Genomic DNA, 72,089 nt, shown 5'->3' with positions numbered 1-72,089 from the left:
CACTTAAAATGACACAGGAGGATCAGAGGGGGCAATCAAAATGACACAGGAGGATCAAAAGGGGTTACTAAAATGGTCATCCCCCCTCTGATTCTCCTGTGCCATTTTGATTCCCCCCTCTGATCCCCCCTGTGTCATTTTGAGTGATCCCCCTCCCACCACCTTGATACCCCAATTCCTTTTTTTTTTACCCCTAGAAATGAGCGCAAAAAGAAAAAGCTACTCCGTGGAGTACAAGAAAGGAATCGTGGAAGACTCTTGGGGCCAAAATCTTACTGCTTTCTGCAAAGAGAAGATGTTGAGTATCCGATTGGTCCAAAAATGGCGAGCAGAGTATGGTAACCTCATTGAACAAGTGGACAAGGGAAATGCTAAAAAGCGCAAGTGTGGATCAGGTCGGCAACCATTATTTTCCAAGCTGGAAGACCTGATCTGTGAATGGGTTGTTGACAGGAGAGCAAAGGCTTTGGTTGTGAATAGGGCTCAGATTCAAGAATATGCCCTTGCAATGGCACCACAGTTTGACATAGCCCCCGAAGACTTCAAAGCATCACAACACTGGCTGGATAATTTCCTTCAGCAAAGTGAACTGTCTTTAAGAAGATCTACAACATTGTTTAGGTTGGAAGATACTCAAGTTATGAAACGAGCACTTGCATTCAAGTCCTTTATTGATGATACTGACTTCTCTAAATACAATCTTTCCAACATGATTGCTATGGATGAAACTGCAGTGTTTATGGGCCAATCATCTCAAACAACGATTGAACAGCGTACATTCCCTCCACTGCTTACAAAAGTGCACATGTTTCCTGTATTTTGGCAATTCGTCTGGATGGCACTAAAATCCCACCTTTAATCATTTCTAAGGGCAAGAAGGAAAAGATTGAACCTGTTTTGGGTGTTTTTATTCCTGAAACTGAAAAAGCCTGGGCCACACAAGCAGTTATAAGGAAGTGGGTCGATTTAATGCTGCCGCTTGTTATGCGAGGGAGCCAAAGAGGTCGGCTAGTCTGGGATGCAGCCAGCACTCACCACGCTAAAGACATGAAGACATTTCTTCACGAAAGAAAAATAGATCAGATAATGATTCCCGCAGGAGTGACGGCCTATCTCCAGACTCTTGATATTGCACTAAACAAGCCATTCAAAGACAATTTGCGCATGGAAATTAATGACTACATTGAAAATAGAATGGAGAGAAATCAGCGTGGAAACTTTGTGAAACCTAAACTGCAAGAAGTTGTGACTTCGGTGAAGAATTCATGGGAGAAAATCACTGACAGTTGCATTGCAAATGCACTGTGAGCAGGCTACCTTGACAAGAAGTACTCATTTAAAGACAGTGCTATTGCTAACCATGAGAGATTTGGTCCACTGATTCTGAAAGAAATGGAGTCACAAGAAATTCACCAGGAAATTCAGGAATTGGATTGTTATGATGATGTTCCAGAAGATGATGACATGATTGTCATTGAATAAATGAGTAAATTCTTGATACTGTAGGATTCACAGTTTGTCTGGTTTGTGTTGACAACTACCGTACTACCGTACCGTATAGAGGTAATAAATTTCCTTTATTTTCATTTAACAATAAATGTGTACCGTATTCTTCTTCATGGAAAAATAAGACATCCCCTGAAAATAAGACCTAGTGTGTCTTTGGGGGCAAAAATTAATATAAGACACTGTCTTATTTTCGGGAAAACAAGGTACATCTGTCTCCTTTTTTTTTTTTCCCCATTGACCTTCCCCCGGCCTCCCCTTCCCCCCCAGTACATGCCTTTACCTGCCCCCCCTCCAGTGTTTTTTATCCATTTGTTATGCTTATATGCATGCGTACAAGTCCTTCGGTTGATCTCTTACAGCCCCCTCCCCCCGCAACCTCCTCTGCCTTCCCGCTGTAGTTTGACAGTCTGTTCAATACTTCTTTGCCTCTGTATCTATTTTTTTCCCCATTTCATTCCTTTAAAAAATCTTGCCTCTGCAGACTAGAACTAAACATATAATAACAAAAAATGTTTGAGTCCCAATTTCCATGTCCAACAGTTCTGAGTCCCCGTTTCAATGTCAAACAGTTCCTTAAGTGTACATGTCAGCAATGATATCTGGATGGTGGGCAAAACAGCCTGGTACTGGCACAAGAACAGACATATAGATCGATGGAATAGAATAGAGAACCCAGAAATTGATCCAAATCACTAAGGTTCATCTTTTTATTAAAAATTTCAGTGGGTTTTGACAAATATATATTATCATATATCTACCACTATAATATCATAAAATATGTCCATTCTTTTGTTTCAGATTTTAAGTGTTATAAACAAATGGCATTTTTTCCCTAAAATAGTAATGAGAGTTATGGAATCTAATACTTAGTATCTTAAGTGTTTTTTGAAGTTTGCTCTTATGTAGCTGATAAGAATATGAAATTTATAATTTACAGTTTCAAAAAGTCCTTTGCATATATTGTTTTAAATGAGCCTTTAAAGAGTATTAAGACTGAGGTAGGCCCTAACTGGTTTGGCTCAGTGGATACAGCATCAGCCTGCGGACTGAAGGGTCCCAGGTTCTATTCCGGTCAAGGGCATGTACTTTGGTTGTGGGCACATCCCCAGTAGGGGTGTGCAAGAGGCAGCTAATCGATGTTTCTCTCTCATCTATATTTCTAACTCACTATCCTTCTCCCTTCCTCTCTGTAAAAAACTCAATAAAATATATATTTTTAAAAAGAGTGAGGTAGAATAAGTCTTCATATCCTCCTCAGAGAAAACTGAAGATTCAAAACGTTTCAAAATTATACAGCTGAAGCTGGTCAGTGTTGCTCAATGGTTGAGTGTCAACCCATGAATCAGAAGGTCATGGTTCGATTCCAGGTCAGGGCACATGCCCAGGTTGCAGGCTTGATCCCTGGTAGGGGCCATTGTAGGAGGCAGTCGATCAATGATTCTCTCTCATCATTGATATTTCTATCTCTTTCTCCCTCTCCCTTCCTCTCTCTGAAATCAATAAAAACATACTAAAAATATTATACATCTGATAATTGGAGGGACTGTAACTAAAATCACTGACTTGCTATTATCATATTTATAAAATTGTTTTTAAATCGTCTCTTCCTCTCATTTCTACATGATTGGATATGGTACCATTAGTTGGGGGGAATATGTAGAAATGGTGCTCTGTGGGATTTGGTCTCTGTGATTTTATCTACTAACTATTCTCTACCCTGTTTAATAGTTCTATATACGAATCCTATTTAACTAGGTCAGACTCCAACATAGCTTTGTGAAAATCAAGCCCTACACAATTAATTCAGTGCAATTAAAATCAGTGTCTGATGAAAAGGGGAATAGGTTAACTACTTGTTAGAGCAATGTCAAATTACAATATTAGTGTTTTATCCTTGCTTTGTGATACTCCCACAACAATGTTTTTGGAATTTTTAGACTATAGTTGAAAATTCTAGCAAAGTTAGTGACCTAAAAAATAGACAATTACTGGAATAAAAAGCATAAGGTTTTTTAAAAGGATAATAATAATTAAAATTAGAGAGTATTGCCCTAACTGGTTGGCTTAGTGAATAGAATGTTGGCCTGTGGACTGATAGGTCCCAGGTTCGATTCCGGTCAAGGGCATGTACCTTGGTTGCGGGCACATCCCCAGTCAGGGGTGTGCAGGAGGCAGCTGATCGCTGTTTCTCTCTCATCAATGTTTCTAACTCTCTCTCCCTCTCCCTTCCTCTCTGTAAAAAAAATCAATAAAATATATTTAAAAATAAAATTAGAGAGTATTAAAATATTACTTAAAAATATAAAAAAATCCCTGTGCAGTGTGCTCAGGAATTAGAATGTTGGTCTGAGCACCAAAGGATCTCGGGTTTGATTCAGTCAAGGGCACATACCTGGGTCATAGGTTCACTCCCAGCCCCTGCTCTGGGTGCATGCGAGAAGTAACAAGAGGATGTGTCTCTCTCACATCTATGTTTCTCTCTCTCTTCTTCCCTCCCTCCTTCCACTCTCTCTGAAAAGCAATGGAAAATTAATCCTTAGGTGAGGATTAACAACAAAATTTAAAAATATATATATTACTTTACAGTGTTATGGGGGGATAAGGACACATATGTAATACCTTAATCAATAAAGAAAGAGAAAAAAAGACATTTTTAAATTCATTTTAGATAGTGTCCCATGATTGAGTCCCTTCCTATAATATTTCTTATAACTATTAAACTATATGCTTTCTAGTGATGCAGAAAATGGCTTTCAGAATTCAAGAAACATATTGATTATTGGTTGTCAAATGTGGCATTCATTAGTGCTGCTTACTGGCTCTTTACTCTAGGCAAATGGTAGAATTGCAATTTATTGGTTCCTTTGTAATTTGGTGTGGTCTGAAGACCAGCTGTGCCAATGGATTGTGAGTGTATGTAAAAAGAGCCCCCCTGCCACCCAACAGCATGTAATGCTTAATTTTATGTGTCAACGTGGGCTGGACTGCTTAAACATTACTCTGGATGTTTCTATGAAGGCCTTTTAAGGATGAGATTAACATTTATTCTTAGACTGAGTAAAGCAAATTACTCCTCATAATGTGGGTGTTCCTCATTCAATCTGTTGAAGCTAGAATTGAACAAAGACTGAATTCTCCTGGGCAAGAAGAATTTGGACAGTGGAACTACCTTTGGATTGGAAATGCAGCTCTTCCCTGCGTTTCCATCCTGCATGGCTTATCTTGAAGATTTACAAAACCTTTACAGTCACATGAGTCGATTCCTTAAAATAAATGTCTCTGTATACTTACCCTATTGGTTTTGTTTTTCTGGAAAACCCTGACTAGTACACAGCACATCCATAGAATTGAAATAGGCTAACCACAGTGAAAACCATTTCCTGTCAGACCATCCTGAACATGACATCTGCTCACTCTCACTTGTTTGACTAATTTCCCCTCAAAAGTTCTTGTTTGCCTTGATTATCCTTCCCTTTGAGAGAAAAGTCTTTTTCTGTTTGACTCTGAGACACTTGCAGATCCTGAAATTTGAAATAGAAATGTGTTTAGGAGACATTAGGGATAAATGCAAATGAGCTATACCAACAACAAAAGGTCAGACAAAAAAACCCCCATAACAGGTGGAGAATACAAATGAATTTAAGATATACCTGAAAAAAGAAGAGAATAGATAAAATGATCAAAACAACTAAGATAAAGAAGTTTAAATAGTTATTTATTGTTGATAAATTGCAGTTTTTGTCTGTTAAATAAGTATGATATGTGGTTAGTGAGGGTTGGCTTAAAGGGAATATGTGTTTAGATTATCCTATATAATAAAGAGGGAATATGCTAATTGACCATCACTTCATCACAAAGATGGCTGCACCCACAGCTGAGGCCAAGTTCCCATAAGGAGCCTTAACAAGCAATTAGCAGGTACCTGAGGCTACGCCCTCCCCCGCCCACATGGGGCTTGACAGGGGACTTCAGGCTTCAGACCTCAGACCACACACCCCTGCCCCAGCACTGGGCCAGGGGACCTGAGGCTGCGCCCCCCTGTCTGGCTGGGCTTGACAGGGGACCTCAGGCCATGCCCCCCACCCAGCGGGGCTTAACAGGGGATCTCAGGCTGTGTCCCCCACCTGGTGCTGGGCTGGGGGACCTCAGGCCATGCCCCCCATCCTAGCGCCAGGCCAGGGGACCTGAGGCTACGCCCCGTGCCCGGCAGGGCTTGACAAGGGTGGGACTGGCCGTGTCTGGATCTAGCCCAATGGGGGGGGGGGTCTGGGTCTCACGTGATTTTGAGGTGCATGTGGGTTGGCAGGGACTTGACTCTGGGTCCCATGGTGTGCCCCAGACTCTGACAGGAGGAAGGTTTTCATATACATTTTACTAATTTTCTTTCATCTCTGACACTTCTATTATAGAGAAAGGGCAAATAGCAATATGAAATTATTTCCTCTAATTAATCCCCTTTTAATGTGCACGAATTTTGTGCACTGGGTCACTTGTATTTAGATAATTATTTTTGAGATTATTAACTGAATATATCCATAGCTCTCCTTAAAATATAAACATATGGTAATAGAATTATTAACTTACTAGAGGCCCAGTACATGAAATTCGTGCACTTGGGGGGGGGGGTGTTGTCCCTCAGCCCAGCCTGTACTCTCTCCAACCTGGGACCCCTTGGGGGATGTTTGACTGTCTGTTTAGGCCTGATCCTTGTGGGATCGGGCCTAAACAGGCAGTCAGACATCCCTTTCACAATCCAGGACTGCTGGCTCCCAACTGCTGGCCTGCCAGCCTGATTACCCTCTAACCACTCCCCTGCCAGCCTGATCGACACCTAACTGCTCCCCTGCCAGCCCGATCGTCCCCAACTGCCCTCCCCTGAGAACCCGGTCACCCCCAAATGCCCTCCCCTGCATATTCCCTCTTTATTAGATAGGGCTTTTTCTTTAACATATTAGACAGCCCTAACTGGTTTGGCTAGGTGGATGGAGCATCGGCCTGCAGACTCAAGGGTCCCAGGTTCGATTCCAGTCAAGGGCATGTACCTTGGTTGGAGGCACATACCCAGTGGGGAGTGTGCAGAAGGCAGCTGATCAATGTTTCTCTCTCATAGATGTTTCTAGCTCTCTATCCCTTTCCCTTCCTCTCTGTAAAAAAATCAATAAAATATATTCAAAAAAAAAAAAAAAGAAACATTTAAGATTCCTCCATATCTGCCTGGCTGGTGTGACTCAGTGGTTGAGACCCCAGGCTGCCGAAGCTGGGAGGGGATCATGCCATGGGGAAGTGGAGAGACCCCAGCCCAGGCTGCTGGCGCTGGCAGGGGATTGCACTGTGGGGAGTGAATTTGCTTTTGTTTTTTATAAAGGGTCAGGAGCCCCTCTGTGCAGCATTCCGCCAGGCCGCTTACTCTACAAGCTGTCAGCGGCAGCCCTGCCTGAGACTGGGGGACTCCAGCGGGGCTGAGAGGACTGGGTGCCACCATCTTGTGGCTATGAGGGCCGCCATTTTTGTCGTGGAGTGATGGTTAATTTGCATATTACTCTTTTATTAGATAGGATTGGTGATTACCTTAATCTTAGTATCCTCAGGGGAATTAAAGTGGAATTCTCTTAATAACCATGGCAGAGTCCATATTTTATAGTTAAAGTGGAAAAAAAACCTAGAGAAAATAATTTCACTTTTCTGCTTCACTCAGCAATCTTTTGGGTTTCTTTAGACAAAGAATTTTTTAAAAATCCATTTTTGTATATTATGTGCCCTTGCAGATTTTTAAATAGAATGGAGGAAAGGATGAGAATGATTGTGCAAAAGATAGGAAGGGACTTCCCTCTAGTATATAGATAGAGTGACTTTCTAGGCCAAAGCTATTCTACCATACATGTGTTTCCACTACTCAATGGGTATTACTCATTGAGAATGGGATATCCATGGTAGGAATTCCATGCTGGAAACTGCCCTCAAGAGAATGTTTGATTTTAAAGTTTTGACAATCTTTGCTAAATCTATCTCAAGAATGTAGTAATAGAAAAGTGCAGCATTAAACTCATTAATTAGTTTTCTTGTATATTTCATTGAGGGCAAAATGTCAGTCACACATAATAATGAGAAAAGTGTTTTAATTTTTCCTTAACTCTAATTAATGTTGACTCTTCGTGTTTTATTAACATTACTTCTGCTGACTAGGGAATTTATTGAAAGTACACGGAGAATCATCAGTTTACACTAGATAATGTATTATGGGCATAGGAAGGGAGATGGCACTTTTAAATATATTTTACTTTAGAATCAAGCAAAGTTCACTTACCTCATCCACAGGAAAATTGACAAGGTCAGGGGGAAACTTGGGGAACATTTTTCTCATAGTCTACATGTTAGAGAGACAGCTTTATCATCTTCTTTATCAGGTTAATGCCCTGTACTTATTGAAGAATCCACCATTCTTTGTCTTGAAAGCAACAGCTGCAGGACAACATGTTGGCTTAATGGTCTTCCTTATGAAGCATGAGTGAATATTCCCTGTGCACTTCCTTCAACACAGGGGAAAAATGATCCTCCATTCTCCTTCTGTTGCTGCTGCATTTACACTGGGCTGCATGATTCCTGGGAAGGTTGAAGGACAGAAGCCCAAAGGGATGGGAAGATCCAGCATATAGGGGGACAAAGAACCTCTTTTGAATAAGTTAATAATAGCTAAAATTAAATGAGCTTTTACAATCTGCTAGTCACTGTGTTGCATGCTTTACATTAATAACTCATTTGGTCACAACACCCAATTTCTAATGTTATACTCATTTTATAGGTGAGAGAATCAACAGATAGTTTTAAGTAACACACCAAAAGGTTATAAAGGTATTATGAGAATCAAGATTCAAATCCAGGTGGTTGAGATCCAGAGCCCATCTCTCTGGCTGCTATACTATTTAATAATTGCATAATCTGGGTAAATACTATGGTTTAGCATAGTGCTGGCAAAATGGGATGATCTATTTAACAAAATCTTTTTGGAAAGGTTTTTTAAGGTACAAAGTGGAAAAAGGAAAGGATGTGGTTTGTTGGGCCAGGAAAGGAGAGATTCTCCATGCATGTGAAAAAATTAGCCAAAATTAGTAAAATGTTACTCTATTATTAATTTTTTGACGAGTCTCCATACTGTTCTCCATAGTGGTTGTACCAGTTTACATTCCCACCAGCAATGAATGAAGGTTTCTTTTTCTCCACAACCTCTCCAAGACTTGTTATTACCTGTCTTGTTGATAATAGTCATTCTAATAGGTGTTATCTCATTGTAGTTTTGATTTGCATTTCCCTAATTGCAAGTGAAGTTGAACATCTGTTGGCAATTTATATGTCCTCTTGGGAGAGGTGTCTATTCAGGTCCCCTGCCCATTTTGTAGTTGGATAGTTTGTTTGGTGTTGAGTTGTATGTATTTTGAATAGTAACTCCTTGTTTGATCTGTTCGTAAATATCTTCTTCCATTTGGTTCCTTGCCTTTTTGTTTTGTTGGTGATTCCTTTTGCTGTCCAGAAGCTTTTTAGTTTGAAATAGTCCAGTTCATTTATTTTTGCCTTTCTTCCCTTTCTTTTGGGGTCAAATTCATAAAATTCTTTCTAAGATCAAAGTCCTAAGTTTAGTACCTATGTTTTCTTCTATGTAATTTATTGTTTCAGTTATTATATTTTGATATTTGATCCATTTTGAGTTAATATTTTATATGGAACAAACAGTAATCTAGTTTCATTCTTTTGCATGTGGCTTCCCAATTTTCCCAGTACCATTTATTGAAGATGCTTCGTTTTTCTCCACTGTATGTTTTTTTCTCCTTTGTTGAAAATTATTTGCCCATATGTTCATTGCAGCATTGTTCATGGTGGCCCAGACATCAAAACAACTGAAGTCTCCTTTGATAAATGATTGGATAAAGGAAATGTGGAGCATATATACAATGGGATACTACTCAGCCATAAGTAAAGATGAAATACTGCCATTTGTGACATGGATGGACCTTGAACATACCATGCTAAGCAAAATAAGTTAGAGAAAAGTTAAGAACCATATGATTTCACTTATATGTGGGATATAAAACTGAAAGTAACAAATGAACATACAAGAAAAACAAACAAAAAAACCTCATAGATACAGTCAACATTATGGTGATTACCAGAGGGAAAAGGGGCAGGGAGGTAGTAAAGGGTAAAGGAGACCAAATATATGGTGATGGGAGGAGATTTGACTTTGGGGGTGGGCACATAATGCAATATAGAGATAATGTATCACAGAATTACACACTTTATACCTATATGATCTTATTAACCAATGTCACCCCAATAAACTTAATAAAAAAGGGAATGTGAAAATAATTAGTAAAGGTGAAGCAAAAAGGCTAAATACCATAGACAGCAACAAGGCTTTTGAACCTGTGTAAGTTATTGAAGGTGAATAGATTTTACCAGATTCTGTTCCTACAGATGAAATGTTTATTGCACACCTTTGTAATGACAAAAGAGCTAGAAACCTTGCCAAAATGCATTGTTTCCACATACAGGAAAGACAGTGACAAAAATAATAATTTTGAAGTCAGTAGGCCTGGGATTGATCCTAGATTCTGTCACCTACTGGCTGTGTGAATTTAGGCACTGAGGTCAGTCACCCCTCCTCAGTAAAATGGTGATAGTAATAATAGCTGCCTTATGGTCAGTTAGAGATGAGAAGTTATTATTAAAGAACAGAGCAGGCACTCTGTAAGTGGCAGTTATGGACACAGACAATAGTGTGGGGAAGGTGTAGGGTCTGGGGGTGGGGACTGGGTGGAGGGGGATAAAATGAGGCATGGGAATGTCTGTAATACTGTCAACAATAAATAAAAATGTGAGCTCAGGTCTAATTTATTTAAAAATTAAGTGATAAGAAAAATGAGAAAGAAAAACCTTAAGATATTTTCATTTTTATTATTTTTTTCATATCTTCAAGATATATTTTACATACCATAAAATCCACCCATTCAAAACGCATAGTTCAGTGTTTTTAGTATAGTCACAGAATTGTGCAGCCATCACAATTTAATCTTAGAATATTTTCACTAACCCCCAAATCAACTACATACTCCTTAGCCATTATGCACCAATCCTATAATCAATGGATTTATCTATTTTGGATTTACTGGCTTTGCTTCTTTCAGTTAGCATGTTTTGAAGGTTAATCCATGTTGTGGTATGCATCAGTACTTCATTGCTTTTACTGATGAATTATTTCTTTGTATGCATATACCACATTATATTTATCTAATCATCAATTAATGGACATTTAGATTATTTATACTTTTGGGCATTATTAATTCTGCTATGAATATTTTTTTTAAATATATTTTTATTGATTTTTTACAGAGAGGAAGGGAGAGGGATAGAGAGTCAGAAACATCGATGAGAGAGAAACATCGACCAGCTGCCTCCTGCACACCCCCCACTGGGGATGTGCCCGCAACCAAGGTACATGCCCTTGACCGGAATCGAACCTGGGACCCCTCAGTCCGCAGGCCGATGCTCTATCCACTGAGCCAAACTGGTTTCGGCTGCTATGAATATTTTTCTATAAGATTTTGATTCTAGGTATATATGTTTTCACTTCCCTTGAGCATAAAACCTAGGAGTGGGATTTCTGGGTCATATGGTATCTCTATATTTAACATTTTGTTGAAGTGTCAAACATTATTCCAAAGTGACTGCAACATTATATTTATTTACTTCTTTATTTTTTAATTAATTAATTAAGCTTTTATTGTTTTGGGTATTACAGAGGTCCACCATTCCCCCCACTTTGCCACCTCCAACCAGCCCCCACCCTACCCTAGTCCTTCACCATACTATTGTCTATATCCATGGGCTGTGCATATCCTATATCAGTTTTCGGCAAACTGCAGCTCATGAGCCACATGCGGCTCTTTGACCCCTTGAGTGTGGCTCTTCCACAAAATACCATGGCCTGGGCGAGACTATTTTGAAGAAGTGGCGTTAGAAGAAGTTTAAGTTTAAAAAAATTGGCTCTCAAAAGAAATTTCAATCGTTGTACTGTTGATATTTGGCTCTGTTGACTAATGAGTTTGCCGACCACTGCCCTATATAATAAAGAGGTAATATGCAAATTGACCCTCACACCCTCGTGTCACAAGATGGCCGCCCCCACATCATCATAATTTGGCTGCCCCCACGTTGTCACAAGATGGCCAGCAGGGGAGGGCAGTTGGGGGTGATTGAGCTGGCAGGGGAGCAGTTAGGTGTCAATCAGGCAGGCAGAGGAGATGTTAGGGGGTGATAAGGCTGGCAGGCAGAAGCACTTAGGGGCAATGAGGCAGGCAGGCAGGTGAGTGGTTAGGAGCCAGCAGTCTGGGATTGTGAGAGGGATGTCTGACTGCCAGTTTAGGCAGTTAGACATTCCCGAGGGGTCCCAGATTGGAGACAGTGAAGGACGGGCTGAGGGACACCCCCCCAGTGCATGAATTTTGTGCACTGGGCCTCTAGTTTATATATACTGTATAAAAGCCTAAGCAACTGTTACAACTAAGTGACCAGAATAACCAGAACAACTGGTCGACCAGTCACTCTGACATGCACTGACCAGCAGGGAGCAGATGCTCAACATAGGAGCTGCCCCCTGGTGGTCAGTGTGCTCCCACAGCCAACCTCCCACAGCTGGCCAACCTCCTGTGGCCCCTCCCCCCAGCCACCCTGCCCACCTCCCCCATAGGCCTCTGTCACCGGCCAGGCCAAGGGATCCCACCTGTGCATGAATTCATGCACTGGGCCTCTAGTATGCACATAAGTTCTTTGGTTAATCTCTTTCCATCCCCCCACCCCCTCACCTCTGAGATTCATCAGCCTATTCCATACATCCATGCCTCCAGACCTATTTTGTTCATCAGTTTATTTTGTTCATTAGATTCCCCACATAAGTGAGATCATGTGATACTTGTTTTCCCCTGAATGGCTTATTTCAGTTAGCATAATTCTCTCCAGGTCCCTCCATGCTGTCTCAAGGGATAAGAAATTCTTCTTTTTCACAGCTGCATAGTATTCCATGGTGTAAATGAACCACAGCTTTTTTATCCACTCATCTGCTGATGGGAAATTGGGCTGTTTCCAGATCTTAGCTATTGTAAATAATGTTGTTGTGAACATAGGGGTGCATATAATCTTTATGATTGGTATTTCAGGATTCTTAGGATATATTCCTAAAAGTGAGAGGACTGGGTCAAATGGCAGTTTCATTTTTAATTTTTTGAGGACATCCCATACTGTTTTCCATAGTAGTTATACTAGTCTGAATTCCTAGCAGTGTACTAAGGTTCTTTTTTATCCACATTCTTGCCAGCACTTGTCTGCGGTTGATTTGTTGATGATAGCCTTTCTGACAGGTATAGGTGATACCTCATTGTAGTTTTAATTTGCATCTCTCTGATGATTAGAGATGTTGAGCATTTTTTTTCATATGTCTATTGGTCATGTTTATGTCTTCTATTCAGGTCCCTTGCCAATTTTTAATTGGATTATTTGTCTTTTGTTGAGTTGTATGAGTTCTTTAAATATTTTGGAAATTAACCTCTTATCAAATGTATCATTGGCAAATATGTTCTCCCACCATTTTATATTCCCACCAGCAGCATATGAAGTATATATTTCTCTATAGCTATGTCAACAGTTGTTATTATTTATCTTCTTGATTTTCAGCCATTCTAGAGAGTTTGTCATGGCATTTCAATATTGTTTGATTTGAATTTTCCTGATGTCCAATGATGTTGAGCATCTTTTCATGTGCTTATTGGACATATTTATATCTTTTTAAAAATACATGCCTATTCATGCACTTTGATCATCTTTCTGTTTGGGTTATTTGTCTTTTTATTGTTGAGTAGTAAGAATTCTGTATATATTCTGCATAAAACCTGATATTAGAAATATAATTTGCAAATATTTTCTCCCATTGTGTGAGTTGTGTTTTCACATACATAATGGTTTCTTTTTTTTCTTTTTAAAATAATTTTTTATTATTTATTGATGGAGAGAGAGAGAGAGAGAGATTGATCTGCTACTCAACCCTTTCATGCATTCACTGGTTGATTGGTTCATTCCTGTATTGCTCTGCCCAGGGATCAAGCCTGCAACCTTGGTGTTTTGGGTCGATACGCTAATTAATGGTGCTACTCAGCCAGGGCCTAATGATGTCTTTTGAAACACAAAAGGTTTTAGTTTTGATGAAGTGCAATTTACCTAAGTTTTCTTTTTCACTTAAACTTGTTAGTGTTGTATAATAAAACCATTTCATAACCCAAGGTCATGAAGATTTACTTCTTTGTTTTCTTCTGGGAATTTTAAAGTTTACCTCATACATGTAGGTCTATTTTACACTTTGAGTCAATTTTTATGTATGGTGTATGGCCCAATATTCTTTTTAAAAAATATATTTTGTATTTATTTCAGAGAGGAAGGGAGAGAGAGAGAGAGAGAGAGAGAGAGAGAAACATCAATGATGAGAGAAGATCATTGATTGGCTGCCTCTTGCACACTGGGTATCTAGCCTGCAACCTGAGCTAATAACCAGGAAAACTACAGGGAGCTATGATAATATATACCAAGGGACATGATCTGTTATTCAGGTGGAGGAAATTCAAGACAGATTTTTCCAAGAAATTGACATTTCAGAAAAAAATTGAATGTTTTTATAAATTAGGCAAGTAAAGTAGGGGAAGTGTACAGAAGAGTAATCTAGGTATAAGAAACAACAGGTGCAAATACCCTGAGACATGAGAGAGCTTGAAGAGTGTGAGTACTCACAGAAATCCTGTGTGACTGGAGCATAGGGAACCATGGAGAGTAAAGGAAATTAGGCTGGACAGCTCGGCAGGGTTTTCATCCTAAGACCATCGGGAAGTCATTACAACATTTGTGTTTCTACAATATCACTCGTTGCAATATGGGAGGTGAATTGTGATGGACAAATGTGGATGCAGGGAGAAAAGTTAAGATGGTGAGGTAACGTTGTCTGATGAGGATCCTTTGGACTAGAGTGCTAGAGTCAGAGATAGAGAAAAGTTGGTACAATTAAGCTTCATTTGGAAGTAAAATCAAGGGGAATTAGTGGTGAAATGAGCCTATGAATTGAGGGCATGTTAAGGGTGATTTCTGGGGTTTTGACTTGTTTGAGTGGATGGTGATAGGGCCATTTACTTCCACACACGTGGCAGCCCCCAGTTACATGGTAGTGCATATATACATACGCACCCAGCCTCTGATGCCAATAAACTTTAGCCCAGATATGTTATTTCATCCTTAAAATTGTGGAAAAAGTTGTGCAAAGGTGTTGTAGGAAGTTAGACTCCTGGTTATGTGAGTTGAGACATTGCTAGGACTGAATGATGAACTCTATATGGACCTACCCCAAAGTCACTTTAGGAAGAACTAGAAAAAGAATGCTTAAACCTATTTTAGGGCACACAAAAGGGAGTTCAGGGTAGTGTCATATGTATAATACTTTAAAAATGCGCTGCCCTAGTGTGGCTCTAGAAAGCCTTGAGCAACTTTCTAAAGGAGTAATTCTTTGAGATACCTGAGTAATTTGGTATCTGTTCTACAGTTCAGCATGGACTTTGGGACTTTTTTATACGGGAGCTGACTCCTAATGGCCTCTATAGGAAATTGCCCAACTGCTCATGGGAAAGGGAGTTTTATGTAGTGCAAGAGGTCAGCCATGAAAGAAGGGCTGGGCCTGACAGTGTATTTAGAAATTGTGAAAGAATGTGGTAAATTCCAAACTAAAAAGAATGTAAAGAACAATTGAGTAAGTTATTAGGCTAAGGGAGCCCTATGATACTTGGGGGCCTAAGTCCTGCTCTGTTATAGTAGAGATTACCTTAAGGAAAAGATGTGTCAACCTGTGAAAGCAAATTAAATTATTAGTCGCTAGCCAAAACCGGTTTGGCTCAGTGGATAGAGCGTCAGCCTGCGGACTGAAAGGTCCCAGGTTCGATTCCGGTCAAGGGCATGTAACTTGGTTGCGGGCACATCCCCAGTAGGAGGTGTGCAAGAGGCAGCTGATCGATGTTTCTCTCTCATCGATGTTTCTGACTATCTATCCCTCTTCCTTCCTCTCTGTAAAAAATCAATAAAATATATTAAAAAAAAATAAATTATTAGTCGCTAAATTAATATTAACATTACATATTTCATCACCAAGATTGGCACTTGTTGGCAATACATCCATTTCACAAAAATAACACTCTTCCTAAGTGGAAATAGAATATTGTATTTAATTCACTATGACTCATGCTTTCTGCTGCATTACTTTTTATGCTTTGTCTCAAGGGGGAATTCTTGGAGAGGAAAGATCATGAAGTTTTTGAATTGCCCATCTGCTCCCTACTTTTTTTTCCCCCTAGACAGCATGGTTGCTTTCAAACTGATACTGAAACAAGACGGGCATCCAGGTTTACCTCATGCCAGCCTGCTTCAACATTGTTAACATAAGTCAAAAGGTTATGAGTCACAGCAGGAAATTTATTCATCTGCTAAATAAAAAGCAAAACAGATAATGTATCTGCAATTCATATCAGGGTAGAAATTTATGTTTAAGAGTAGTATTTGAAATTATTATTCAAATTCAACATAGACAATGGTAATCAGCCAGGTACAGTTTGCTAGCTCCCCCAAGGTGTTCAGGTGCTTAAGGCAGAAACCAATTTAGGAAACCCTTATTGTTGCTTGAATACAGAGAATGCCACTTACAATCTTACAAACATGCACTAGTTACTTCACTAAAAGAGTTGCTTTGATAAGCATGTAACTTGCTACCAGAGAGATTATAGAACATGAAATAGCTCATGGAAGCAAATTCTTATAGCCCTTCCAAAACTGTTTTTTTGTTTTGTTTTGTTTTGTTTTGTTTTGTTTTGTTTGTTTGTTTGTTTGTTTGTTTGTTTTTTTAATTCCCAGCTGGAAATATCACTGTTTCCTTGAACAACTATCAGGAGAATTTATTTGAGAATCATGAGTTTAGGCTAGATTGGTGCTTGTCTTTAACTCATTGTACCTTTTCCTTTCTGTATAGAAAAGGACACATATGTAACACCTTAATCAATAAAGAAAATTTAAAAAATCACCTTTAAAATCTAATCTTTAATGTTTTTGTAGACACAGAAATGTATCAGTTCAAAAGGATATTTGGAAGTTGTTTTCTATTAAAAACATGACAAAGAGGCATTTTCAGAATATTGTGACTGTGCTGTCTAGTCAGTATCTATCCTATCTAATAAAAGAGTATTATGCAAATTGACCGCACCTCCACTACGCCCACAAGCCATGCCCACCAGCCACACCCACCAGCCAATCAAGAGGGAATATGCAAATAAGCCCAACCAAGATAGCTGCAGCCACAGAGAGCAGGAGGGAGGCTTGGGTTTCCCTGGCAATGGAGGAAGCCAAGCTTTCCACCTGCCCTTGCCAGCCCAGGCCTCCACTCAATGCTACAAAGTTTCAATTATAGAAGATAAATAAAGCCCAACATAAATGGCGGCAGCCATGGAGCTGGAGAGAGCAGGAGGCTAGGGTTGCCCGCGGCGATGGAGGAAGCCAAGCTTCTGCAGCCCTGGCCTGCTTTGGCCTCCACTTAAGGCTACAAAGTTTCAATTATAGAAGATACATAAATCTCAACAGAAATGGCTTCCATCATGGAGCGAACAGAAGGCTTGGCTCCACTCCAGGCTACAAAGTTTCAATTGTAGAAGATAAATAAACCCCAGATCCCAGGGCCTCTGTATGGGTCGCTAGGGGGTGTGGCCGGCCTGCAAACCACCACAGGCCCCTCACCCAGACCACCCCACACCCCAAGGGAACCCCCACCCTGATCCGGGACACCCTTCAGGGCAAACCAGCTGGCCCCCACCCATGCACCAGGCCTCTATCCTATCTAATAAAAGAGTAATATGCAGATTGACCATCACTCTAACACACAAGATGGCTGCCCCCATTGGTCAAAGATCCTGCCCCTATGTGGACACAAGATGGCCACCACAAGATGGCCAGCAGGGGAGGGCAGTTGGGAAGGACCAGGCCTGCAAGGGAAGGCAGTTGGGGGCAATCAAGCCTCCTGGGGAGGGCAGTTAGGGGTGACCCAGCCGGCAGAGGAGGGAAGTTGGGGGTGACTGGGTCTGCAGGGAAGGGCAGTTGGGGGGGACTCAGGCCTACAGGGGAGGGCAGTTAGGGGTGACCAGGCCTGCAGAGGAAGGCAGTTAGGGGCAAACAGGCAGGGGAGCAGTTAGGCATCAATCAGGCTGGCAGGGGAGTGGTTAGGGGGTGATCAGGCTGGCAGGCAGAAGCGGTTAGGGGCAATCAGGAAGGCAAGCAGGTGAGCAGTTGGGAGCCAGCAGTCTTGGATTGTGAGAGGGATGTCCCAGATTGCAGAGGGTGCAGGCTGGGCTGAGGGACACCCTCCCATGCACGAATTTTGTGCACTGAGCCTCTAGTATATATATAAAAGTCTAATATGTAAAGTGTCCCCTCAGGAGTTTGACTGGGAGACCAGGAGTTCGATTGCTCTCTATGATGTGCACTGACCACCAGGGGTGGCGTGGAATGAAGGAAGGCCCCAGCTGACAGCTGGAAGGCTCTGATAGTCCCTGATCGCCGGCCAGGCCTAGGGACCCTACCTGTGCACGATTTTGTGCACTGAGCCTCTAGTATTTATATAGGTGAAAAACATTCCTTGAAGTCCCTTCTAAATGAAGCACATTCACCATTCCTGCAAGAAATTTTAGGGCAAGCAATGTGCCTGTTTTCACATATGTTCATCTTTCCTCACACATAGAGCCATAACAGGTTTTAAATCTCAGGGCACAAATGTCTGTCCCTGTTTTATGAATTCAAATTTTACCCATCTTAATTAGCTAAGTTTTATAATTTTCACAAATAAAGACTTCCCTAGAATTGAAGACTCCTTAGCCATATGGCAATTCCCTCCACAGAAACCACAGAACAAAGTTGACAAGTGAAATGCACTTATTTTAATATAGGATTTCTATTTGTGACAGTTAGATTTTTGCCTGCAGCTTTCCCTGTAGGGTGCAGGAGTAGGCTGATAGATATCCTTTCACCTTGGAATCAAAATCTTTTAATCAAATAGACAGAACCCTTAAAAAGGGGAAAACTTTTAGGTAATAAATTTGCTTTTACAAACCATCCTGTCCTCAGTGGAGATAGTGTGCTTATAACATATTGTGATTGCTGAGCTGAAGAAGTGCTTTTGTACTGTATAGATGTAGCTTCATTCTCTGCAATCCAGCTATTTCTCTCCACTTTTCATATGAATTAACAACTTTGGTACCTGGTACTGATGAGATGCCATTTACTATGGTTGAAACCAACAACAGTATTGCTTCATCCACCATCTATATTATTCCTCAACTTCATTTTTTTGCCATTCTATGGGAAAATGCACAACTACAACATCACATCAGTATATTTCATCCTTTTCTGTACTACAACATAATCACACATAGTCAATCTTGAGTTACAATTGCAGAAAAACTGATAGTTGGTAGGTGATAGGAGAGAGATAGGTCATCTTGGAGGTGGTATTCCAAGGCATTGAAAGCATTGGCATATGCTATTGGAGGAACAGCATTATGAGATCATGATAATCAATTTTCCCTTTTCAAAAGCCTCACAGAAATTCACCAAACTCATGAAATTAAAGTGTGGCTGGACCCACAACATAAAGAGAAAGGACCACCTACTAGAACACTTGAAAAAAAAAGTTTGAGGTAGTAAAAAATCCATTGGGAATTTAAGTTAGTTTGTGTATTTGTTGATGTTTATGATGGGCTTTGTTTGATAAGTTAGTGTGCAGTTTCTTTCCACAGGATAAATTAAAGATAAGACAAGTGGTGTTTCTACTGAACGATGTTTCAAGGTGCCCTTACTGAACACATGATAATGTGAGTGAACAAGTGTGGACCTTTCTCTGTGCTATACGCTAGACAGTTTAGAGTCAAAATAGTAGACTACCTTTTTCCATTTTATAGGACTTCATGAGTGTTTTTCCTGGATAACTTGACACACTTAACTCTACTGTACCATTTTGATTTTCCTTTGTCTCATTTTCTCACTTATTTTCAATGTATTATATCTTACTGTATTACATGCATCTTTGTGAACTACTAGGCTGCCTTATAACTTTTTTTTTGAAACAGGTATGGAGGGTGTATTGATTAAGTGTTTAAAGCAGCCTGGCTGATCAATACTTTTTAACAATCTCCATGGTGAATTCAAATTGCTGACAAGCACAGATGATGGTAATAACACTAAAAAAAGAAAAATAAATCACGCCCACTGCTGTACAACCTAAAACCTCTGTCTTTTCCATATAACTTGGACCATATTTCACTTACTGTAGTTAGATTCACCCCTCCACATCCCCTTCCAAATTTATTGTTTTTTCCATTAAAGCCTAATTACTCAGACCTCTCAATTAACTGGCATTGTTCGTTATTTGACTTTTAGGGGAAATGGCGGATAAGAAGAAAGAAAGCTAATTTCCATGATTTGTTTCTTAAAGTGTAGCTTCTACTACTGTATGGTTTTGCGTGTGTCACCTAGAACCCATTGTTCTTGTCATCTCTGAGCTCAGAACTTGCTATTTTCTCTGCTTAGAATACACTATCCCCTCACTCAACAGATTGACAAACTACTAATCTTCTAAGCCTTACCTCAAGTGTCCTCTATCAGGAAATGTTTATAAAGTGTGTCCAGGCTGGGTTGGATTCCTGCTTAGGTATTGCCATATGATCTTTTGCCCACCTCTACTGGCACACACTGCATTTAATCTATTTGTCTGTTCTACAAGATTCTTGAGTAAGTTGAGGGGGGAAATAAAACACGTCTTATTTATTCATTTTTGTGTCCCCAGCACCTTTTATAGTATTTCCTTCTAACAGGTATTCAATTGACTGAATTAATAAAATAATTGTCTGTTTACTTTGTTTAGCAGTCAAAATGATTAAAAGTTCAGATGATCTAAAAATGTTTAGAAAGTAATTTTCTCTGTGTCCATTTTATTATTAGTCTTATTTTGAAATGGAAACAGGCAGATTCTCACTTCTAAGTATATCTGTCTATTTGCCCCATTTAGTGAGTGGGTAGCTGAAAAAATCCCACAAAAGCCCCTAGTTGTTAGGTAAGCTTACAAGGACATTCTTCTGTGGGTGACAGCTGTCCCACAGAGCACCTGCCTTTGGCCTATCTCCACTAAGTCTCAAATCACTGGGTAATTTTCCCTCCAATATCTGCCTACATTGAAAAACCCCTAGTAATTGTTTTCAACCCTGTGGAGGCAGTTAAACTCTTCAGTTGGTAAGGACACAACCCAATTACAGGGAGAACTGCTGAATCCTTCAGATAAAATCAGTAATACAGAGAGACTAAGGCACTGGGTACTTGGATTTCACACTATACTCCTGATGAGTTTCTTGTTATTCTCAATACAGTGTTATCAGATCCATTTCTGAAATGTGAATGTCACAAGTGACCCGATATGCCAAGTCCTTAATTTTGACCAATTTTTAAAAATGTTTTTATTGACTTTAGAGAGAGAGGAAGGGAGAGGGATATATAGAAATATCAATGATGAGATACATTGATTGGTTGTCTCCTGCATGCTTCCTACCGGGATCAAGCCTGCAACCCAGGCATGTGCCCTCATCAGGAATCGAACTGGGGCCTCCTTGGTTCATGCGTTGACACTAAACCACTGAGCCACACTGGCTGGGCAGTAGCACCAATTTTTAAATGGAAATCTAAAGTTCTAAATCTCTCATAAAATGAACTAAAAGAGGCCATCATTATTTTAAAGCTAGCTCAAATAGGCCAGGTATCAGAGTTCAAATCCTTGGTGAATTTCAGAAAGCACTTGCTGTTTACCATGGTCACATAATTATACTGCTAGAAAATATTTTTTTTCCTGAACATGTGGCAGAGAAAATTATTTCACAGGAGGGAGTTAATGACATTGTCTGCCAGTGGAGTAAATAATCGAGGGACAGAGAACTGAGTATTAGGGTTAATTAGGGGCTTGGTACCCTAAATTACGCCTTGTTAGAGGTAAGGTGTCTACATATTGTGTTTAAGTGGAAACAAATGACTTGAATTTAAGTGACACTGAAGACCTAGTGCTTTGATAACTATGAGATAGTTTGTGTTGTTTTTTTCTTTTAAATTCTGTGATTAAAGCTGTAATCTTTAGTAATACTGAAACTTGTTCTTTCTAATCCTGTCATAATCTATCCACTGTGACATGAGTGACAACTTTATAGAGACATTTACAAAGGCATCATCAAATGCACTCTGCTGAAGACCAGATTTTCTTATTATATATTATTTTATTTTTAATAACAGAGTGAAAAAAGTATGTAATTCAAATGAATTGACTATAAAATTTCAAATCATATTACTTAAGAGACAGGTAGTACTCTACTTCATATATTTTAGAGCTTAAATGAACTTTATAAGTCCTCTAGTATGCCCTATTCTCCTCCCATTTTATAGATGAGAAACTGGAGAATAAGAAAATGTAAGTACTTTTCACTAAGTCACAGTTCACTGGAACCACACTAGCAGCCATATGATAATCTTTTCTTTCTTGAAATATAGAGATATTTATTTTTTTAATCATATAATTTTTAAGTACCCATCCTTCTCTTGTTCTATTAACTGGGAGGCCTAAAATACAAGGGTAATATTAGTGAAGATATGCAGTGTCAAAATAGAGTTGACCCTGGAACAACTTGGGGGTTGGGGCCCTGACCCCCTACCCTACACAGTTTAAAATCCACATATAACTTTTGACTTCCCCAAACCTAAATACTAATAGCCCACTGTTGACTGGAAACCTTATTGATAACAAGAACAGTTGATTAAAATATATTTTGTATGTTATGTGTATTTTATGCTTTATTCTTAAAGCAAGCCAAAGAAATAAAATGTTATTAAGAAAATCATAAAGAAGAGAAAATACATTTACAACAGCAATTTTCAACTGATGTGCCTCAAGAATTTTTGAAACATGCAATACTTGACTATTTAGTCAGCGGCACTGACTTATTTTCCCATAGATTGTCAAATTAAACAAAAAAATTACAACAACCAACACAACAATAGCTGTTCAATGTGACTGAATCAACATTATACCTATTTTTTGTCAGATCGGCAAAAAATATATTTTTTGGTGTGCTGCAGAATTTTAGTAATTACTTTATGTGTGCCTTGAGATGAAAAAGGTTAAAATTGCTGATTTACAGTACTTATTGAAAAAAATCCACGTATAAGTGGACCCATGCAGTTCAACCCCTTATTGCCCAAGGATCATATGTATACATTTGATTTGTCATATAACCTGATTCATGAAGTATTAAAATGAAAATTTTAAAGGTTCTTGGATTGATTCTGGAGAGAAGAGAAAGTTTAGAGATGCTTTAACATCTGTAATTTAATACTCAATGGTGTTTTAACAGGAAGAGTAATCAGTTGTTCTGAGATTTTATTGGGAAATTAAGTGATTTCAAGGAAATTAACTTTAATATCAGTATGGAAAATTGAGATAAGAAGTGAATGATTTGCTGACATTTAATTATTAATCTTAGAATGAGTTAATAAAAGAATGCATATAATTTGAGGATCTATAAAATTTGAGGAAACTTTTTAGTTTATTTAGGATAAGTCTATCTACATATTTCACTGAAATAGTATTTTCCATATACTTATATGGAGAAAAAACAATGGCAACAATGGTTTGGACTAAACATTTGGCAAATAATTAAAAATTTATCAGTTTTTATATGAAAAAAATCTCATTCTGTGACTTTAGGGGTCAATTAAAAGAGAGAGTTAAGGGAGAGAGCATGCCATAGAAAAGCAAATATGGGCTTTTTTGGGGGGGCAGACCTATATTTGATATTTGGCTTGTATAAATAATAGTTCTACAATCATAAGAAAGTTATTTAACTACTTTTTTTTAAATCTTCACCCAAAGATACATTTAGAGAACAGAGGGAGAGAGAGAGAGGAACATCAATGTGAGTGAGAAACATCAATTGGTTGTCTCCCATACGTGCCCTGACCAAGGATGGAACCCAAAACCTGGGTATGTGCCCTGACCTGGAATTAAACTCACAATGTTTTTGGTGTACCGAACGACGCCCAACCAACTGGGCCACCTGGATAGGGATTTACCTTAAATGTAATGACATTACTCTTGAATGTAATGTCTCATCTGTAAAATGGAAGTAGTAATGTCCACGATGCACTGTTTTCTTCAGGATTAACATTAATGCATGTGAAGTGCTTAGTACATAGTACATGACCAATAAATGCAAAATGTTACTATTTGCTAATAGGACCTTTGGTCAAAAAAGCAAATTGATTATGAAACTCTCTGAATGCCTGTAGTTCCAAGGACAGATAACATCAGGAGATTCTGTTTTGGGGAAAAAGACAAAGGGTGAGACTAACAGATAAGAGAAGCCACTAGTTAATATAAACAGATATTGAACAATTCATTCATTCAACAAGTATTTATTGAGTCCCCGCTCAAACAGCAGTATTCACTAAGTTCTAGGGATTGAGCAGTGAACAAGACATAAATGATCAAATTAGCAAAGAGGAGACCACCAATGCATTTTTCTTCATTTTTTTTTTAACTTTAGCATTGGTAAACTGTGTAATCAGGGTGTAGTTAGTTTCATTAAGAGATATATAGTTAGAAGAAAACATTTTTTAAAGTAGGAGATTGTGTTTTTATTTTTGAAAGTAGCTATACCTGAATGACCAAATTCTCTTGGTTATTATACCATAAAATGTTACCTCCACCATCTCATGCCAAGTACTATGAATTTTAGGTAGAAAATTCATATAAATAATAAAAAAGATGGTAACTAAAGTGGGTCATCCATGCATTAATATATTCAACACATTATTTTAAGTGCCTTCTAAGGTCCAGGCCCTGGATTTATAGTGACAAACAAAGAGAAATAATTCCTAATTTACATTGTAATGTGGAAAGTAGGCATTAACACATTAATATGCATGTTTACTATAAGTGCAAACTTTATGAAATTATGTGAAGGAAGAAAATTAAAGTCTATGAGAAAGAATAATGAGTGGGAGATGATTTATAGTGTGGTGGTGAGTAAAGTCATCTCTGAAGAACTGCTATTTAAATTCAGAATTGAAGGATGAATAAGAGTTAACTGTGTGAGAGAGAGAGACAGAGAGACAGAGAGAATGAGAGAATGTACCCTGGGAGGTGGGAAGTTGCTGGGTCTCATATTCTGGGAGAGGGAACATATGTGAGAAGCTTCTGAGAAAGAAGATGACCTGTTTGAAAAACTCAAAGAAAATGAGCATTTTAGGTAATATCAAAAGAACAAACTTGGCCTATTAACACAACTTGAGCAACATGAACATCATATCATCTCTAATTTTAAAATTTGTGAAAATAGCTCTGGGTTAAGCTCCTCCTGAAATTTAGATGTTAGGTAGACCCATTCACTATCTCATGTCATTTCATATTATTGTAGTGTCTTGTACCTACATCCGTGGTTGGCAAACTGCGGCTCGCGAGCCACATGCGGCTTGCAAGCCGTGGTTTGCCGCTCTGTTGACTAATGAGTTTGCCTACCACTGGTAGGGGCTTAATCACAAGAAACAACAACAGTCTGTAATTATTGGAATCGAGAGTCTAGGTAAGTGGTCGGCAAACTCATTAGTCAACAGAGCAGCAAACTGCGTCTCGTGAGCCGCAGTTTGCAGACCACTGACCTACATTATACCTAGAAAGTATGATGTTGAAATCAATAGTCCAAACTCTTCAATCTACTTTCCACTTCATACTATGCTGTTGCAGCAAATACATATTTTTAAAAATCGTAAAGTTTTTTCTCATTTACCCATTATAACTACGAGCTAGACTGTGCCCCTTAGATTTTTCAAAGAAATACACCTGAGAAAACTAGATATTTTATCCAGGTAACAACCTCTACCAACACACACACACACATACACACACACACACACACACACACACACACACACACACGCGCGCGCGCGCGCGCAGGCATGCACACACAAAGTTTATTTTTACTGTGAGGTAAAAAGAGACCAATAAAATACATTAGGCCTGTATGTTCAGAGCTTAATTTTTGAATGTGGACTCAAAGTGTATCTTGGATTTGTGATACTGTCAGAAGAAAATGGACTATATAAATAGAAGTCTAATTTTTAGGTTAAAAATAATACTTTGATGGAGGTATTGAGCATGGGGAGAGAGAGGGTTTCTGGGGACTGTGTAGTAAGAGGTTTTAATATCAATTAAAGTCTTGATTATTAAAATCGGGGGGGGGGGTAAGGTGCAAACAGAGGTCTCACTAATTTCACAGCCAAGAATACCAACCTATTTTTAGGTTAAAGCTGTTTAAAAGCTATTTTAGAAGACTGGAGTAATATATTATCCAACAAAGTGGAGGAAAATGTAACAGTGAATTAATAAGACATTTATAAAATGAGATACAAGGAGAGGTTCAACACCTTATTAGGTATTCTTCAGAAGACTTTTCTGTTTTGACTGATGGAACAAATTTAAAAAAAAATTGTACTCTCTTTAACATCTAGTCACTATGTTCTATTTTTAAAGCTTTTATTCCTATCTTTCTTTAGACTAATTTCATTAAAATTTTATTTGGCTATCTACTAAGAAACACCTGACCTCTGTATTGAGCTTAGCTGTAAACTAGAAAAAGTAAAAAAAAAAAAAATCTAATATACCAAAAAGGAAAACCTTCAGAACTATGTGGCTGGGGTCAGCTATAGATGACATACACCTGGTATAAATCTGTGTGGAAAACCCTTTCACGTCCTGTGTGATTCAGGGTTCCGGTTCAGGGTTCGGGTTCTGGAGAAGGCCGCACACAAATGAAAAGAGACTAGAAAAGCATTAGTTTGGGAAATGGGGGCCAGAAGGTAGTCCAACTCTAGTGGGAGGACTACTACTCGCTCTGGCTTTACCATCCCTTTTATTAAGATTAAAATTATAGGATACACCCATATCCCCTAGGCAGGAAACGCCAATAAAAGCCAATCAGTGAATTTAGGACTAACAGGTGGGGGCTGCTTCAACTACCAATATCTAGTAATTAGCTCTGACCCTTTAGCAGGGGTCCTCAAACTATGGCCCACAGGCCACATGCGGCCCGCCGAGGACATTTATCCGGCCCGCCGGGTGCCGCTGCCTGTCTTGCTTAGCAGCCGACTCGTCCCAGGCCCGCAGCGCACATAGGAATTTGTTCATAGTTTTTTTTTTAAAACTATAGTCCGGCCCTCCAACGGTCTGAGGGACAGTGAACTGGCCCCCTGTTTAAAAAGTTTGAGGACCCCTGCGAGCAATTAAGGTTGACCAGCCCTCCAGATTCCCTGTCCACAGCTCTCTATTATTAAAACAATGATCGGCTTCCAGCAAATCTGGAAGATTATGAAATTTATCAGTTATAAAGCAACATATAAAACTTTTAGACACGTCTTCACCACTCCCTAAAACTCCCACCCCTTCTATAACCTTAATTTGCCACTGGAATATGTAATGCTTACTATTTATTTCTGTTCTTCATAATTCCTTTAAGAATTATCCCATTGCTAAACAATAAAGTCTTATATCAAAAAGTCTCCAAGGGTAGCTCAAATAAACATTTCCCAGAGCACATAAATCTATTTGAAGAAGTTAACCTAATCACCAATGTGTCTGGCAGATCTCAAGGAAAGTGATAAGTAAATCAAGTAATTCCATGAAATGTGGACTTTTACTTTGCTGGCTTGACCTTTCTTTCTGCCATTTAACCTTTATGCCCTTCAAAATTTAAAGGATGTATGTGCAACTAAAGTTCTTGTAAAATTCGTCTCTGTTGTATCAAGCAGGGTCAGCGTTATGATTTTTCCCACAATAATGATTGAAAGAAGGGCAATAGGATGCAAATAGAAACAATATTACTGATCCTGAACATTGGTCATTTCACAGATACTATCATTAAATTATGGAGATTAGGAGTGTTTTTTTTTTTTAATAACACAAGATATTATAGAAAATAAAATAGAAAACTTAATTGGGAAATGTTTTACAAAGCATATTTATATTTACTGAAATGTAAAATTTGTTGCTATGTGTTGTATCCTGACAGTGTTTACTTACAATTTGCTGCTGTTTAAGACACAGGGAGAGAATGGCCATCTGCAAGGCAAGGAGAGAGGCATCTGAAGACACCACATCTGCCAAAACCTTGATCTTGAACTTCTGTCCTCCAGAGTTGTGAGAAAATAAACTTCTGTTGTTTAAGCCACCCAATCGGTGATAGTTTGTTAGGGCAGCCCAAGCAAACTAATGTAGATTTGACCATTATGAGTTTTAATATTCACATTAAATAAAGATTGTGAAAAACCTGGTCCACATTATGCATTCAATGAACGTCAGGTCCTTTGTCACTATGTGTGACAGACAAATACTATGTTTTTGCTTGTTTTATTTTTTCATATTCAAAATGGATAATATCCTTATTGATAATAAACTCGTGAGACTGTTCTTTGAAAATCATAAAGAAACTACTACTCAAGATATTTCCACTGAAATTGGAACCATATTATTAGAACCAATTATCCTTGACCTCTTCTATACCAGTTGCTCTTAACCTTTTAATTGCCAGTTTACTGGGTTGTTCCAGAACTCAATAGAAAAAGGTCTCTAATGGCATAGAACTGTTTCATAACTTGTAAATTTTAGTTGAGAAAATTACAAGTGCTTGAGACTTGAAATATAGATGATTAAGACATAAATAGACTATTTATCATATAGTAAAAACAATTCCCTATCTTTCATTTTAGCTTGGCACAAGCTGAGGAGATAATAAAAAAGGGTTCTAATTTTTACACTCCCCATTTAGCCTAAGTAACCACTAATTCGCCATCATATTAAGAAAAATGAGCTTTTTGGTACTCAATTAGTTAGCTAAGTAAGAGACCAGGTATTGAATCCAGTCAACTTCAATAATTTTTCACAGTTCAAGAGAAAGGACAGAAATCTGGGCAGACCAGATTATCTTTTAATAAAGAGTCCCTAACAGTAGCCAACACAGTGTTCTATACTGAGTAGACTCTCAGTAAATATGTGTTGTAAAGAAACAGGAGGAAGGTAGGATGGTAGGAAGACCAATTTCAAAGGGGTTTACCTGAAAAATTAAATTCATATATTGACCTCATATGCATACACCTTTTAGGCCATTTAGCTGTAGGTCCTGGGATCTGAAGTGAAGGGTCTCAATTTTTGTTGATAGTTTGAGGATCAATTTAGGAAACTATATTCACCTTCAAGATGAATATAAAAAACAGTATAAAGTGCACTACAATCAATAAATTTTATTGCTTACAAAATAAAGGAATACAGTTTTCACATACTCTCTGAATGTGTGGGGAAGTACAAATACAGTAAATGTGTTTTTTTCTTGAAAAAAATTGTCATCTGCTCAGGGCATTTGTTTAGCATTGCATTTATTTATTGTTTTTAAATGTAGCTTATGGCCTCTCTAATACTAAATAGTAAGGGATTTCTGCAGCATACCTTAACTGTTCTCTCCTAGATAGTGTAATTCCTCTGTACATTATCTGGATAAAATTAGATTACAATAGTCCATGGGGGATGCCTTCTCATACCCCCAGTGGATGCCTAAAACTGTGGATAGTACCAAACCTATCTACTATCTTTTTTCCACACCAGCACATGTCTTTTTTTTTATTGTGCTTCACTTTATTGCACTTCACAGATATTGTATTTTTTTTTTTTTTTTTTTTTTTTACAAATTGAAGGCAATACCTTCCACCAGCAAAAGATTCCAACTTGCTTTATTGCAGTGATCTGGAACCAAACCCACAATATCTCTGGGGTATCCCTTAGAGGTATCACTTAAAGGAAGCACTCTTTGGCCTCAGTTTGGAATATTAAATTGCTTGCATCACTACTCTTGTTCTTTGGGGCCATTATCAAGTTAAGTAAGGGTTACTTGAACACAGGCACTAAGATGCAGCAACAACTGACCTGATAGCTGAGATGGCTACAAAGCGACTAACCGGTGGGGCGCATATACAGTGTATAAATGCTGGAAAAAGGGATGACTCATGCTTGAGGCAGGATGGAGAGGGAGGACTTGAGATTTCATCATGGCGCTCAGAATGGCACACAATTTAAAACTATTAATTGTTTATTCTTGGAATCATCTATTTAATATTTTCAGATCATGGTTACTCACAGGTAACTGAACTGTGGAAAGTGAAATTGTGAATAAGGGGGAGGGGCTACAGTATATTGAATTTAATTGGAGCAGGTGTTTCTGACAGATTGTGATCTTTTGACCAAACTTTTCTATTATGCTTTTCTTTCTGCTTTCATGTGAATGCTTTTTTTTTTTTTTTTTTTGATTTTTTTTTTGTCTTTCACAGTGCTTCAAGATGCAGCTACTGCTAACCCTGGACAGTTTACTTCCAAGCTCTCAAGAGCTACCTTTGTTTCCAGTTCTTTCTAAGATTAGGTTTCTAATCTCCTGTTGAGAGAGAATAATGGCTAGGTTATAAATTGAAGAGACTGTGCTTTTTTCTGTTCACCAGGATGTCACTAGCAGGGTGTTTCTAACTTAGTTGCTAGAACCTAAGTGCAATGCCTGGCACATAGAGGAGTTCAATAAATATTTAATGACTTATTAATTGCCTTAAGAGCAAAGGAACAAACTTCTAATGGTGGCTTTGGGGCTTCAACACAGTAGGCACATATGTGGCTATGCACACACATGTGTTTGGTTTGGACAGGATGCATGCAGTAATCAGCTCTTGGTGCACTGCTTGTGTGTGAGGCAGCTGTGTATGTAGATTCTCCACATAGACTCTGACACTGTTTTCAATGCAGACGGATTGGATGTTCAATAACCTTATCTATCTATCTATCTATCTATCTATCTATCTATCTATCTCCTATCTAATAAAAGAGTAATATGCAAATTGACAGTCACTCCAACACACAATATGGCTGCCCCCATGTGGTCAAAGATGGCCGCCCCCATGTGGACACAAGATGGCCACCACAAGATGGCCAGCAGGGGAGGGCAGTTGGGAGGGACCAGGCCTGCTGGGGAGGGTCAGTTGTAGGGGGACCAGACTGGTAAGGGAGGGCAGTTAGGGGTTACTGGGCTGGCAGGGGAGGGCAGTTCGGGGCAACCAGGCCTGCAGGGGAAGGCAGTTAAGGGCGACCAGGCTGGCAGGGGAGGGCAGTTAGGGGTGACCAGGCTGGCAGGGGAGGACAGTTAGGGGCAATTGGGCCAGCAGGGGAGCAGTTAGGCATCGATCAAGCTGGCAGGGGAGTGGTTAGGAGGTGATCAGGTTGGCAGGCAGAGTGGTTGGGAGCCAGCAGTCCTGGATTGTGAATGGGATGTCAGACTGCCCGGTTAGGCCAGATCCTGGGATCGGGCCTAAACGGGCAGTTGGACATCCCAGGAGGGGTCCCAGATTGGAGAGGCTGCAGGCTGGGCTGAGGGACACATACCCCTACCCCCATGCATGAATTGTGTGCACCAGGCCTCTAGTATATATATAAAAGCCTAAGCAACCATTATGACCAGTTGCTATGACATGCACTGAACACCAGGGGGCAGACGCTCAACACAGGAGCTGATCCCTGGTGGTCAGTGCGCTCCCACAGCCAACCTCCCATGGTCCCTCCCCCCCTCGGCCCCTATCACCAGCCAGGCTGAGGGACCCCACCTTGTATGAATTTGTGCACTGGTCCTCTAGTTTTCTATAACTTCCCAATACCAACACCCTGCTTCAGGAAAATTTTTCTCCTCACTCTTCCTCAAATTACATACACATATGCATTCACAAGTCCAATTTAAGATATGCAATTTCCTATACTGATCTCCTGCACATCTTGAATAAGGAGAAGAGTTGTTACATGTATCAGCATAGCAGAACATTTAAGAGGTAGTACTTTAGAACTAGCATACCCAAGGTTCAACTACCAATTCTATCATTTATGAGTTATATGACTGTGGAAAAGCTTCTGTGTCTGTAAAGCAGAGCAAATAATGATGCTTAACTCATTTTGGGGGGTAAAATTTAAAGTTAATATTTGCAATTACTTAGATTAGTGTTTGGCACATGGTGTTAAAGACAGTACTAGTTTTCAGTAATGGTTGGTTCTCTTCCACTTCTGGGCATATTGGAAGAGCATAGTTCTCTGCTATTGCCCACACTACCACCACCTTGAAGTCAACCTCATGACTTGCTCTGCAAGGGAAAAGAAGTACCCTAAGACTGACACATTCTAGAATTCTAGCTGTCCTGTTTGAGGACATCTCTTCTGGAGAATTGCCTAGACCTGCAGTATACTTTTATTAGGTTAAGTCACAGCTTCAACTAGCCTATCCAGACTAATATACATACCACCACAGTACTATACTATAAAAGTGTTAGTTAATTTTGCTATATATTCACCTGTTCTGGCAGTCATTTCCATAGGATCATATGTAATTTAGGTTTGTATCTGTTACCTTCTCAGAAAACTGTTAGAGGGGAGATGTCCTAGTTTATACTTCTTTCTGTTCTCTCTTCCCAATATGTAACACCATATGAGTGCAATGCACCCTGTGAATATTAATCAAATGAAGAAGAAATTTCAATATTCTAGTTCTATAGGAAACTTTGTAATTTTCCCATGGGATTATAGCAGGTATGTATATATCCATAATCTCTAAAATCTCTCACTCTCAGGTTTTGTGCCTACCAGGGGTCTGAGCCAGAAATAAAAAAGTCATACTTGACTCCTCCTTCTTTGTCACCTCCCACAGTCAGTCTCCAACTCCTGTTGTTTCTATTTCCCAAATTTCTTGCAAATCTGTTACTCTCTTTCTGTCTCCTCAGCAACTGTTTTAGTTCTGTTCACCATAATTTCTTTAATGGGTAATTGAAGCAGCTGCCTAACTCTTCTTATTTCTAGTTTTGCCCCTCCCATCTATTTTGTTCTTTTGATCCAGAGTGAATGCTTTAAAACACGTAAATCTGATCCTGTTGCCTGCCTGCTTAAAAATAGGTTTCCCTTTGCCTTCACGATAAATACCAAATTATCTAATTTGGCAAATTATGTCCTCTATGATCTCCTTATCTTTTTACCATGATTTTCCCTTATTACCCTACTCAAACACTATGCTTCAGCCATAATAAATTATTCACAGTTATTAAAACAAACCCTATTTTTTCTTTACACAAGGCCTTCTCATACTTTTCTTTTAGCCTGGAACATTCTTCCTGTTCCCACTTTGCTTGACTCTTATTTGTCCTTCAGGTCTCAGATAAAATGATCATCTCCTCTGGGAAGTCTTGCAGACTTTCCCAGAACTGTTTAGCCATAGGACCTTCTGCTCACCTTCATATGATGAAGTACTTAGTATAGCATATATTGACTTGTGGTCAGATGTATCTGGCCTTGAGTATCAGCTTTGCCAGTGATTAGGGGAGTGACCTTGGGAAAATTACATGACACATAGTGGTAACAATAGTATTTTCCTTGTGTTATTAGGATCAAAAGCTCTTAGCATGGTGCTCAGAGCATATCAACTACTTAATAAAAACTAGTTATGCTTGTTGTTGCTTGACTTACAGAGACTGTCTCTCAGTCTTAAGTGGACCATTCCACTTTCAGTTCTGAGAAACAAGTTTCTTCTCTTTCCACCTTTTTTAAATAAGTGAAAACAACCCAATTTTTAGTGACAAATAGAGAATTACTGGTAAAGTCTGTATCTCCTAATACTACTGGAGATTTCACTTTGGGAAAATGTTGAGAAAACCTGAGTGAGAATAACTTTAAATAATTTTTTTCTACAAATATCATTAGTATCTTAAACTCTTCAATTTTGAGGGGGATGAGATCATTGTGTGTCCTAATCATAGAAGTGCTTTTTAAATAAGGAAGGTGCTCTGTTTCTTATGCAGGGATATTAGGATATTGTACTGAGTGATTGCCTTAGTGCATTTTCTGCGTTGTTTGTTCTTTAAATGATGACTCCCCATGCTTAAGTAAATTCACAGAGGCTGTCTTTACTGGATCTTTAGAAACTATCTGGTTGATAAACACTCGGGGGAAGTCTGTATCTAAATGAGTAAAGGGTGTTTGTTTTACTTTTAGAGATCTAAAATGGAAAGGAATCCCTTTCAAGTTATACTCCCTTTGCTAAAAATTAAGCACATCTCCCTAGTGTGCTACTTCTTTCTATTTTCCATGTAATTAATAACTTTAATAGTGGCAGTGAGTTATTAAGATTATTCTATGCTCTCAGCCATCTGAAGACTACATCATATATTTATACACTGAGCAGCCAGATTATTATGATCTCTGAACGCATAATGAACTGGCCACTCAGTGTATATCCTATATAATAAAAGGCTAATATGCAAATTGTCCCCTCGACCAGGAGTTCGACCAGCAGGCAGGCCAGCCAACCACCCATGTCCCCTCCCCCTGGCCAGGCTGGCCGGACCCCACCCATGCATGAATTCATGCACTGGGCCTCTAATATCTATCTATCTATCTCTATAGATATAGATAGATATAGATATAGATATAGATATAGATATAGATATAGATATAGATATATGTATATGTATATGTATATGTATATGTATATGTATATGTATATGTATATGTATATCTACCTATATCTATATATCTATATCTATATCATCTATATCTATATCTATATCTATATCTAATCTATATCCACTAGAGGCCCAGTGCATGAAATTCGTGCATGGTGGTGTGTGTCCCTCAGCCCAGCCTGCACCCTCTCCAATCTGGGACCCCTCAAGGGATGTCCGACTGCCCGTTTAGGCCCGATCTTACCAGGATCGGGCCTAAACGGGCAGTAGGACATCCCTCTCACAATCCAGGACTGCTGGCTCCCAACTGCTCACCTGCCTGCCTTCCTGATTGCCCCAACTGCTTCTGCCTGCCAGCCTGATCACCCCTAACCACTTCCCTGCCAGCCTGATCAATGCCTAACTGCTCCCCTGCCAGCCTGTTTGCTCCTAACTGCCCTCCCCTGCTGGCCTGGTCACCCCCAATTACCCTTCCCTGCAGGCCTGGTCACCTCTAACTGCCCTCCCCTGCAGGCTTGGTCCCCCCAACTGCCCTCCCCTGCAGGCTTGATTGCCCCCAACTGCCCTCCCTTGCAGGCCTGGTCCCTCCCAACTGCCCTCCCCTGCAGGCCTGGTCCCTCCTAACTGCTCTTTCCTGCTGGCCATCTTGTGGTGGCCATCTTGAGTCCACATGGGGGCAGCCATCTTGTGTGTTGGAGTGACAGTCAATTTGCATATTACTCTTTTATTAGATAGGATATATATATATATATATATATATATATATATATATATATATAAACTGAGTGGCCAGATTATTATGCATTCAGAGATCATAATAATCTGGCCACTCAGTGTATATGTGGTTTAGAAAATAAATCTATTCACCCATTTGTTGCACAAATATACATTGAGTGTTGATGTGCCAGACATTGATTTTGGGTCATGGAATCCATCAGAGAACAAGTCAGGTGAAGTTCCTGCCTCATGGAACTTCCGTTCCAGGAGGAGAAACATACAACAGACAAATTAATGTACGCTATAATCAGGGATTAGTTCGTGTTCTGCGGAAAAATAAAGTGAGTTAAGCCCTAGCGGTTTGTTCAGTGGGTAGAGCATCGCCCAGCAGACTCAAGGGTCCTGGGTTAGATTTTGGTCAAGGGCCCAGGCCCTGGTTGAAATGAGGGAGGCAACCAAGAGACATAATATTGTGGCAGAATGCAAGGGAGAAAGACCCACCAGCACTCTGAGGGAGGAAAGTTTAACCTTTGTTTCGCAGGTCTGCTAGTCCAGGGGAATTCCCGATCCAAAGCCTGAACTGAACTTGTGGAGAGGCTCTGTCCTCTATATCTCCTCCTGTGGAGGACCCCTGAGGGTCCCTGCAGCTCTGCCCAAGTCAGTCAGAGTGGGGAGGTAAGACTACAGTTTTAACCAGATACTGAACTAGGTTGCAAGCCACCACCCCCCCCCCCCCCATATTTTCCTTTTCATTGTTAACGTAAAAGCATTCAAACCTGTAAAGAATTTTTGTGAGTTTATTTGAGCCAAACTGTCGACAATTGCAGGGAAGCAGAATCTCAATGGATTGGGATAATGCTCTGGAGAATGGCGGCTCTCTACCTTGTTTTATACATCACAATCAAAAGAGGAGACCTAAGTGTGTTACATGAAATCCATTGGTGATAGATTAGGGAGGCGGGAGAAAGCAAAGCAGGGAAACCTCTGGGATTGGATAAAAAGTAAAATGATAGACACCCACTTCTTTTACTTAGGTGGGTAAAGGATAGTTAACAGCGAACAGTTAACTCAATAACAATGAGAGGACTTGCGGTCTCTGCCCTGGTGCCATTTGTTGTGCCTTGAGGGGTCCGGGAAAAAGGGAAGTTACAAGTTACCCTGACATTCTACAGGTAAGTTATCTTAGATGCAAAAAGATATTAGGCTCATTAAAGATTGAAGTTGGTCTTTGTCAGGGAGGTGTGTAGGAATGACTTAATTACTTTAGGCCTAAACAATCAGAACAAAAAAAGAAAATAATATTTTCTTTGTCAGGGAAAATACTGGTCTAGGACACGACTACCCACTATAAACTGCTTTTACTTAAATTTTTCATTTCATACCAACCTTTGTGGTTACTTTAGGTCTTTGAGTTTGCAATGCAAAACCACCATACCGCCCTTCCCTGAGCTAGTCAGGTTAGCATGTGGCCTTGTTTTTCATCCACATACACATCCATGTTTCTCTCTGTCTCTCCCCTTCCCTTCCACTCTCTAAAAATCGGTGGAAAAATTGATGAAGATTAACAACAAAATAAAATAAATGAAGCTGGTTAAAAGGTGATGTTGATACTGGATTTTTGGACTGGAAACGCGAGGTGTTCCCCTGGGCAGGATGGTTCCCCGGGCTCTTGTCTGGTGGAGTCGAAGAATGAAACCATGGACGAAAGGTGATGTAGCAAAGGTGGAAATTTATTAAAGAAGTACAGACTCCCACATGGGGAGGGGGAAAGAGTCCCACCGAGTTCCTTTTTCCCAGTTTATAAAGGCTGCAGTTTTGTGCCTCAATATCCCCTCTGATTGGCCACTATTCCCCTTCGGTTTGGTCACTAGAGCAACTCCTGAGTTCAAAGGTCAAAACTTACAAGGGACATGTGAGGCCTTCCTTCTTTATTTTGTAAATATAGACCTTTGGCTACTCCCAGTTCCCTTGTCTTATGGAAATGTAACTGCTGCCTCTCCCAACTTCCCTGTCTTATGGAAATGTAACCTTTTGCAGCTTCGAAGCCTGTGCTTTCCCCATGGACCCCCTTAATTTAAAAAATTCCCTAAACCTGCCTACTTCACCCCTAAAAATTCCTACTTCAATGTGGTGGGAGTGGGACTGTTTTATACAGGATGGAAAGTGTAGATCTCCATAAGTTTGTTTGAGACCTGAAGGAGGAAGGAGCCTTGCTGGGTCCTGGGGAAAGGTGAGGGTGGAGGGGTGGTCAGTGCAGGACAGTGGTGGGTGATCGGCCAGCAGTGCAGAGCGTGGGGAGGGACCAATGGCGGCCAGCAGTGCAGAGCATGGGGAGGGACCAATGGCGGCCAGCAGTGCAGAGGTGGGGAGGGACCAATGGCGGCCAGCAGAGCAGAGGTGGGGAGGGACCAATGGTGGCCAGCAGTGCAGAGCGTGGGGAGGGACCAATGGTGGCCAGAAGTGCAGAGCGTGGGGAGGGACCAATGGCAGCCAGCAGTGCAGAGCGTGGGGAGGGACCAATGGTGGCCAGCAGTGCAGAGGTGGGGAGGGACCAATGGCGGCCAGAAGTGCAGAGCATGGGGAGGGACCAAAGGCGGCCAGCAGAGCAGAGGTGGGGAGGGACCAATGGCGGCCAGAAGTGCAGAGCATGGGGAGGGACCAATGGCAGCCAGCAGTGCAGAGCGTGGGGAGGGACCAATGGTGGCCAGCAGTGCAGAGGTGGGGAGGGACCAATGGCGGCCAGAAGTGCAGAGCCGTGGGGAGGGACCAAAGGCGGCCAGCAGTGCAGAGCGTGGGGAGGGACCAATGGCGGCCAGCAGTATGGTGCGTGGGGAGGAATAAATGGAGGGACCAATGGCGGCCAGCAGTATGGTGCGTGGGGAGGAATAAATGGAGGGACCAATGGCGGCCAGTAGTTCAGAGCTGTGAAGGTATAGTAAAGCGCCATTGAAAGCAATTTTCTGTTTTTTAACTGCAAATCAGCCTCATGATGATGAGGCCTCCAAAAATTGGAAAAGAACTCCCAGCTTGTCCAGAGCAAACACAGAGCATGCCTTGGGAAAGCCGCCCGGGGTCTCCTAGAGCAAGGAACCCTCAGTGCAGTTATGGTTGCTGAGTGCCCGCGCAGTCCGCACTCCGTCCTGGCATTGGTAGAGACCCTGCCTTCCTACCAGGCGGTGTGCCCAGCGGCAGTGGGCATATTCCAGTGGGGCTGGAAATCAGAGTGGGATCTGATTTCTGATTTCGCGGTGCACCATGGGTATGCAAATCGCAGGCGGTGCTGGGCTGGCCCGCAACACCAGCTGTCCAGCCGGGCTCGGGGCAGCGCCTTAGGGACCCTGGCTGTTGCCCTTCCTTTCTCTCTATGGGTCTGCCTGGGACCCGAACCGGGTTTGCCTGGAGAGTAAAGGCGTTTCCTGACACTGAGGCTCAGGGGTTAGCTAACTGTCACAGGTCACTCAGCTGGTAAGTGGCACAGTGGGCTGACAGTTTGTACTGTTCCAGCCTGGTGAGCTCTCCTGCCCCACCCAAAAGCTCCTCCTAGTGACCCAAACACCCCGGACCCAAATCCAGCCAACCTCCATCCCTTGGACGCCTTGGATACACCCTTTACTCTAGGTTCTCGTAAGTCTTGTTAGGTATTTTAGTGTTGATCCAGCTGCATTAGGCTTATTTATCATCCAATATTTCTTCTTTGAGTATGATCATGTAATTCAATACTAGAAAAGAAGATACCTATTTGTACACATGAGTAGTAGTATTTCTAGCTTTTTAAAATACTGATTTCAGAGAAAGGGAGAGGGAGAGAGAAATAGAAACATCAATGATGAGAGAGAATCATTGATCAGCTGCTTCCTGCACACCCCCTAATGGGGATCAAGCCCCCAACCCAGGCATGTGCCCTTGACCAGAATTGAACCCGAGACCCTTCAATCTGCAGGCCAATGCTCTATCCACTGAGCAAAACCAGCTAGGGCATAGTATTGCTAGCTTTTAAATAATTTAACTGATTATTTTATAATATTTCATTATTTATTCATCATATAATTAATGTAATTAATACCATTGGGAAAGAATGAGGTGATAAAAAAGGAGGGAGGTTGTAAATAAGTGAAAGGTTCCTAGAGTTCTGGGATTCATAGATTTCTTCTATGTCAATTGTATCGTCTTTCCCAACTTATTCTTAATTTGCATATGATGTTTGCTGTAGATATGAAGAATTCTCAGGCGGAAATCCCTACTCCCACCCCAGAACAGGCAATTTACATTTTATTGACTGCTTTGAAATTAGCAAGGGGCTCGCAGTGAACCCCTTATCCTGATCCATTGAGAAGTAGTTTCTCTAAATTGTTCCCATTTAATCCCATGTCTCACAATCCTAGTTTAATGGAGCAAACCCTGAGATCCACATTCAGATTACAGACGTGCCAAGAGTGGGTCATAGCCCTGACTTAGAGATGAAGAGTACAGATAGTTCTAGAACAAGACTGTAATCACCACCTGGTAGGACCTCTATCCACTTACAAAGTCCATGCACCTTCCCAATATACTACTTTGTTTCATAGGTGGGTAAAAAACGGGGGGCTGGGGTGGGTATTTTAGGTACAATGGAGTGGCAAAGACTAATTTTCCTTGAGAAGGACATTGTTGCCCTATAAAAATTTTCTCTGTAGATATAGAGAAGAAAAAAGCTTTGCCTCATTCTTTCTTTAAAACAGTAAACTTTAATATAGAAGGCCAAATCATACATTTTAAAAAGTTTTATTGCAGTTCCCCAGATCTAGGGAAAAGGAATTACTAAATAGCTGCTGCCAAGAACAACTGAATCAAATACACTGGATGGAAGAATAGTGAAAGTGATAAAATATTGATTTTTTCCTAGGGATAATTAATTCTAAGGGCAAAAGCATGACTCCCTCTCTGCTGTCTATGAAGCTTTACTACCAAGTGAATTAACCTTTAGGTATATTTCTGTCTTAAATTCAAAAATATGCAATACTTATGATTTACCAATAGGTGGCGATATATGATTAGGAAGATGAATTAGCTCCAAAGAACAAAAATTTATTAGGGAAGATAACATAAGTAATGAAAATTCAGAAATAAAACAGTAATTTCTGTATTTAAATATTCTTCTAGCTAGATAAGTCAAACATATTTTTTCAAGAGAAGCAGTCTAAGATATGTGGAAATGTATATTTTCTTTCAGAAAGTAACAGTAGTACTTTTCAGTGATGAAATTCCCTGTACTGTGGGTAATATAACTTTGCACCAGCATTATATTATTCATAGCTCTGTATGTAACTTCAGTAATTTTGAAAATGCTGGACTTTTGAAAATGTGGAACTAGCAAACGAACACATAGACACACACACACACAAACACACACACACACACGCGCGCGATCAATGATGACCTTGGCAGCTTTGACATTTAAAATGATTTGCAAAATAAGAGGTCCATGCAGGAAAATGCCTTCTCCTTTTTAAAAAAAATATATTTTTATTGATTTTTTTAGAGAGAGGAAGGGAGAAGGATAGGGACTTAGAAACCTTCTCCTGAATTTATTTACTCATCCCATTTTTTATAAAAACTCTCAGCAAAGTGGGAATAGAGGGGATCATACCTCAACATAATAAAAGCCATATATGACAAACTTACAGCCAACATCATATTCAATGGGCACAAACTAAAGTCATTTCCCCTAATAACAGGAACAAGACAGGGATGTCTACTTTTACCACTACTGTTCAACGTAGTTGGAAGTCCTAGCCACAGCAATCATAAAAAAAGAAAACATAAAAGGCATCCAAATTGGAAAGGAGGAAGTAAAACTCTCATTATTCCCAGATGACATAGCATTGTATATAGGAAACCAAAAGACTCCACTAAAAAACTATTAGATTTAATAAAGGAATTTGGCAATGCAGCAGGATACAAAATCAACACCCAGAAAATGATGGCATTTTTATACATCAATGATGAAGTGTCAGAAAGAGAAACTAAACAAATAATCCCATTTACCATAGCAATAATAATAATAATAATAATAATAATAATAATAATAATATAACTTGGAATAAGCGTAACTAAAGAATTAAAAGACTTATACTCAGGAAACTACAGAATATTGAAAAAAGAGACAGAAGATATAAATAAGTGGAAGAATATACCGCCTTCATGGATTGGTAGAATTAACATCATTAAAATGTCCATACTACCCAAAGCAAATTATAGATTTAATACAATCCTTATTAAATTACCAACAGCATATTTCACAGACCTAGAACAAATATTTCAAAAATTTATATGGAAACAAAAAAGGCCCCGAATAGCCTCACTAATCCTGAGAAAGAAGACCAAAGTTGGAGGGATCACAGTACCAGATATCAAGCTACACTACAAAGCTATTGTACTCAAAACTGCCTGGTACTAGCACAAGAACAGAAATATAGATGAATGGAATAGAACAGAGACCCAAGAAATCAACCCAAGCCATTACGCTCAATTCAAATTTGACAAAGGAGGCAAGAGCATACAATGAAGTCAAGACAGTCTCTTCAATAAAATGTTGCTGGGAATATTGACAGATATATGCAAAAATAAATAAAACTACACCGCCAACTTACACCATACACAAAAATAAACTCAAAATGGATAAAAGACTTAAAAGAAAGTCGGGAAACCATAAAAATTCTAGAAGAAACCATAGGCAGCAAAACCTCAGATATCTTTCTTAGCAATATGTATGCAGATGCATACATAAACAAATGGGACTACATCAAAATAAAAAGTTTGGCACAGCAAAAGAAACCATCAACAAAATGAAAAGAGAACCCACTCTATGGAAAACATTTGACAATGATACATCTGATAAAGGGTTAATATCCATAATATATAAGGAACTCATACAACTTAACAAAAGGAAGATAAACAATCCAATAAAAAAGTGGGCTAATGACCTAAATAGACACTTCTCCAAAGTGGACCTACAGATAGCCAAGAGACACATGGAAAAATGCTCAAAGTCATTGATCATCAGAGAGATGCAAATTAAAATGACAATGAGGTACCATCTCACACCTGTCAGAATGGCTATCATCAACACATCAACAAATGAAAAGTGCTAGAGAGGATGTGGAGAAAAGGGAACCCTAGTACACTGCTGGTGGAAATGCAGACTGGTGCAGCCATTATGGAAAAGAGTATGGAGACTCCTCAAAAAAATTAAAAATGGAACTGCCATTTGACCCAATAATACCACTTCTAGGGATATATCCTAAGAAACCAGAAACATCAATCAGAAATAATGTAGGCACCCCTATGTTCATAGCAGCATAATTTAGAGTAGTTGAGATCTGGGAACAACACAAGTACCCATCAGTGGATAAAAAAGCTGTGGTGAATTTACACCACAGAATACTATTCAGCAGTAAAAACGAAGGATCTCTTACCCTTTTTTCTTTTTTTATTATTATTTTTTAATCCTCACATAAGGATATTTTTTCATTTATTTTTTACTTTAATTTTTTATTGTTTAAAGTATTCCATATGTCTCCTTTCCCCCCATCAACCCTTCCTAGGACACTCCCACCCCCACAGGACAAGGGCCCACTGCCCCAGGGTCCATGTCCATGGGTTATGCTAATATGCATGCATACAAATCCTTAGGTTGATCTCTTATCCACCCCTCTCCCACCACCACCACCATCTCCTGCCTGCCTTCTCTCTGTGGTTTGACAGTCTGTCTCTGGATCTATTTTTGTTCATCAGTTTATGTTGTTCATTATATTCCACATATGAGTGAGATCATGTGATATTTATCTTTCTCTGACTGGCTTATTTCACTTAGCATAATGCTCTACAGGTCCATCAATGCTGTTGCAAATGGTCAAAGTTCCTTCTTTTTTTATATCAGTACTAAAGGCCCAGTGCACGAATTTGTGCATGAGTGGGGTCCAGCCAGCCCGGTCCCAATTGGCAATTCAGGGCAGAGCCTGTCGGGAGGAGGACATGGCAGGAAGTTGGCCAGCTGACCCACCCTGATAGGGGCTCGGCCAGCTGGGGGGAGAGGCCATATCTTCCTACTTCGATTGGGTAGGGGGTCAATCAGGGGTCAGCAGCCGGGGGAGGGGCCCTGGGAGGTTGGCCGGCCAGCCCCACCCCCAAATGGTGTGTGTGGGGGGTGATGGGGGGGGCAGAGCTGGCTGAGGGGGGACGGGGCCGCAGGCCAGTTGGGGTGGTGGAGGATGATCAAGGGTGAGACTGGCTGTGGGGAGAGGCTGTGGATGGTGGGCCAGGCAGCCCAACCCCTGAATGGGGTGGGGGGGGCAAATAGGGGCGAGCAGCATGGGGGTGGGGCTTCAGGAGGTTGGCTGCCTGGCCCTGCCCCCTACTGGGGTAGGGGTGCGATCAGGGGCAGGGCTGGCCAGGGTGAGGGGTTGCGAGGGGGTTGGTCGGCCCACCTGCCCCTGTTCGAGGTGGGAGAGACTGATCAGGGGTGGGCTGGCTTTGGGGGAGGGGCCGCAGGATGGTGACCAGCTGGCCTCACCGCCCGATCGGGACATTTCACTGCCTGCAGTGGGCATCATAGTGACTGGCCATTCCGGTCATTCTGGCGTTCTGGTCGCTGGCTTTATATATATATAAAATATTCCATTGTGTAGATGTACCATAGTTTTCTGATCCACTCATCTGCTGATGGGCACTTAGGCTGTTTCCAAATCTTAGCTATGGTAAATTGTGCTGCTATGAACATAGGGGTGCATATATCCTTTCTGATTGGTGTTTATGATTTCTTTGGATATATTCCTAGAAGTGGGATTACTGGGTCAAATGGGAGTTCCATTTTTAATTTTTTAAAAATATATTTCTTTATTGATTTCAGAGAGGAAGGGAGAAGGAGAGAGAGATAGAAACATCAATGATGAGAGAGAATCATTGACTGGCTGCCTCCTGCACACCCCCCACTGGGGATCAAGCACACAACCCAGACATGTGCCCTTGACTAGAATCGAACCTGGGACCCTTCAGTCTGCAGGCTGATGCTCTATCCACTGAACCAAGCCGGCTAGGGCCCATTTTTAATCTTTTGAGGAAACTCCATACTGTTTTCCACAGTGGCTGCACCAGTCTGCATTCCCACCAGCAGTGCACAAGGGTTCCTTTTTCTCCACATCCTCCTCAGCACTTGCTTGATGATTTGTTGAAGATAGCCATTCTGACAGGTGTAAGATGGTACCTTGTTGTTGTTTTGATTTGCATCACTCAGATGATTAGTGACTTTGAGTATGTTTTAATACGTCTGTTGGCCTTCTGTATGTCCTTTTTCGAAAAGTGTCTGTTTAGGTCTTTTGCCCATTTTTTTACTGGATTATTTATCTTCCTTTTGTTAAGCTGTATGAGTTCCCTGTAAATGCTGGAGATTAAACCCTTATCGGAGATAACATTGGCAAATACGTTCTCCATACAGGGTCTTTCTTGTTGTTTTGTTGATGGTTTCTTTTGCTGTGCAGGAGCTCTTTATTTTGATGTAGTCCCATTTGTTTATTTTCTTCTTAGTTTCCTTTGTCCTTGGAGCTATATCAGTAAAGACATTACTACAACATATGTCTGATATTTTGCTGCCTATGGATTCTACTAAGATTTTTATGGTTTTCATCTTAAGATTAAGTTCTGTATCCATTTTGAGTTTATTTTTGTGTATGGTGTAAGTTGGTGATCTAGTTTCATTTTTTTTTTACATGTGTCTGTCCAATTTTCCCAATACCATTTATTGAAGAGACTGTCTTGACTCCATTGTATGCTCTTGCCTCCTTTGTTAAATATTCATTGAGCATAATGGCTTCGGTGGATTTCTGAGTTCACTGTTCTGTTCCATTGATCTATATGTCTGTTGTGCCAGTACCAGGCAGTTTTGAGGACAGTGGCTTTGTAATATAGCTTGATATCTGGTATTGTGATCCCTCCAACTTTGTTCTTTTTTCTCAAGATTGCTGTGGCTATTTGGGGTCTTTTTTTATTCCAGATGAATTTTTGAAGAGTTTATTCTAGGACTATGAAATATGCCATTGGTATTTTAATGGGGATTGCATTGAATCTATAGATTGCTTTGGGTAGTATGGACATTTTAATGATGTTCATTCTACCAATCCATGAAACGGCATGTTCTTCCATTTGTTTATTCTTCCTCTATCTCTTTTTTCAATGTCCTGTAGTTTTCCAAGTACAGGTCTTTTAACTCTTTAGTCAAGTTTATTCCTAGTTATCGTAATTTTTTTGGTGTAATGGTAAATGGGATTGTTCTTTTAGTTTCTCTTTCAGTGAGTTCATTATTGGTGTATAAAAAAGCCATAGATTTCTGGGTGTTAATTTTGTAACCTGTTACATTGCCAAGTTCATTTATTAAGTCTAGTAGTTTTCTTAAGGAGTCTTTAGGGTTTTTAAGTACAATATCATGTCATCTGCGAATAATAACAATTTTACTTTTTTTTTTCCCAATTTGTATGCCTTTTATTTTTTCGTCTTGTCTGATTGCTATGGCTAGTGCTTCCAGTGATATGTCGAACAGGAGTGGTGAAAGTGGAAATCCCTATCTTGTTCCTGTTCTTAGGGGAAATGGCTTTAGTTTTTGCCCATTGAGTATGATGTTGGCTGTAGATTTGTCATATAAGGCTTTTGTTATGTTAAGGTCTGATCCCTCTATTCCCACTTTGCTGAGAGCTTTTATCAAGAAAGGGTGTTGGATTTGTCAAATCCTTTTCCTTCATCATTCGATATGACTGTGATTTTTGTCTCTCAGTTTGTTTCTGTGATTTATCACATTTATTGACTTGTGGATATTGTACCATCCTTGTACCCTTGATGTAAATCCCCCTTGGTCATGGTGTATGATCTTTCTAATGTAATAGTGGATCTGATTTGCTAGAATTTTGTTGAGGATTTTAGCATCTATGTTTGTCAGGAAATTTGGCCTGTAATTCTCTTTCTTTGTAGTTACTTTATCTTGTTTTGAGATTTGGGTAATGCTGGCTTCATAGAAAGAGCTTAGAAATGTGCCTTCCTCTTAACATTTTTGTAATAGTCTGAGGAGGATAGGTTTTAGTTCTTTGAATGTTTGGTAAAACTCCCCTGTGAAGCCATCCCACCCGGGGCTTTTGTTTGCGGGTAGTTTTTAAATTACTGCTTCAATTTCATCAGTAGTCATTGGCCTGTTCAGAATTTTTTATTCTTCCTAATTGAATTTTAGAAGTTTGTATTTTTCTAATAATATGTCCATTTCATCTAGGTTGTCCAGTTTGTTGGAGTAGAGTTATTTGTAGTATATTTTTACAATCCTTTGTATGTCTGTGGGGTTTGTTGCTTCACTTCTTTCATTTCTGATTTTTTTATTTGGGGCCTCTGTTTTTTTTGGTGAGTCTGGCAGGAGGTTCATCAATCTTGTTTATCCTTTCAAAGAACCAGCTCTTGGTTTTATTGATATTTTGTATTGTTTTTTTTGTTTTGTTTCTATGTCATTTATTTCTGCTCTGACCTTTATTATTTCCTTACTTCTGTTTACTCTGTGCTTTTCTTCTTGCTCTCTTTCTAATTCTTTAAGTTTTAGGGTTAGATAATTTACTAATATTTTTTCTTCTTTTTGAGGTAGGCTTGTAGAGCTATGAATTTCCCTCTCAGGACTGCTTTCACTGTGTTGCATAGATTTTTGGGTGGTTGTGTTTTCATTATCATTTGTTTCCAGAATATTTTTAATTTAGTCTTTGATCTCTTTGATAACCCAGTTATTGTTTAATAGTATGCTATTTAGCCTCCAAGTGTTTGAATTTTTTAATTTTTTTTATTGTAGTTGATTTCTAATATTATGCCATTGTAATCTGAGAAGATGCTTGACATTATTTCAATATTCTTGAATTTGAAGACACTTTGCCTATGACCCAATACACTGAATGGCCAGATTATTATAATCTCTGAATGCATAATAATCTTGGCACTCAGTATATATATATTAGAGGCCCGGTGCATGAATTCATGCATGGGTGGGATCCGACCAGCCTGGCCAGGGGGAGGGGACATGGGTGGTTGGCCGGCCTGCCTGCTGGTCGAACTCCTGGTTGAGGGGACAATTTGCATATTAGCCTTTTATTATATAGGATATACACTGAGTGGCCAGATTATTATGCATTCAGAGATCATAATAATCTGTCCACTCAGTGTATGTAGTCTACCTTTGAAAATGTCCCACGTGCACTTGAGAAGTATATATATTGCATAGCTTTGGGGTGAAATGTTCTGGAGATGTCAATTAAGTCCATCTGATCTAGTGAGTCATTTAAGTTTGCTGTTTGTTGATTTTTTGTCTAGATGATTTATCTACTGATTGCAATGGAGTATTAAAGTCCCCTACTATTATTGTATTGCTGTGGATCTCTCCCTTGATATTGTCCAGAATTTTTTTTATGTATTTGGGTGCTCCTGCATTGGGTACATATTTGTTGACCAGAGTTATATCCCCTTGTTGTATTGATCCCTTTCTTATATCTAGTTATGGCCTTCACTTTGAGGTCTATTTTGTCAGTTGTAAGTATTGCTCTCCTAGCTTTTTTTTTTTTTCATTTCTATTTGCATGAAAAAAATTCCATCCCTTCATTTTCCCTCTGTGTGAGTCCCTTGTTCTGAAGTGGGTCTCTTGTAAACAGCATATGTATGGGTCGTGTTTTCTTACCCATTCATCCACTTCATGTCTTGGGATTATAGTTCTAAATCCATTTACATTTAAGGTTATTATTTTTTTTTCAGTTTTTTTATTGATTAAGGTATGACATGTATCCATATCTTCCCATTGCCCCCCACCCCACTCCCATACATGCCTTCACCCCCCAGTGTCTTGTGTCCATTGGTTATGCTTATATGCATGCATATAAGTCCTTCGGTTGATCTCTTATTTCCCCCACATCTCCCTAAATTTCCTGCTGTAATTTGACAGTCTGTTCGATGCTTCTCTGCCTCTGTATCTATCTTTTTGTTCATCAGGTTATAATGTTCTTTATTATCCATAAATGAGTGAGATCATGTGGTATTTTTCTTTCACTGATTGGCTTATTTCACTAAACATAGTGCCCTCCAGCATACATGCCGCTGCAAATGGCAAGAATTCCTTCTTTTTTTATATCAGCATAGTATTCCATTGTGTAGATGTACCATAGTTTTCTAATCCACTCATCTGCTGATGGGCATTTAGGCTGTTTCCAAATCTTAGCTATGGTGAATTGTGCCGCAATGAACATAAGGGTGCATATATCCATTCTGATTGGTGTTTCTAGTTTCTTGGGATATATTCCTAGAAGTGAGATCACTGGCTCAAATGGGAGTTCCATTTTTAGTTTTTTGAGAAAAATACATACTGTTCTCCACAGTAGCTTCACCAGTCTGCATTCCCACCAGCAGTGCACGAGGGTTCCTTTTTCTCCGCATCCTCGCCAGCACTTGTCATTTGTTGATTTGTTGATGATAGCCATTCTGACAGGTGTGAGATGGTACCACATTGTCATTTTGATTTGCATCTCTTGGATGATTAGTGACTTTGAGCATGTTTTCATGTGCTTCTGGGACTTCCTTATGTCCTCTTTGGAAAAGTATCTATTTAGGTCCGTTGCCCATTTTTTGATTGGGTTCTTTATCTTCCTTTTGTTAAGTTGTATGAGTTCCCTGTAAATGTTGGAGATTAAACCCTTATCGGAGATAACATTTGCAAATATGTTCTCCCATGCAGTGGGCTTTCTTGATGTTTTGTTGATGGTTTCTTTTGTGTGCAGAAGCTTTTTATTTTGATGTAGTCCCATTTGTTTATTTTCTCTTTAGTTTCTATTGCCCTAGGAGCTGTATTGTTGAAAATATTGCTTCAGCAAATGTCTGAGATTTTGTTGCCTGTATTCCTCCAGTATTTTTATGGTTTCCCATCTTACATTTAAGTCCTTTATCCATTTTGAGTTTAATTTTGTGTATGGTGTAAGTTGGTGGTCTAGTTTCATTTTTTTGCATGTATCTGTCCAATTTTCCCAACACCATTCAATGAAGACACTGTCTTGACTCCATTGTATGTTCGTGCCTCCTTTGTCAAATATTAATTGAGCATAGTGATTTGGGTTGATTTCTGGGTTCTCTATTCTATTCCATTGATCTATAGGTCTGTTCTTCTGCCAGTAGCAGGCAGTTTTGAGAACAGTGGCTTTGTAATACAGCTCGATATCTGGTATTGAGATCCCTCCTATGTTGCTCTTCTTTCTCAGGATTGCTGCAGCTTTTCAAGGTCTTTTTTTATTCCAGATGAAATTTTGTAGAGTTCGTTCTAGATCTGTGAAATATGCCATTGGTATTTTAATGGAGAGTCCGTTGAATCTATAGATTGCTTTGGGTAGTTTGGACATTTTAATGATGTTGATTCTACCAATCCATGAACACGGTATGCTCTTCCATCTATTTATGTCTTCATCTATCTCCTTTTTCAATGTCCTGTGGTTTTCTTAGTAGAGGTCTTTTACCTCCTTAATTAAGTTTATTCGTAGGTATCTTAATTTTTTGGGGGCGATGGTAAATGGGATTGTTTTCTTAGTCTCTCTTTCTGTAAGCTCATTGTTGGTGTATAGAAATGCCATAGATTCCTTGGCATTAATTTTGTATCCTGCTACATTGCCGAATTCATTTATTAAGTCTAATAATTTATTAAGTCTAATAAGTCTTTAGGGTTTTCTATGTACAGTATCATGTCATCTGCGAATAATGACAATTTTACTTCCTCTTTTCCAATGTGGATGCCCTTTATTTCTTCTTCTTGTCTGATTGCTGTGGCTAGCACTTCCAATACTATGTTGAACAGGAGTGCTGAAAGCGGGCATCCCTGTCTTGTTCCTGTTCTTAGTGGAAATGCTTTTATTTTTTGCCTATTAGTATGATGTTGGCTGTAAGTTTGTCATATAAGGCTTTTATTATGTTGAGGTATGATCCCTCTATTCCCACTTTGCTGAGCGTTTTTATCAGAAAAGGGGGTTAGATTTTGTCAAATGCCTTTTCTGCATCAATTGATATTATTATGTGATTTTTGTCTCTCACTTTTTTCACGTGATGTATCACATTTATTGATTTGCAGATATTGTACCAGCCTTGCATTCCTGGAATAAATCCCACTTGGTCACGGTGTATCATTTTTCTAATGTAATGCTGGGTCCAGTTTGCTAGAATTTTGTTGAGGATTTTAGCTTATATGTTCATCAGGGATATTGGCCTGTAATTCTCTTTCTTTGTGGTGTCTTTATCTGGTTTTGGGATTAGGGTAATGCTGGCTTCATAGAAAGGGTTTGGAAGTGTGCCTTCCTCTTGATTTTTTTGGAATAGTCTGAGAAATATTGGTTTTAGTTCTTCTTTGAATGTTCAGTAAAACTCTCCTGTGAAACCATCTGGTCCAGGGCTTTTGTTTGCTGGAAGATTTTTGATTACTTTTTCAATTTCATCAGTAGTTATTGGCCTATTCAGGTTTTTTTAATCTTCCTGGTTGAGTTTTGGAAGCTTGTATATTTCTATGAATGTGTCCATTTCATCGAGGTTGTCCAGTTTGTTGGAGTAGAGTTGTTCATATTATTTTTTTACAATTCTTTGTATATCTGTGGGGTCAGTTGTTACATCACCTCTTTCATTTCTGATTTTGTTTATTTGGGCTCTCTCTCTTTGTTTCTTGGTGAGTCTAGCTAGAGGTTCAACAATCTTGTTTATCCTGTCAAAGAACCAGCTCTTGGTGTCATGAATCTTATGTATTGTTTTGTTTGTGTGTTTTTGTTTGTTTGTTTGTTTTTAGTCTCTATGTCATTTATATCTGCTCTGATCTTTATTATCTCCTTCCTTCTGGTTACTGTGGGCTTTTCTTGTTGCTCTCTTTCTAGTTCTTTAAGTTGCAAGGTTAGATAATTTATTACAATTTTTTCTTGTTCTTTGAGGTAGGCCTGTAGAGCTATGAACTTCCCTCTCAGGACTGCTTTCATTGTGTCCCATTTATTTTGGAATGTTGTGTTTTCATTGTCATTTGTTTCCAGGATGCTTTTAATTTTTTCTTTGATCTCTTTGCTAACCCAATCATTGTTTAATAGCATGCTATTTAGCCTCCATATGTTTGATTTATTTCAATGTTTTTATTGCAGTTGATTTTTAGTTTTATGCCATTATGGTCTGAGAAGATACTTGTTATGATTTCTATCTTCTTGAATTTAAAGAGACTTTGCCTGTGTCCTAATATGTGGTCTATCCTTGAAAATGTTCCATGTTCACTGGAGAAGAATGTATATTCTGTAGCTTTGTGGTGAAAAGTTCTAAAGATGTCAATTAAGTCCATCTGATATAGTGAGTCATTTATGATCGCTGTTTCTTTGCTGATTTTTTGGTTTAGATAATTTATCCAGTGGTGTCAGTGTGTTATTAAAGTCCCTTACTATGACTGTATTGCTATCAATCTCTCCCTTGATATCTTCCAGAAGTTGTTTTATTTATTTGAGTGCTCCTGTATTCGGTGCATATATGTTTGCAAGAGTTATATCTTCTTGTTGAATTGCTCCCTTTAGTATTATGTAGTGGCCTTCCTTATTTCTTGCTATGGCCTTTACTTTGAGGTCTATTTTATCAGATATAAGTACCACAACCCCAGCTTTTATCTCATTAACATTTGCCTGAATTTTTTTTTTTCCGTTACTTCACTCTCAGACTGTGTGAATCCTTTGTTCTAAGGTGGGTCTCTTGCAGAGAGCAAATATATGGGTTGTGTTTTCTTATCCATTCAGGTACCTTATGTATTTTGATTGGTGCATTTAATCCATTTATGTTTAATGTTATTATTTATTTATTTATTTATTTATTTATTTATGTATTTATTTATTTATTTATTATTAAGGTATTATATGTGTACATATCTTACCATTGCCCCCCCACCCCACTCCCATGCATGCCCTCACCCCCCAATGTTTTGCATCCATTGGTTACTCTTATATGCATGCATATAAGTCCTTCAGTTGATCTCTTATTTCCCCCACCTCTCCCTAACCTTACTGCTGTAATTTGACAGTCTGTTTGATGCTTTACTGCCTCTGTATCTATCTTTTTGTTCATCAGTTTATAATGTTTTTCATTATCCCCAACTGAGTGAGATCATGTGGTATTTCTCTTTCATTGACTGGCTTATTTCACTTAGCATAATGTTCTCTAATTCCATCCAGGTGCCTACAAATGGTAGTAATTCCTTTTTTATGGCAGCATAGTATTCCATTGTGTAGATGTACCATTGTTTTCTGATCCAGTCATCTACTGACGGGCACTAAGGCTGTTTCCAAATCTTAGCTATCGTAAATTGTGCTGCTATGAACATAGGGGTGCATATATCCTTTCTGATTGGTGTTTCTAGTTACTTAGGATATATTCCTAGGAGTGGTATTACTGGGTGAAATTGGAGTTCCATTTTCAGTTTTTTGAGGAAACTCAATACTGTTCTCCACAGTGGCTGCACCAGTCTGCATTCTCACCAGCAGTTCACGATGTTTCCTTTTTCTCCGCATCCTCACCAGCACGTGTCCTTTGTTGATTTGTTGATGATAGCCATTCTGAAAGGTGTGAGATGGTATCGCATTGTCGTTTTGATTTGCATCTCTCGGATAATTAGTGACTTTGAGCATGTTTTCATGTGTCTCTTGGCCTTCCTTCTGTCTCCCTTCGAAAAGATTCTATTTAGGTCCGTTGCTCATTTTTTTATTGGATCCTTTATCTTCCTTTTATTAAGTTGTATAAGCTGCCTGTAGATGTTGGAGATTAAACCTTTATCAGTGATACCATTTGCAAATATGTTCTCCCATACAGTGGGGTTTCTTGTTGTTTTGTTGATGGTTTCTTTTGCTGTGCAAAAGCTTTTTATTTTGATGTAGTCCCATTTGTTTATTTTCTCTTTGGCTTCCATTGCCCTAGGGGCAGTATCAGTGAAAAAGTTCTTTTGGCATATGTCTGAGATTTTGCTGCCTGTGGATTCCTCTAGTATTTTTATGGTTTCCCATCTTATATTTAAGTCCTGTATCCATTTTGAGTTTATTTTTGTGTATGGTGTAAGTTGGTGGTCTAGTTTCATTTTTTTGCATGTATCTGTCCAATTTTCCCAACACCATTTATTGAAGAGACTGTCTTGACTCCATTGTATGCTCATGCCTCCTTTGTCAAATATGAATTGCGCATATTGGTTTGGGTTGATATCTGGATTCTCTATTCTATTCCATTGATCTATATGTCTGTTCTTGTGCCAGTACCAGGCTGTTTTGAGGACAGTGGCTTTGTAATACAGCTTGAAATCTGATATTGAGATCCCTCCTACTTTATTCTTCTTTCTCAGGATTGCTGTGGCTATTTGGGGTCTTTTTTATTCCAGATGAATTTTTGGAGAGTTCTTTCTAGGTCTGTGAAATATGCCGTTGGTATTTTAATGGGGAGTGCATTGAATCTATAGATTGCTTTGGGTAGTATGGACATTTTAATGATGTTGATTCTACCAATCCATGAACATGGTATGTTCTTCCATCTGTTTACATCTTCCTCTATCGCTTTTTTCAGTGCCCTGTAGTTTTCTGCATATAGGTCTTTTACCTCCTTGGTTAGGTTTATTCCTAAGTATCTTAATTTTTTTGGTGCGATGGAAAATGGGATTGCTTTTTTAGTCTCTCTTTCTGTAAGTTCACTGTTGGTGTATAGAAATGCTATAGATTTCTTGGCATTAATTTTGTATCCTGCTACATTGCCGAATTTATTTATTAAGTCTGTTAGTTTTTTGATGGAGTCTTTCGTGTTTTTTATGTACAATATCATGTCATCTGCAAATAAGGACAGCTTTATTTCTTCTTTTCCAATTTGGATGCCTTTTATTTCTTCTTCTTGTCTAATTGCAATGGCTAATACTTCCAGTACTATGTGAAACAGGAGTGGTGAGAGTGGGCATCCCTGTCTTGTTCCTGTTCTTAGGGGAAATGGTTTGTTTTTGCCCATTGAGTATGATGTTAGCTGTGGGTTTATCATATATAGCTTTTATTATGTTGAGGTATGATCCTTCTATTCCCACCTTGTTTGTTGAGAGTTTTTATCAAGAAAGGGTGTTGGATTTTGTCAAATGCTTTTTCTGCATCAATTGATATGACTATGTGATTTTTATCTCTCAATTTTTTTATGTGATGTATCACATTTATTGATTTGAGGATATTGTACCATCCTTGCATCCTTGGTATAAACCCTACTTGGTCATGGTGTATGATCTTTCTGATGTACTGCTGGATCTGATTTGCTACAATTTTGTTGAGGATTTTGGCATCTACATTCATGAGGGATATTGGCCTGTAATTCTCCTTCATTGTGTTGTCTTTATCTGGTTTTGGTATTAGGGTGATGTTGGCTACATAGAAGGAGCTTAGAAGTGTTCCTTCCTCTTGAATTTTTTGGAATAGTCTGAGGAGGATAGGTTTTAGTTCTTCCTTGAATGTTTGGTAAAACTCTCCTGTGAAGCCGTCTGGCCCCGGACTTTTGTTTGCCGGAAGCTCTTCGATGACTGTTTCAATTTCTTCCATAGTTACTGGCATGTTGAGCTGTTTAGATTCTTCCTGATTGAGTTTTGGAAGGTTATATTTTTCTAGGAATATGTCCATTTCCTCCAGGTTGTCCAGTTTGTTGGAATAGAGTTGTTTGTAGTATTTTTTAACAATCCTTTGTATTTCGGCGCATCTGTTGTTATTTCACCACTTTCATTTCTGATTTTGTTTATTTGGGTCCTCTCTCTTTGCTTCTTGGTGAGCCTGGCTAGAGGTTCATCAATCTTGTTTATCCTTTCAAAGAACCAGCTCTTGGTTTTGTTGATCTTTTGTATTGTTTCTTTGGTCTCTAGGTCGTTTATCTCCACTCTGATCTTTATTATTTCCTTCCTTCTCCTTACACTGGGCTTTTCTTGTTGCTCTTTTTCTAACTCTTTGATTTGTTGGGTTAGGTAATTTATTACCATTGTTTCCTGTTTTTTGCAGTAGGATTGTAGAGCTATGAACCTCCCTCTCAAGACTGCTTTCGCTGTGTCCCATAGATTTTTGATTGTAGTGTTTTCATTGTCATTGGTTGCCATGATGTTTTTTATTTCTTCTTTGATCTCTCTGGTAACCCAGTCATGGTTTAATAGCATGCTGTTTAGTCTTTATGTGTTTGATTTCTTTGGGTTGTTTTTATTATAGTTGATTTCCAGTTTTATGACACTGTGGTCTGAGAAGATGCTTGATATGATTTCTATCTTTTTGAATTTGAAAAGACTTTTCCTATGTCCCAACATATGGTCTATCTTTGAAAATGACCCATGTGCACTTGAGAAGAATGTATATTCTGTGGCTTTGGGGTGAAATGTTCTGAAGATGTCAATTAATTTCATCTGGTCTAGTGAGTCATTTAGGATTGATGTTTCTTTGCTGATTTTTTGTTTAGTGGATTTGTCCAATGTTGATAGTGGGGTTTTAAAGTCTCCTACTATGATTGTATTGCTGTCAATCTCTCCCTTGATATCTTCCAGGAGTTTTTTTATGTATTTTGGTGCTCCTGTATTGGGTGCATATATGTTTACCAGAGTTATTTCTTCTTGTTGGATTGCTCCCTTTAGTATTATGAAGTGGCCTTCCTTATCTCTTGTTATGTTCTTCACTTTGAGATCTAATTTGTCAGATATAAGTATTGCTACCCCAGCTCTTTTTTCATTTCCATTTGCCTGGAAAACCTTTTTCCATCCCTTCACCCTCAGTCTGTGTGCGTCTTTTTTTCTGAGATGGGTTTCTTGTAGACAGCAGATATATGGGTCGTGTTTTCTTATCCAATCCGTTACCCCATGTCTTTTGATTGGGGCATTTAATCCATTTACATTTAAAGTTATTATTGATAGGTACTTATTTGTCGCCATTCCTTTTCTTTATCCCTGTGTTTCTTCTTCGCTTCCTATTTCTTTTTCTTTTTTTTTTTTTTACAGCAGACCCTTTAGCATTTCTTGCATTGCTGGTTTGGTGGTAATAAATTCCCTTAGTCCTTTTTTTGTCTGTGAAGCTCCTGATTTCACCTTCAATTTTGGTTGATAGGCTTGGTGGGTACAGTATTCTTGGATTCAGACCCTTCCTTTGCCTGACTTTGTATATTTCATTCCATTCCCTTCTGGCCTGATGAGTTTCTGTTGAGAAATCAGTTGCTAGTCTGATGGGTGTTCCTTTGTATGTACATTTCTGTCTCTCTCTGGCCGCTTTTAAGATTCTTACTTTGTTGTTGGTTTTTGCCAGTTTAATTATAATGTGCCTTGGCATTGGTCTTTTGGGGTTCTTTTTGCTTGGGACTCTGAGCTTCTTGGATTTGTGTGGGTTTTTTCTTCCTTATATCAGGGAAATTTTCTGTCATTATTTCTTCAAAGAGGTTTTCTATTCCTTGCTCATCTTCCTTTCCTTCTGGAACCCCTATTATGTGGATGTTGTTTTGTTTCATGTTGTCCCAAAGTTCCCTTAGGCTCACCTCCTGCCTTTTAATTTTTTTTTTTCTAGAAGTTGCTCTACTTGGGTAGTTTTTCCCATCTTGTCTTCTAGCTCACTGATGCGGTCCTCTGCTTCTTCTAGTCTACTCTTGATGCTTTCTATTGAGTTCTTTACTGCAGCGATGTCATTTTTCATTTCTTCTTGGTTCTTCTTCATTTCCTCTTTGTTCTTGCTCATATTGTCGAATTTGTCTTCCATTCTTTTCAGCCACCTTATGACCATTTCTCTGAATTCTTTTTCTGGAAGGTTGCTTGCCTCCATTTCGTTTACTTTCTTTTCTGGTGATGCCTGCTTTTCTTTCATATGCGGGCTGTGTCTTTGTCTCCTCATGGTCTCTCTTCTTTGGGTGTCTGTTTATGTAGTTATCTCTCTCCTGCATTGATTTAAAGGCAAAAATACAGCACTATCAGGTATAACACACAAGGCACTGAACAGAAATGTATTCACGATATTAATAACCTCCAATAAAGGTGACCACCAGAGAAAGGCATATTAGGGGATAGGAGAGAAAGAAGAAGAGGAAAAGGAAAGAAAGAAGAAAAGAAAAAGGAGTATCAAAATTAAAGTGGGAAAAGGGAAAGAAAAAAAAAGTAAGAAAGACAAGAAAGAGACTAAGAGAGAAAGGGGAACAGACTATATATATTGGGGATAAAACTCCAATAGAACAATCACTAATCCCAGCAAATGCCAGCAACAAGTACCTGGGGATTAATACAAACTACAACACCAACTAATATTGAGTGAGGCAAGGGAAAACAGAAGCACAAAACAAAAAAAAAAATAAACAAAAGAAGAATAAGCAGAACAATCTCACAAAAAGGCGTAAAGATTTGATATAATCCACATTCAAGTGAACAACAACAAAAGGACAGAGAAAAACAATTTTTTGGATAGTAAAGACAGCGAAGAGAGAGGTGTGTATGGACTTGGAGCAGGGGATTGGAGATTTGATATGTAAGTAGGGTGAAATTTTAACAAGGGGTAAACAGAAAGAATAGGGAAAATCTAAAGCAGGAAATGGGTAAGATAAACCTGACACCGAAAAGGGGAAGGTTAGGAAGAGAGTGATGGCATAAAGGTAGAGTTGAGATAGAGTAAAATGATTCTAAAGGAAAGATAAAAATAGAATGTAGAACACTAATCCCAAAATAAAATGAAGAGAAAATAAAATGACACTTTAAAAAAAAAGATAAAATAGCAGTAGTAATAATACGGATTGAAAATAAAAATGTAATAATTAAAAAGGTAAAATCAAGTGAGGAAAAAATAAATAAAAAATAGTTTCTTGAGTAAAAGATGCAAAAAATGAAAATAAAAAAATAAAAAATAAAATTAAAATGTGGAGTAGGGAAGGTCTTTCACTTCGTCTGTTGTTCTGTTTGGCACGCTTGTTTCTCAGTCCGGACAGTATTGCAGTTTCCTGTGTTCCACTACTCTTCAGTGTTGTAATCCAGTCCTGATTTTAAGCAGGCGGTGTGTCTTAATTTCTCGTATTCCTTTATTTTTGATTACACAAGAGTCAATTTGTGATTCAGCCCCTGGGTGGCAGTGTTTCTGGATTGACTTCCAAGTCTATCTATGGCCTCTCTAGGCAGTGTTAGAGCCTTCTTTCCCTGTGGCACTCACTACTGGCTTGTGGGTGTGCACTGCCTCAGAGCTGGCTCTCCGATGGTCACTCCCCGCTCTGACCCCCAGGTTCCAGAAAAACAACTTTCCCCTTCAGTCTCCCAGGTTGTCCCCAACTGGGTGATCCTATGTATTGGGCTTAGTAATCAGAAGCAAGAATTTCAAGAGGAAAAAGCCCAGTTGTGCGAACTCCGGGGCTGCGCGTAAGTCTAGGCAGCTGGCACACCCCTGAAATTCTTAGGGTGTCCCTGCACGTCAGATCAAAGTGGGTTGCTTTTTAGAGAGCCCTTCTGTTAGCAGCTCTGAGGACCCCCTTCCACATTCACAGATCACGCCAGCCCCAACAGCCACGGATTTTTCTAGGCACAGACTTCCCTGGTCCTCCAGCTCCCGCAAAATGCGCGTTCCTCTCTCCCGCTGGGACCAGAGACCTCACCTTATCCCAGGCGGAATCTCACCTTTTTGTGGTGGAGTGTAGAGCTCCTCTACCCGTGTGTTTGCACCAATTGGGGAGAGTTGTTCTGGGGCTCACAGCTGTTCCATGGGTGCCGCAGTTGTGGATTTTCAGGCTTCCGATAAGCTCCACTTTCCGGTTCAAGATCGCGCAGACTCCGCGTCCAAGCCTACAGCTCCGGGAGGGGACCCAGCCGCAGTGGGGGCTTCCCAGTCAGGGGAACCCTATCTAGCAGTACCCCACCTTCTTCTGGAGTTCAGCTGTCCCCCAACTTGCCAACAAACACTCCTTGTGCGACCCTCAGCTGTTCTTTCTTTCTGCTCTGGGACAAGGCTCGGAACACGTCTGTCTATTTCGCCACCATTTTTCCTAAGTCCCTAATGTTGTTATTGATAAATACATGTTTGTTGTCATATTTTTCCTTAATGTTTGTGTTTCTTCTTGCCTTTCTCTTTCTTCTTTTTACAACAGCCCCTTTAGCATTTCTTGCATTGCTGGCTTGGTAGTGATATACTCTCTTAGCCCTTTTTTGTCTCTTAAGCTCCTGATTCCATCTTTAATTTTGAATGATAGCCTTGCTGGGTATAGTATTCTTGGGTTCAGTCCCTTGCTTTGCATCACTTTGCAAATTTAATTCCATTTCCTTCTGGCCTGGAGTGTTTCTGTTCAGAAATTCATTGATATTCTAATAGGAGGTCCCTTGTAGGTAATTTCCAGTCTCTCTCTGGCAGCCTTTAACATTCTAACTTTGTTGTTGGTGTTTGCCAATTTAATTATGATGTGTCTTGGTGTCGGTCTTTGGGGGTTCATCTTGTTTGTGACTCTGTGTGCTTCTTGGACTTACATAATTTTTTTCTTGCCAATATCAGGGAAGTTTTCTGTCATTATTTCTTCAAACAGGTTTTCTATTCCTTGCTTGTCTTCCTCTCCTTCTGTTACCCCTATTATGCAAATGTTGTTTCGTTTTTCTGTTGTCCCAAAGCTACCTTAGGCTTTCATCTTGCTTTTTAAGTCTTCTTTGCAGTTGCCACTGTGTTTGTGTGTTTTTTCCTACCTTGTCTTCTAATTCACTGATGCGGTCCTCAGCCTCTTCTAGTTTACTGTTTAAGCCTTCCATTGTGTTCTTTATTGCAGCTATGTTGTTCTTCATCTCCTCTTGGTTCCTTTTCATATTGGTGACATTCTCATTCAGCTCCTTATAAGTTTCATTGAGTTGTATTTGTTATTGAGTTGTGTGTATTTGTCATCCAGCTGTTTGAGCATCCTTATAACCATTACTCTGAATTCTTTCTCTGGTATGTTGCTAGCCTCAATTTCATTTAACTCCCTTTCTGGTGATTCCTCTTTTTCTTTCCTTTGGGGATTGCTTTTTTGTCTTCCCATATTTTGCTGTAATGTTTTAATTGTAGATCCAATTGCTTTGCTACCCAGGTCCTTTTGGGGATGGTGCTACTGGTGTGATATCTCAGGTCTCCTTGGCTTGTTAATCTAGTGTAGCTCCCTACTTGAGCTATTTGTGTTCTCTTGATGTAGGTCTGCAAGCTGCAAAGGCACAACTGCAGTATCTAGAAGTCAGCAGCCATGGAAGGGTTTGTCCCAATTTTTGCTGCCTTGCACCCTTGATTGAAATCATGCATGCCCAGCGGGGACTCACAGTGGCCCCCAGGGACCGTCTGTTATGGTGATGGGGCTCAGGGTGCCTATGCTCTGCAAAGGTGTGACTGTGGTGTCCAGAGTTCTGTAGTTGTGGGATGGGCATACTTAGGTTTGCTGCTGCACCTGTGGTGGATAAATGTGTGCTCCCAGTGGGGGCTCACAGGGACACCCATGGTGTGTTTGCCATGGAGGCACACTGAAGCACTCTGAAAGGCCCTGGCATTGAAGCTGCATAATTGAGGTGTCTGTGGGCATGTATCCAGGGTGAGTGAATTCAGAATTTCTCCTGCCAGGAGTTAGTGTGTCCCTGTTTGTCCAAGATCACACCCAGAGAGAGCTCACAGTGGTTCCCATGAGCGCCCTGTGGATAGATGGACTCACGGTGCCTGCCTGTTGGAAATGCGTGACTATGGCAGTGCGTTTGCTGGCGCAGAGCTCTAATGCACTCTGAAGGACCCTGGCTCTGAATTTGCCCTGCTGTGGTGTCTCTGGGTAGTTATTCAGGATGAGGGAATTCAGACTTTCTACTGGGGGGGGGTGCCTTCCTGTTTGTCCAAGATCGTACCCAGTGAGAGCTCACAGTGGCTCCCACGAGTGCCCTGTGGATAGGTGGGCTCAGGGTGCTTGCCTGTTGGAAATGCATGACTGTGGAGGTACGTTTGCCTGCACAGTGCTCTGATGCACTCTGAGGGGCACTGGCACTGAAGTTACACAGTTGGGGTGTCCGTGGGCAGTTATTAAGGAAGAGGGAGTTCAGAGTTTCTATTGTGGGACAGCGTGCCCTTGTCTGTACAAAATCACACCCAGCAGGGGCTCCCAGGGGCTCCCAGGTGCTGCCTACAGAGTAGTATGCCCTGGATAGCTGTGGGCTGGAAATGCACGAATGTGGTGTCCGGAGTTCTGCTGCTGGGAAGAGGGGAAGTTGCACTTACTGCTGCCAGAGCAGTGCGCCTTTGGAGGTGGAGGTCCCAGTGTCCACGGGTCTGCAGGTGGGGCAGCAGGATTTTGGCTAGTGTGGCTGCTGGGTTGTGGGCAATTTCAAGGCCTGTCTGGTTGTTGGTGGTGATGAGTTCCTAGAATAGGCAATTCTCCCCTTCAAGATGGCGTGGGCTCCGTGCCCGAGTCACGCAGTTCGGGGAGTGCCTGCAGTGGTGGTTGTCTCTCCCTGTCCAAGAGAGTCTGGTCTGCCAGCCCCTGCTGCTCCTGCGGGGATTTAACTGTCCCTAACTCACTCACACACTCACCACACACATCCACACACTATCCTTTTATCTTCTCATTCACTCACGTCCTCTCCCTCACTTCCATCCTGCCAGCCGCCATCTTCAAGTTCTTAAGGTTATTATTATTAGGTACTTTTTGTTGCCATTTTTATTCTTTATGCCCATGTTCCTTCTTCCATTTCTATTTCTTCTTTTTACAACAGTTCCTACAGCATTTCTTACATTGCTGTCTTGGTAGTGATAAAATCCCTTAGCCCTTTTGTTTGTTTGTTTGTTTGTTTTGTTTGTTTTTTTTTCTCAGCGAAGCTCCTGATTTCCCCTTCAATTTTGAATAATAGCCTTGCTGGATAAAGTATTCTTGGATTCAGTCCCTTGTTTTGCATCACTCTGTATACTTCATTCCATTCCCCTGTGGTGTGATTTATTTCTGTTGAGAAATCATTTGATAATCTAATGTGAGATCCCTTATAGGTATCTCTTTGTCTCTTTCCTGCAGCCTTTAAAATTCTCTCTTTGTCATTAACGTTTGCCAGTGTAATTATGACATGTCTTGGTGTGGGTACCTTTGGGTTCATCTTATTTGGGACTCTCTGTGCTTGTGTGACTTTTTTCTTCCTCAAATCAGGAAAATTTTCTGTCATGTTTCTTCAAATAGGTTTTCTAAACCTTGCCCATCTTCTTGTCCTTCTGGCACCCTTATTATATGTATGTTCCTTCCTTTCATATTGTCCCAAAGCTCCCTTAGCCTCTCCTCCCAATTTCTAATTTTTTTCTCCAATTGGCGTTCACATTGGGTGCGTTTTCCTGCCCTGTCTTCTAACTTACTAATTTGGTCCTCTGCTTTTTCTAGTCTGCTGTTGAAACCTTCCATTGTGGTTTTAATTTTAGCTATATCATTCTTGATGTCCTCTTGATTCTTGCATAAGTTGTTGGTTTTCTCATCCAGCCATTTTAGGAACTATATTACCCTTTCTCTGAATTCTTTTTCTGACATATTGCATGCATCAGTTTCATTTAGTTCCTTTTCTGGAGAGTCCTTTCTTTTTCTTTGGGGGTTGTTCTTTGCCTCCCCATTTTTGCTCTCACCAAAGAGTCCAGTTGCTAAGTTGTGCGCAGGCTTGTGGTTTAAGCAGTGGGCCTCTTTCCCTTTGAAACAACATGGAAGGATCTGGAGAGTATCATGCAAAGTAAAATATGGCAGTCAGAAAAAGACAAGTATCACATGATCTCACTCATACATGGTATCTAATGAACAAAATAAACTGTTGAGCAAAAGAGATCCAGAGACATAGAAGCACAGAACAGACTGTCAAATCTCGGAAGGTGGTGGGTGTGTGTTAAGAGATGAACCAAAATTTTGTGTGCATATATGCATCACACATATACTCAGACAATAGTTTGGTAGAGGCTTGGAATGGTGTTGGGTTAGAAAGGGTCAATGGGAGGAAAAAGGGGAGATATGTAACATTTTCAACAATAAAGATTTAAATAAATATTAAAATAAAAAATAATAATTTATTTACTTAATCATCTTTAACCAGTTGGTTTTGTTGATTAGGTTCAGGTTATTTCAAAGAACTATGTAATCAATAAGATATTATGGGCTATATATTTTTCAAATTTATTTATTGCCTATATTCTTCACAATAATGTTATTTAACTGAAAAGAATCCAAATAAAGCATATTTCATGCTGTTGATACAGCCCAGGCAACTAGCTGTTTATGTAACCTACAAATGAAAACAGAAATCATTCATGAGGAACACTGAAGGAAAAGTAGTCTTGGCCTAAAAAAAATAGTCTTGTAATCTCTTGGCTATAAGCAAGAAGAAAGCTCCCTTAAAAAAAAAAAAAAAAAAAAAAAAAAAGATTGGTATGACTTTTGAAATAGCTCCTTTTTTTCTGTTGCATTTGGGAAAATTGGCATGAGAGAAATAAAGTAAAAACAAATTAAATAATTAAGTGTTTAACCTTCTTAAACTTCTAAAATTACACTCAGTCCATTTCTTTATATTAAGGCACTGTTTAAAAAAACTAAATTTCATCCAGTTTAGGAAAGATATAGCAGAATGTTAAGAACTAACACAGTTTTATATATCCAACCTTTTAGGCACTTTGTGGGTCTTCGGAGATTACTCCCTTGGAAGCTTGAATTGAGGTGAACTGGGGCAACCATTTCAGCTGGTTCCCTTCATCTTGTGGCACAATTCCTCTGAGGTATCATTCTGCTCAGGGAGCGAGAAAGAAAAAAAAAGTATTTTGTTTATAAATGACCAATTTGTCTACACCTGCCAGCATGCATATCCCAATGCAAGTAGCTCTATGAGAGTAGATACTATTTTTCTGTTTCTTTTTTTCAAGATCTTTTAAAAAGTTGTGTTACCTCAGTATCATGGATTGGTAAACATGTGATAAATGAATGTCTAAATGTATAAATAACATTCCCTCATTAGATCAATTTTTTGTTGCAAAGAGCTGATGTTGGATATGTGGTATATTGATACATGGGACAGACAAGAAAATAAACTTACTTGGTGCACAATGAATATCTATTCATTTCTCAATGCCCCCAAACACAACCAGAAGTAGAAATATTAATAGGGCCAGTCCTCAGTAAAATTTTAAATTCTAGAAAATGAATCCTTTTCACTCCAGCTTACCTAAAATAAGCACTTTTTAAATCCACCTAACAAAGTGGTATAATGGGAAGGTGCAGGGGCTTTGTGACCAAACAAGTCTGGGCTGGATTTCAATCCTGGATTTTCCACTTACAAAGCTCTCACTCCTCTCTAAGTTTAACTTTCTTCCTTTGTAAAGTGACATAGACATTTATAAGCTGGCTGGGAGGACTCAATGAGAACCTAATTGCTTTTTATATTACCTGAAATAGATTTTCAATAAATTCACTTTCTTTCTTGTACTTGTTATTACTTTGCCTTCATAGGGGAAGTATTTTTTTCATTATTACTGTGCTACAGAGCAGGAAATGGAGGCTCAGTGAGGAAAAAGAACTTACCTAAGTATGCAAAGGTCAAAGATGAAGGAGCAGGGATTCAAACCTTGCCTATCCAGTCTATGCTTTTAACCACTATGCTATATTAAGTAGAAATTTTATTTTCCTTTAGCATTAGAAAAAAAGGCATGACATATTTATTATCATGTTATGTCTTAAACTTGGGGCACATAGGTGTGTGCATTCATGTAGGCACACATACATGCATACACACATGCATGTGCACATATGCACATAAACACATGCATGCACACACACATACATGCATACACATAAAAGTATTTTGTCAGGAAACAATACGGTGGTTAAAGGTGCAGGTTGTGCATAAACTGATGAACAAAAATAGATCCAGAGACAGAGAAACATCAATCAGAACGTCAAACCTCAGGGAAGGTAGGGGACAGTGGGGTTAAGGGGGAGAGATCAACCAAAGGACTTATATGCATGCATATAAGCCTAATCAATGGACACAGACAACAGGGAGGTGGGGGCATGAATGGGAGGTGGGAGTTATGGGGGGATAAGGACACATATGTAATACCTTAATCAATAAAGAAATTAAAAAAGGTACAGGTTGTGGAAAAGAGTCACTCATCACATGTCACATTGTCTGGGTTACAAACTTGGTTGTCAACTGTATAGCTGTGAACTTAGCCAAGTCACTGACTTTCTGTGCCTCTATACACTCTGTTATAAAGTGGGAATATTAATGGTTCTCACTTCATAGAGCAATTGTGAGAATTATTTTTAAAAAAGAGAAGTAATGTCCCTAGCACATTAGTGCTCAATAGATTTTTTAGCTATTATGGTTATTATTGGCCACAGAAATGTGAATAATAAATGGTGTATAACCAGGAAAATATTCTCAAAGATATTTTCCAAAGGAAGCTTGTGTACATTTTTCTATACAATATCACATAATTTAATACATTAATGTATTGTTTTTAAGAAGCACTTCTAAAAATATTCTTCCTACTTTGTTAGGCAACTACCAACCTAGCCTGAGTAATTGAAAATTCAAGCTAAGTTAGAATATCATCAATATTTTCTAACTCAAATCCATTGCTGACATCTTTTAATCCAGTAACTTAATGCCCATTCCTTGCTTAAATATAATGAGGTCAGACTTATGTAAACTAAAATTACATCACATTTGTTTACTGGAGTGTAAGGTATCCATTAAGCAAACCAGTCTAATTTAGAGAATGTTGAGAGATCCAAAGTGTAGGACTGAGAATAAGTGAGTCAGCAAATGTATGGAGACTTGCTAATAAAGACAAGATACTTTAAAAATATTAGACCCATTCAGCATGGGTTCTTAAACTTTTAAAGCTCCATTTAAGAATATCTAAGCTACCAGATGATTGTTAGACAAAATGGAATGGGACATTAAAAATAAATATAATTATTTTTAAAAACGTATCCTTATTACTGAAAATATTACAGATGTCCACGATTTTCCCCCATTATCTCCCTCCACTCCACACCATCTCCAGCTAGGCCTTCATCACACTATTGTCTGTGTTCATGGGCTGTGCATATATGCATATAAATTCTTTGGTTAATCTATCCCCACCCAACCCACCTCCACCTTCCCTCTGAGATTCATCAGTCTGTTTCATGCTTCTATAAAGAAATGCACAATTATTTAATGAATATAATTTTTGGTTTATGAATTTTTATTAATAGTTCTGTGAAAGACATGTGAGTTTCATAAGAACAAATATATATGAAAAATTTCTGGGATGTCAAATGTTTGTATTTTTTAAATCCACACCTGAGGATATGTTTTTATTGATTTTTAAAATCCACACCTGAGGACACTTTTTCCATAGATCTTTAGAGAGACAGTGGAAGGGATTTATGGGGGAGAGAGAGAGAGAGAGAGACATCGATGTAAGAAAGACACATCCACTGGTTGCCTTCCACATGCACCCCAACCGGAGCTAGGGATTGAACCTGCAACCGAGGTACGTGCCCTTGACCAGGAATTGAACCCATGACCCTTCAGGTCTATGGGTCTAACCAGCCGTGGGCAAACTACAGCCCGTGGGCCAGATCCAGCCCATTTGGCTGTTCTATCCGGCCCGCGGAGCTGAAAGAGCGGAGGGTTCTCTTGCTCTCCCCTCCGCTCCTTTACTTTGAATTTATATTAGTTCACACAAACACTCCATCCATGCTTTTGTTCCGGCCCTCCGGTCCAGTTTAAGAACCCATTGTGGCCCTCGAGTCAAAAAGTTTGCCCACCCCTGGCACTTAGTAAATCAGCCTGGGCTTTTTATTTATTTTTAGAACAAGAGGAAGGGAGAAAGAGAGAGAGAAACATCAATATGAGAGTGAAACATTGATTTGTTGCCTCCTGTACAAGCCACAACCAGGGATAAAACCAAAAACCTAGGTATGTGCCCTGACCCGGAATCGAACATGCATTCTTTTGGTATATGGGACAACGCCCAAACAACAGAGCCAACTAGCCAGGTCTGTCCAAATGGTTTTATAGGACAATTCCATTATGGCTATGCTGTCAGAAATCACGGTTCTAGTCAGGAAGCCTAGAGATAAAACAGAAACAGTGGAAGCATCTTCATAGGGTAGTTATGAATATTCTATAAAATATATGTACATTAAAACTGGATATTTGCAAACTAAGTGGGTTAGAGTAAGATGTTGAAGATGGAAAAAGGAGTGTTTGAGGAGAGATTAGCTTCTATCTACCAAGCTCTAAATTAACTTACTCTATTTTTTATTTATTAAGGCAGAGACTGATAGATTTAAAACTCTAAGAGACAGATCTGAATCAAATTAGTTTTTTTTTAAGTCTTAAGTTTTATAGTCAAGATAATAGTGTTAATTAGGTAATATCTTTTCTGGCTTCTTAGTTTGTCCTAGTAATTTATCTTACTTTGAATTACTTCAGAAATTCAAACACTGAAGACACCCCCACCATGTTTCACTCTCTCTGTTTTAGATTGGGGAGACAAAGGATTATCTGTGAACTCAACCTATGCACTGCTTCCTAGGGAGAAAGTTCATCTACTTTTATTTTTGTACATGAGTTAATTGACAGTGATACCAGGTACTAGCAGCATTCTCTTTCTCACTTGAGGCTTTCATAGTCTCTAAGGGAAATATTACAAAGAAGTGTATAAATATTCTCAAAACAGAAAATAAGGCATTAAGATTTGAAGACCATGTGGGGTTTTTCTTCTCATGGTTATAATATTAAATGATCAAGTGTGAGTGAAATGATCTATGTATGAAACCCACTTATTGACAGTTTATGAAATCCACCTATTTTCCCAGAGGAAAGAATTTCATCACATGGCAAATGGCTGTGAAGTCATGGCTTGTAAGTCATCATTCCCAGATGACTCCTGGCACAGAATGGCTCTGTGAAAAGTTGCATTCTGTGTAGTTTTTTCTCTATCCTGTCTCTTTATCTCCAGAAGATTGGATCTTTTACCTGCATCAATAACATACTATTACTATGGAACAGCTTCTCAAAGTACAAAGCTTTTATAATATAGACTATGTCTTCATAATAACAGTTTTTAAAAGTGACATTTTAACCTGTAAAGTACCATATTTATATACCTGATGGAGGTATTTACAATTTATTTATTATATTTTATTTACCCTATATGCAGAATATGCCTACATATGATAACTACTTGTACTCATTTAATATATTTTAGCCCTTTATTGGTGCTATAGCTGTTTTGGGCTGGGGAAAGTTTAGATTTTATTTGCAACAAAGTTTAATTCATATAATGAAAGTCAAGTAATGTCTAGAGCAAAGTCAAGACAGTTTTTATAAATGTAGAAAATACTAGAATTATAGAATGTTAATGCCACTATCAGGATTTGCCCATTCATCTGTTCTGGCTCCTGCTGGATGAACCTGCTTCTTTTCCTCACAATTTACTGTGTTCCCCACCTCATTTTGCTAGGAGAATCCAGGAGTCTTCATAAGTTCATCTATCAAGGTTATCTAAATGCCTTCCATCAGCTTATCCACTTGAGCCAAAGGAGGGGCAGACTCCTATTTGCCTATGAAGGAGTTGTAAAAGAGCTGAAGGGAGTGATGACAGCAAAGTATAGAGAGACAAAGCACCATTAACAAGACTTGAGTCAAATCTTGTGTAATTTATGTTAGAGGGGAACTCTACCTTTTCCCTACTTTTTTGGATTCCATGAAAATTTTGTAAACACATTACTGGCAGATTTATGCTCCTTTTAGTATTTTTTTCCCTAAATTTGAGAGGGGAGAGGGAGAGAGAGAAAGAGAGAGAGAGAGAAAGAGAGAAACATTGACCAGAGAGAAACATCATTGATTGGCTGCCTCCTACACAACCCCTACTGTGGCTCAAGCCTGCAACGAGGGCATGCACCCTGACCAGAATTGAACTGTGACCTCTTGGTTCCTAGGTCAACACTCAACCACTGAGCAACACCGGCTGGGCTGTATGCTCCTTTTAATCACTGTGCCCCAGATGAGATGAAATTACTTATGTGATTGGTGAACAACTGGCTTGGCTAAAGGTCTTTCTCCTTTTTGAAAATAGACCTTCCCACAGGAAGACATATTATGCTCTGCCCCTACAGGGAAGGAGGCCTATTCTGGTCCAGTGCTGTTATGAATTAGTGAATTCACTTGTCTGGTTTCAGGGTTTTTTATGGATAATCTTACCTGATTAACAGAACTAAATTTACATCCTTCAACTTATACTCCATCAATGATAGAGGTCATTTTTTGGTTCTCTACCTCCCTTTCCTGTGTGTTATTTTTTCAATTTTTTCAGATCCTGGGCAGGAAGCCTTTCAGAGACCACAAGAGAATGCAATATGGTGGTATAAAACATTCAAATAAACAACAAATTGTATGGTTGTTTTTATAATCACTACTTAGTTTTAAAAACCTAAAGAGCAGATTCCAAGTATAACTTTACTATCTGCAAACATATGAGAAAAATATCATCTCCTACATGTAAAATGCTTGAATAATACTTATAAATGCTGATTCTAGATTTGTGAGCAATCTAATTATCATTTGAACTTTGACTTGTGTTGAATATCACATATTTTATAGGCAAATAAAATACAGTAAGGATATAGTTGATTGAAAACTATCATGATATTGATCATTAATATTTTCAGACTTCCTTTTTGTAAAAGAGGAAAAAATTCTAATATTGAAGAGATATTTGTTTTTTAGTGAAGATAATTTGAAAGAATGATTTTACCACACTCCAGTGTCTGAACAAATATAGCCTCCCAAATTCCATAAAATAAAATTTAAGTTAAAAACTAACTATATGTCAAAGAGTATTTTTGAGGGAGCAATGTTGGGAAATCAAGTAATGCCATGAATTCTTTCAGTGTGACAAGATGTGAGCAATAAAATGTGATACTATTAGAAATTGTCAAGAAAATGATGTTGACCCATTCAGTAGTGACCTTTGCAGGAATGGACTGACAGAGAAATCAGTAAAAGACAAATTTCACAATATGAATCAACAGCTAGTATGGGGAAACTTTCTCATTAAAACCTAAGTCAAAACTCCCAACTGCTCTGAACTCCAGACTCATACAGGGAGAAACTGGACTGTCTGGCATCTGGCCGGAACACGAGGGTGGGTTTCTCTCAGAGGTGCTTGCAGCGATCATTGTTCCTGCACAGGGCTTCGGGACACAGACCCTGGGGGCCTCTTTGAGGCGGCGCTGACGGTCAGCCATTGCAGTTTGCTCCACCCTGGCGATTCTGTGAGACCCCGCCCCTCCCAATTTACAATCCCACCCACGCTGTGCACAGAGGCTTTTGCATATGAATGGCCTGGCCTTTTGCAATCTAAAATTACCTAACAAACTGCAGTTGGGTCAGAGAGCTCCAGAACTTCTAAAAGAAGGCCCAAGGCTCCACAGCAGCTTGCACTACTTCACAGCTGGGCCTCATCTGGGCACCTCCAAACCCCAAACAAAGAGGAGGAATTTGCAGATCTCTCTGTAGCTCCTGCTGAGTGGCCTCAGGCAGTGGCTGACTTTGCACCTCCTTGGAGATCCAAGAGCCAGTGCACCCAGTGGTCAGAGTGAGACCATCCAGATTACAACTCCTTAGATCCATAAGAGGCACACTCAGGGGGTGGACTCAGTGAGTGCCAAAGCCCCACTGAAGCAAGTCTTGCCCCATATGGGGGTCTCCAGCACAGAAGTTCTCCCATCGTAGACACAGCTGATCCTCACAGCCAATTGGCCTGGAGGTCAATTCCTCCCAGTGATACCAACAACAATCAAGGCTTCCCTACAACAAGACTGTGCACACAGCCCACAAAGGGGTGCACCAAGAGTGTCCACCTCAGGTAATTGGGGAGGCTGAGTCACTGGGCCCTATAGGACACCTAGCACACAAAGCCACTCTATCAACACAGGGAAGCAGCCAAAATGCGGAGACAAAGAAACAGGTCACAAATGAAAGAAATGGAGGAAAGCAAACAACTGGATATAGAGTTCAAAACCACAGTTGTAAGGTTACTCAAGAATCTTCTAGAAACCTCTGAGAAATTTAGTGAGACCCTCAAGGATATGAAAAAGGACCAACTAGAAATTAAACATACACTGATTGAAATAAAGACTAATATACAGAGATCCAACAGCAGACTAGAGGATCCCAAAAATCAAGTCAAAGACTTGAAATACAAAGAAGCAAAAAACATCCAACTGGAAGAGCAAAAAGAAAAAAAAATCCAAAAATTTGAAGATAGTGTAAGCAGCTCTGGGACAACTTCAAGCGTTCCAACATCCAAATTATGGGGGTGCCAGAAGAAGAGAGAGAGCAAGATATTGAAAACCTATTTGAAGAGATAATGACAGAAAACTTCCCCTACCTGGTGAAAGAAATAGGTTTACAAGTCCAGGAAGCACAGAGAACCCCAAACAAGAGAAATCCAAAGAGGATCACACCAAGACACATCATAATTAAAATGCCAAGGGCAAAAGACAAAGAGAGAATATTAAAAGCAGCAAGAGAAAAACAGTTAGTTACCTATGAGGGAGCACCCATATGACTGTCAGCTGATTTCTCAACAGAAACTATGCAGGCCAGAAGGGAGTGGCAAGAAATATTCAAAGTGATGAATAGCAAGACCTACAACCAATATTACTCTACCCAGCAAAGCTATCATTTAGAATTGAAGGTCAGATAAAGAGCTTCAGAGATAAGAAAAAGCTAAAGGAGTTCATCACCACCAAACTAGTATTATATGAAATGCCGAGGGGTATTCTTTAAGAAGAGGAAGAAAAAGAAAAAGGTAAAGATAAAAATTATGAACAACAAAGTGACAACAAATACATATCTATCAACAAGTGAATCTAAAAATCAAGTGAATAAAAAATCTGATGAACAGAATAAACTGGTGAATATAATAGAATCAGGGGCATAGAAATAGAGTGGACTGACAATTCTCCGGGGGAAAGGTGTGTGGGGTGTGCGGGAAGAGACTGGACAAAAAACGTACACCTATGGATGAGGACAGTGAGGGGGG

This window comes from Plecotus auritus (assembly GCF_963455305.1).
Source record: "Plecotus auritus genome assembly, chromosome: X".
In the NCBI taxonomy this organism is placed as follows: domain Eukaryota; kingdom Metazoa; phylum Chordata; class Mammalia; order Chiroptera; family Vespertilionidae; genus Plecotus; species Plecotus auritus.
This window is presented reverse-complemented; position numbering follows the sequence as displayed.